The 72,089-nt window shown below is 42.3% G+C and overlaps 4 protein-coding genes across 8 annotated transcripts; all 4 read left to right on the top strand.

Moving 5' to 3' along the window:
- Positions 1-4,502: 4,502 nt before the first annotated feature.
- Positions 4,503-9,936, top strand: LOC129829356 (baculoviral IAP repeat-containing protein 5.1-A-like). The gene is made up of 4 exons (XM_055891025.1): positions 4,503-4,846; positions 7,193-7,302; positions 7,529-7,646; positions 9,761-9,936. Exons 1-4 carry the CDS (start codon positions 4,721-4,723, stop codon positions 9,857-9,859), a joined length of 453 nt encoding a protein of 150 aa, XP_055747000.1. The 5' UTR covers positions 4,503-4,720; the 3' UTR covers positions 9,860-9,936.
- Positions 9,937-27,210: 17,274 nt separating this feature from the next.
- LOC129829659 (neurogenic differentiation factor 4-like) lies at positions 27,211-30,635 on the top strand. Its single transcript, XM_055891501.1, has 2 exons — positions 27,211-27,377; positions 28,561-30,635. Exon 2 carries the CDS (start codon positions 28,567-28,569, stop codon positions 29,647-29,649), a length of 1,083 nt encoding a protein of 360 aa, XP_055747476.1. The 5' UTR covers positions 27,211-27,377; positions 28,561-28,566; the 3' UTR covers positions 29,650-30,635.
- Positions 30,636-30,755: 120 nt separating this feature from the next.
- LOC129829752 (uncharacterized) lies at positions 30,756-31,718 on the top strand. Its single transcript, XM_055891646.1, has 2 exons — positions 30,756-30,763; positions 30,869-31,718. The coding sequence occupies exons 1-2, from the start codon at positions 30,756-30,758 to the stop codon at positions 31,716-31,718; spliced, it is 858 nt and encodes a 285-aa protein (XP_055747621.1).
- A 20,629-nt stretch (positions 31,719-52,347) lies between these two features.
- LOC129829658 (myosin light polypeptide 6-like) lies at positions 52,348-68,413 on the top strand. Of its 5 annotated transcripts, none has more exons than XM_055891499.1 (6): positions 52,348-52,915; positions 56,638-56,665; positions 60,153-60,296; positions 63,725-63,898; positions 65,419-65,496; positions 66,023-67,663. In XM_055891499.1, exons 1-6 carry the CDS (start codon positions 52,733-52,735, stop codon positions 66,049-66,051), a joined length of 636 nt encoding a protein of 211 aa, XP_055747474.1. In that variant the 5' UTR covers positions 52,348-52,732; the 3' UTR covers positions 66,052-67,663. The 5 variants fall into 5 exon arrangements, with proteins under 5 accessions (XP_055747474.1, XP_055747472.1, XP_055747470.1 ...); XM_055891497.1 differs by lacking the exon at positions 56,638-56,665 and adding an exon at positions 56,929-56,956 and having other exon boundaries at positions 52,349-52,915; XM_055891495.1 differs by lacking the exons at positions 56,638-56,665; positions 66,023-67,663 and adding exons at positions 56,929-56,956; positions 67,670-68,413 and having other exon boundaries at positions 52,352-52,915.
- Positions 68,414-72,089: the final 3,676 nt, after the last annotated feature.

Raw genomic sequence — 72,089 nt, 5'->3', positions numbered from 1 at the left:
TAATAAACCGCTCATACCACAAACCGTTAAAGCTGAGTGCCATTTCTCTGACCTTTAACCTTATCCCTATATCGTTATGTTTTATGTGCACCCCCAGTTAAACTGACTAGGAAGATAGGATACATCTTAAGTTACGACGGTGGGCGGGTAACCTGTCTCATGACGTTTCTGAGCTCTTGTTTTAAATGTTGATTCTGACTGAAGTATATACCATAACAACACAACTCTGTGAATCTCTGAAAATTCAGGCTTTCACAATAACTATTGTGATCATGTGAAAGTCAGGGATAGGATTCATCTGTTTCACCAACCCCTCAATGTCATCTGTTTATGTGTGTGGTTATAGGGCAGACTATCATAAATATAGTACAATAAAATCACTCACCTGGGATTGACTTTCTATGATGTAGACTACTATTGGAGAACGCCTGCTTTTATCTCATCAGTCCGTGTTCCTATTTGAATAGTGCACCAGGCTGTGAGGAAAATACATTGTTCCAAAAAGGTGGCTATCATGTGTCCCTTCTTAGCAATGGATGTCCTATGTACATGTGGAAATGTGGTTTCATGTGTTTATGAATGGGGACTTATTCAAGATTGAAGTCAATTGGCTGATACAGTATTGATACAGGCTCACTAGTACTTACCTGTGCTGTCCAAAAGAGGGAGCAGCATCTTTCATTTTCCTATTCAGAGCCATTGCATTGCTTGGAGCCCCATATGACCATTGTTCCAAAAATAAGCATGTTCCTTATTAGATGTATTTACCCAGTCATAGCCTAGGCATACTGCATGGAAAGAGAGGATCATGTATTTTTTGCCAATTTAGCATTAGAATATTGAATAGTCCATATGTGGCGTTATCAGTGATGATCATTATGAAAATATGTATGAAACAACCTTTAGCCTACATACCTCCATTACACCTCAACGTTTAGGCTATGAGGGCACTACAGAGCTAGACTACATTTAAGCCTTGATCATACCGATAGTGTTATTGCGCAAAATTGTCAAACTTGTGCACCACACAGAACGCACTGCAACTACCTCTGCAACGCAATACTGCAAAGCAAACGCAGCATTTCATTGGAAATGAATGTAATTCTGGTGTACCAAAATGCAAAACTCTGTCGGTGTGATCTAAGCATTAGGCTATCCCCTGGCTGACTCGACTCACGTGACTTTGAGTTCGGTGTCAGCAGAGAGGAAGAGGCGAAGCGAGAGCGTTCATTCTCTCAAAATCTGTTCACTCAGGAATACACAGATTCTGCTTGTCGGTCTGCTTAAAGGGGGACTGAACTTCCTTGTTTTTTGGAGAAAAAATATATAACGTTTTTTTTTCTCAAAGTTGCCGGGATGTCACGTCCTACTTATATCAGTACACTTGTAACAACTTAAGCATTACGGAACGTATATTCAACCAAATAACCCTCACGTAGCATATAATCCAAATTTGTTGACCAAATTTGACATTCTCTCTTTGACCTCCATACAAAAACTCCTTGCTTGGTCGGTGAAACACTGAGGAAACACCATCTGCTGGAGGGAGACAGAGTTTCTGCCGAGTTTGGCCTCTCTCTTCCTCTTCCTCTCTGGTGCTAGCCAACTTCATTCAATAATTTGCTTCAGCTGGCTGGTGTGTGACTGTGGTTGGTTTGACATTGGATAGTCTATCTCTGGGGCCAGTTAGGGACCGTCAATAAGGCTCCCGAGTGGCGCAGCAGTCTAAGGCACTGCATCTCTGTGCTAGAGGTGTCACTACAGACCCTGGTTCGATCACGGGCTGTATCACAACCAGCCGTGATCAGGAGTCCTATAGGGTGGCCCAGCGTCGTCCGGGTTAGGGGAGGGTTTGGCCGGGGAAGGCCGTCATTGTAAAATAAGAATTTGTTCTCAACTGACTTGCCTAGATAAATAAAAAAATCATTGCACAATGTAAATGGGACAATACTTTTATGTTGCACATCTTTCAGGTGTCTCAATAAATTATTTTAAAAATGTGTATATGGATTTCTGCAATTTCAGTATAGTTTGAGTTTTTTATTATGTAATTTAAATTTAGAGCTATTGAAAATAAATGATATTGTCCCATGTACATTGTGTAATTTACTGATGTTCTCTAACTAGCCCCATATGGATATCAAACGTAAAAAACAAATTGACCAAGGGCATTATGATTGGGTAGTGTGCAGCTGCGTTCCGAATTGATGATTACTTTGGTGCTGTGGGCAGGTGTGAAATAAAACCAACCCAAGGAAAACTGTTATGGTAACCTTCATTCGGTTACATACCATTTTTTCCTATCATTAAAACCATTAGGGTAACCTTCATTCTGTAACATACCATTTTTTCCTATCATTAAAACCATTAGGGTAACTTTCATTCTGTTACATACCATTTTTTCCTATCATTAAAACCATTAGGGTAACTTTCATTCTGTTACATACCATTTTTTCCTATCATTAAAACGATTAGGGTAACCTTCATTCTGTTACATACCATTTTTTCCTATCATTAAAACCATTAGGGTAACCTTCATTCTGTTACATACCATTTTTTCCTATCATTAAAACGTTAGGGTAACCTTCATTCTGTTACATACCATTTTTTCCTATCATTAAAACCATTAGGGTAACCTTCATTCTGTTACATACCATTTTTTCCTATCATTAAAACGATTAGGGTAACCTTCATTCTGTTACATACCATTTTTTCCTATCATTAAATCTATTAGGGTAACCTTCATTCTGTTACATATCATTTTTTCCTATCATTAAATCTATTAGGGTAACCTTCATTCTGTTACATACCATTTTTTCCTATCATTAAATCTATTAGGGTAACCTTCATTCTGTTACATATCATTTTTTCCTATCATCTCTGTTTTGGACGAGACTGACTTTATGACCAAAATTATCCTATTTAAACTTTGTAGTCAATTTTGACACTAGAATCGATGCCTCATATCGATGCTACACAGGCCGTTTTCAAAACGAGAAGTTGCTTTTTAGGGGCAGTCGCTCTTTAATAAGCAGACCGATAAACAGACTGCCTGCCTTCCCGCATTTGGGAGAAAAACTCCCATTGCTAGGGTGGATACAGAACCATCTCCTCATTATATACGAGTGTTAGCCAGACTCCTCCCTAGCTCTATAGACCTCATTATATCCGAGTGTTAGCCAGACTCCTCCCTAGCTCTATAGACTTCATTATATACGAGTGTTAGCCAGACTCCTCCCTAGCTCTATAGACTTCATTATATACGAGTGTTAGCCAGACTCCTCCCTAGCTCTATAGACCTCATTATATACGAGTGTTAGCCAGACTCCTCCCTAGCTCTATAGACCTCATTATATCCGAGTGTTAGCCAGACTCCTCCCTAGCTCTATAGACCTCATTATATCCGAGTGTTAGCCAGACTCCTCCCTAGCTCTATAGACCTCATTATATCCGAGTGTTAGCCAGACTCCTCCCTAGCTCTATAGACCTAATTATATACGAGTGTTAGCCAGACTCCTCCCTAGCTCTATAGACCTCATTATATCCGAGTGTTAGCCAGACTCCTCCCTAGCTCTATAGACCTCATTTGGCCACAATAAGTTCGTTCGAGCGGATCACTTTTGTCAAGTCCATCGTTGGTCCCCGTCTTTCAAAGTTAAAGAAATGGCCCAACATGTCGACTGCATGAACTTCACAAAAATCATGTGATCAAAGGACATGCAGGTTTTTATGAAGTCGCCTTCACGTCACTGCAGTTGCTTCTCACCAACTGCATCATTCAGTCATCACCTGCATTGTGGGAGGCAATATTTGTAACCATTTATTAGGCTGTTTTTGTTTGACCCACAGGAAGGTGGCTAAAGATGTGACTGATACAGGAACCAACTTTGCCACGATTCTAAAAAATGAAAGAGATATTTGAGACCTATCTCTAACCAATTAAGTGTACACAAGTTATGTTTCCCGTTCGTGAGTTTGTGATATGGGGGTGTAGAACAGGGAATGTGCCACAATTTTGTAGGAAACAGGTGGGGGTGTTTTGACTAGATAACACAGCCACAAAGTTAGATTCCACAGCTACAAAGTCAATAATGGCACAAAAAAATGCTTAATTTAAGGTTAGAGTTAGGCATAAGTTTAGCGGTTTGGTTAAGGTTAGGTTTAAAATATAATTTTAGTAAGATAAATTGTAGAAATGGGTGGGGTTTAGCCATAATTATGACTTTGTGGCTGTGCACTTTGCTTTATGAAAGTACAATATCTTAAAAATTTGACTGCTGACATGCATCAACAGTGGACTAATGAAAAAAATAACAAAAGACAGTATTTTGAGTGGATTTTCTCTTTAACTAGTAAAGACCCAGGTGGTGGTGCACCGCATTCAGTGTCCTACCTGAAATCAATCAGAGTACAGAAACAATTAATTCAAACGGACCAATAAGCTCACAGTTCCAAGTCACATGATTGAAGTAATTCACTACTTCTAGGCTTTCACCTGTGTAGTGTTGGGCTCAATATTTATTGCAGTTTTAGTTTAGGAGTACAAGGAATAGTCTCAGCTAATGAGTGAAAAGTAGTGTCTGTAACTAAAACCTACAAAATACCCTGACTGTCAACATTTGGAATCCCTTGTTGTCCACAATCAGTGTCTTGTGGGCCACACCTGCATATATCCAACATCATTCTCAAGCCGGAAAGGTTGTTTCCCTTCCTCGAGGCCATGGACAGTCTAAACGATTTGAGTGCGCGGTTTTACTCCTACAACAAGATGTACAGTTATGATATGCGACTCCAGAGCTTTGCCGATTGGCCTTTTCGTGAGGAATGTCAATGCACACCTGAAATGGTAAGATGAAGAAACCACCATTCAGTATCGCACAATGTTTCCTGTCAGTGAGGATGCTGGGGTCACCTGTAACTCTCAAACCTTTCTGTATGTGGGGTGTTCAGTAGTTAAATTTGCCCACTGTTGCCTCCATGTGAACTACAATTCCAATGCCATGTTTTAATGTTTAGAAATGTCAATCATTGCTTTCAAACTGTTTTTGAAACATATGCTGATGCCCATTTTCATATCAGAGAGAAGTCTGTCAAATAAAGACTCACTACTTGCAGCAATTTTGCACAGTTCAACAAGCTGTTGCCTCCAGTTGAGAAAGTAAACTTCCTCCACAGTTAAGATTACAAACAGGTGTTCAGAGCATGCTAGATGGCTAATTAGCACAGGTAGCCACCTATGTCTTCTGTAAATAAGCAATGTAACATGGAGATGTGGCCTTGTGGGAACACTAACTCTATAAAGGTGTGTAGTATTAAAAAATATATACATATTTATCACTGTTTCCAAAAGTGTATTGCAAGTGACGAGTTCAGTTTGGGTTAAGCAAAACTCCCTCGCCATTAGCGTCTGACTGGGGTAGGGTCACCTGATACCTTACTTTTCAAATAATGTCATTCTGACCAGACCAAACTGGGAAATGACGGGCAGGGAGAAAATAGGTCATAAAATGTAGGGCAAGCACTTATTTTCTACAGGGGAAAAATAGATATATTTCACATAGACATGAATCAGCCTTCTGACATCTACATGACACTGTGACCCTCTCCAATATGTCCCTGGTTGTGCAGGTTGATTATGATCCAACAACCTACTCATGATGCCCCTAGCTTTGAATCCTAACTAGGACCAGTCTTGGGCAATTCTGTCACACACAGAATTGCCCAAGACAGATCTAGTTACACTTTGGACTTCTCCATTGGATGATATTTGTTGGACTTTTATTAAAGCGGTTACGCGTTAAGGCTATTGCGTAAACTGCTGTGATTGCATTTGAGCCCTTCCTGGCTGTCCAGGGTATGGATGTGTCCAATGTGACATGTGGAGATTTACTGTTAAGCAGGTGCTAGATTTAGTTTTGTCTGGTGCATTTTCTTCAGTCCTCCCTTGACCCTTACCCCGCCCTCTGCTTCTGGTGATGAACTGTGGTGACAGCTCCCTGCCATGTTACTTCACCCTGACACAGCCACACCACATAGTCAGGCCCCTACAATGTTACCATGTCGCTTAACCCTCAAACAGCCAGGGGGGGTAGACATAACATGGTAAACTTAAAATGAGTCTCCCTCACTTAGGATATGTATTAATTTGTTGATGCCGTCATCCATTTCGTATATTACGAATTATAATTCATATGTTATGTATTTTCTACGCATATGTTGCAAATTCCAATTTGTTGCCTAAGTTAGCTAGAGACATCACTACAGACCATGGTTCGATTCCAGGTTGTCACAACTGGCTGTGATTGGGAGTCCCAAAGAGCGGTGCACAACTGGCCCAGCATCTGCTGTGCGTCCAGGAATGTTTTGTGAGCACTGACTATATAAAATCCATAAAGTTGTAATAAGTTATCACAAACCTGATGTATTAAGAGACAGTGTACCATTTATGTATTACTCTCAATAGGAAAATAATGCTTTTACACAATGTAGAAAGATAATATTTCACAAATTACTTTGTAATTTCAATGCCAGGTATTTTGTATCAACACTAACTTTTATAATGGGTGTATTTACAATGTTTACGTAGGAGAATCTAGGGCACAGCATGTGCTTCAGAAGTAGCTAGACTTCTCAGGCTAGCCAGTAAAGGCTATATATTTGAATTGTTTGATTCTCCTAAACTTAAGTTGAGAGCAACAATGAAAAATTTAAATTGAGCACTGCTAGGTGGCTAATGTTAGTTAGCCTAGGGGTAGGTTTGGCTAAGAAGTAGTTGTTTAAATGCTAAAGTTGTCTGTATTGAGATTGGCCTACCATGTGACCTCACCTACACTTAACTCTGATCACATCAGAAATGTCTACTAGTAGAATGGTGCATTGGCTCATTTAATCTGGTACACATTCACTGGCTGCTTAAGGTACTTACAGCCAGACAACTCCATCAGGCAGCCTGATAGGGATCTTATCTCCAGGAATTTTCCCTGACCAGGACAATTCGGGCTCTAATTTTGGCCTCCTACCCGTCATTGATACACACCTGATGGGCATCAGACCATAGGCCTATGTTAGATATATTGTGACTTGCCAGTGTCTATTTACAGATGGACAAATGCAGGGTTTGTCCACAGCTCCGTTGTGATTTAACTGTGTTAAAGGTTGATGCTCCTTCTGAACATGTTACCTGTATATGCAGATGGCGACGGCAGGGTTTGTCCACTGCCCCAGTGTGAATGAGCCTGATGTGGCCTGCTGCTTCTTCTGTCTCAGAGAGCTGGAGGGCTGGGAGCCTGAGGACAACCCCTGGTAAATTTGGTCCTTACACTAGAGTTATTACTGGTCAGATAAAGCTCTGTGCCTGAACTGTTTAAGAAACCATCAAGTCCTCCTCACCATTCACATTGGATTCAATACCATTATCGTTCAGTAGAAACGCTGTACCATTTGACATTTTGTATTATCAGCAAAGCCTTTCAGTTGTCATGTTAAGTCTTAATGACCTACATGTCTCTGTCTTGTCTGTCCTCTGTAGGTCTGAGCATATCAAACGGTCTCCTAATTGTGGCTTCCTGGCCATGAAGAAAGACTTTGGGGAGCTGACTGTGGCTGAGTTCTATCACCTGGAGCAGGAGAGACTGCGTATCTACATTGTATGTCACCAACCCTAAATATGTATATAAACTCAGCAAAAAAAGAAACGTCAACTGTGTTTATTTTCAGCAAACTTGTGACTAACAGAAATTGAATAATGTGTCTGAACAAAAGGGGTGAGGGGGGTCAAAATCAAGTCAGTATCTGGTGTGGCCACCAGCTGCATTAAGTACTGCAGTGGATCTCCTCATGGACTGCATCAGATTTGCCAGTTCTTGCTGTGAGATGTTACTCTTCCACCAAGGCACCCGAAAGTTCCCGGACATTGCTGGGGGGGGAATGGCCCTAGCCCTCACCCTCCGATCCAACATGTCCCTGACATGCACAATGTGATTGAGATCCGGGCTCTTCGCTTGCCATGGTAGAACACCAACATTCCTGTCTTGCAGGAAATCATGCATAGAATGAGAAGTCTGGCTGGTGGCATTGTCATGCTGGAGGGTCATGTCAGGATGTGCCTGCAGGAAGGGTACCACATGAGGGAGGAGGATGTCTTCCCTGTAACGCACAGCGTTGAGATTGCCTGCAATGACAACAAGCTCAGTCCGATGCTATGACACACCGCCCCAGACCATAACGGACCCTCCACCTCCAAATCGATCCCGCTCCAGAGTACAGGCCAAAGTGTAACGCTCATTCCTTCAACAATAAATGTGAATCTGACAATCACCCCTGGTGAGAGAACGCAACTCATCAGTGAAGTGCACTTTTTGCCAGTCCTGTCTGGTCGAGCGACGGTGGGTTTGTGCCCATAGGCAATGTTGTTGCCGGTGATGTCTGGTGAGGACCTACAAGCCCTCAGTCCTGCCTCACCTCAGCCTATTTCGGACAGCCTGAGCACTGATGGCGGGATTGTGCGTTCCTGGTGTAACTCGGGCAGTTGTTGCCATCCTGTCCCGCAGGTGTGACGTGCAGGTGTTACACGTGGTCTGCCACTGCGTGGACGATCAGCTGTAAATCCTGTCTCCCTGTAGCGCTGTCTTAGGTGTCTCGCAGTACGGACCTTGCAATTTATTGCCCTGGCCACATCTGCAGTCCTCATGCCTTCTTGCAGCATGCTTAAGGCACATTCACGCAGGGACCCTGGGCAACTTGTTGTATTTTTCAGAGTCAGTAGAAAGGCCTCTTTAGTTTTCTTAACTGTGACCTTAAATGCTTACCGTCTAAGCTGTTAGTGTCTAAACGACTATTCCACAGGTGCATGTTCATTAATTATTTATGGTTCAATGAACAAACATGAACTGTGTTTAAACCCTTTACAATGAAGCTCTGAAGTTATTTGAATTTGTAAAAATCATCTTTGAAAGACAGGGTACTGAAATGGGTGTTTCTTTTTTTGCTGAGTTTCTGTGATGTTTCCTTAAAAATATATATTGTTCCAATGGGAAAATTTGTCTTGGACACACCATACTGCTGTATTAAGAATAAACATATACAGGTAACTGCCAAAATAATAGAAACTGCAGTTAATGAGGGATACAGTTGTGGTTCCTGACTTAATTAGGTAATTAACATCCCATCATGCTTAGGGTCATATATAATAAAACTGGGTAGGCCATTATTTTGGCTTCCATGGCTAAGCCCCCATAGGATGACAACCCTTCCACGGGGCATGAGTGGTCACTGAATGGTTTGATGCGCACTAAAACGATGTTTAACATATGCCATGGCGGTCTCAGTCACCAGATCTCAACTCTGATTGCTTATGGGAGCTTCTGGAGCTGCGCCTGAGATTACATTTACTACCATCAATAAAACACCAAATTATGTAATTTTTTTTGTGGAAGAATGGTGTCGCGTCCCAATAGAGTTCCAGACACTTGTAGAATATATGCCAAGGTGCGTTGAAGCTGTTCTTGCGCGTGCTGGCCCAAGCCCCAATGTAAGACCCCTTTGTTTCCTTTTTATTCTGGCAGTTACCTGTAGATCTCATTCAAGGCAAATGCTTGATGTAGAGTACATTGCCCTTGGAAGTTTTATGTAGACTCAGGCCTTCACTTAAAGTTATGATATTCTTTAGGTTTATGAGCTATATTTGATATTTGCTGTAGTGTTGCGGTTGTTTTCAGTTTACTAATGTAGGCCTAAGCTATTGTCATTTCTACTGTTGTAGAGGAAGACTATCCATTTGAAGATCGCCAATTTTCGAGATGCGGTGGAGAAAACAGTTCATTACATGAGGATGCTGTTTGATTCGGGATCTGTAATGTAGTTGTGTATTTTAGCCTTTGGTGTTTTATCTGTAAATATTTTAGTGAATAAAGCTCTTCTATTTTCTACCGTGTTACATAATGTTTTAGAATGCAGAATTGCATTTTACCACAAGGTGGTGCCTTCACACTGGTTGTCTGTAGCCCTGTTTTCCAGTGGTGGAAAAAGTACCCGATTTGTCGTACTTGAGTAAAAGTAAAGATACCTTATAATAGAAAATGACTAAAGTATTTCTACTTTACACCATTGCTGTTTTCCAACAGTCACAGACATGTAGGCTACTATAGCTCAGCTTCTCTAGCCCACATTCATAAAAGCATCTCGTTTGGCTGTGTTGCATTTAGACATTTAGCCTTTTTGATTATAATGGGAAGATTGCATTGACGGCTTTGATCTGATTCTAGATCTGCATTCCTACTCGGACACTTTCTGGACCGTCATTTATTTTTTATTATTTTAAAGGCACAGATTAACAAGGTGGATTTTCCTATGATTCTCCCCCAAAGTACTTGCCGTTGAGTTTTCCTGAATGTGAGAACCAGTTTATTTTCAAACCTTGACCCTGGACAGATGGCCCCAAGCCCCTCCCTGAACACCAACTGTTGCTCTAGTAACATCTGTCACTTATAGGGGTGCGTTCAGCAGGGTGAGGGGTGTCCATGTCACTTGCATAGGGGTGTGCTGACACGCAGGACACGAAGTGTGCACAGGGACCTTAGGTGTTCCTGGAGAGCGGTTGTAGCTGAATTGGCAGTTGGTTGTCACGGCAGCAGGAGATGCTGTAGGTGTGACTGTAGTATGAGGAAGGTATTAGATGCTGTCCCACTGCCTTTCTGTAGTGGATTAATGTCTAATGCAACACACAACCACTGAGCTCCGATCAGCTGCTTAATATCACTTTATCCAGTTGCTAGATTATTCTTTTTTTCTTTTCTTTTTTTCCATATGATCTCACAATATAACGGAACTTGTTTCTGTATTAGCCTACACTTTTGAAGTCCTTAATCCTAACGGAACAAGACTTCGTCAGCAATTGCCTAGTATTATCTGCAGCTTCTTGCATTTTGTCTTACAATGTGATAACCTGTAAGACTACTAGCCTAATAAAATGACGCATACCCTAAAGTTAAAACTGCTGCAACCAAATTCCTTAATAATAGAGGTATATTTGTGTTGGCAAAATATAGCCTTTCTAATTCATTCTCTGCTGCATTACTACAGTACTTTTAGCACCACAGAGAACCGCGGACTCATCCAGCGATGTAATAATTGCACCGCACCCTCTCCGAATAATCGATGCCCTCCACCTCTCAATGGATTTTAGGAGCAATCCATCGCGTGCTCAATAGGCCTTAATCACCGTTTGTGCTTCGAGTGCAAGAACAATGGCGACATACGACCCTGCTGCGAGACCAACGGCACTTCTGGCGCTTTTAGCAGATTAAATGTGCAGAATTTAGAAAAACGACTACATAGGGAGGTGCTTAGCTGTGGGCGTGTTATACCGTCAACAAAGTTGTAATTCTGCATTCAAAACGTATTTTACTTAAATTTGGAATCAATGTCTGTGTTCCGTTTTGTGAGAGCCTTGCACAGGGCCAACTGCGGGTCGATGAGATGATAGCGCAGATATAGCCGAGTCTGGCAGACAGTCACTTGTCTCAAACCGTTTTAAAGGGATTAGTTGGCACTGAGGAAGTCCCCCCCCCACAAAACAATAATAAACCACTGAGCAATGTAATGAGTATAACACATATTTATTATAATGTTGTTTTTCCAAACGTAAAACCTGTCGCACAGGACGTTGATGGAACGTTAATTGGGCAGAACGGGCTCGTGGTAATGGTTGTAACGGAATAAATTGCATGCAATCGAACTCCTCAAATACATGATTTCCATGCATTTAATACCATTACACTCCAGGCAATTTTATGAGCTGTCCTCTCCTCAGCACCCTCCTGTGTGTCCAGGGCTATAGGCCCACTGCAATATCCTTATTCGAAGACCCTAAAATTAGTCTTTCAGATCATTCAATTGTAAAAACAAACTTTCTGAGGCCTACATGTGAGAATAAATATTTCTAAATTGATGGACAATTTCAATGGTTCCTTTGGGGGTCTACTATAATGAAATTATACCAATTCTCCCAAACTGTCTTACAAAATCCCTTTATGCCCTCCAGTTCGCACTGAATCTCCCAACCACCTGATTTATTTGTAATGTTATTATACCCTCTGTCGGCTGTATCATGTTAATCATCAGGGGTTGTGTCCCAAATGGCACCCTAATCCCTATATAGTGTTCTAGTTTTTACCAGAGCCCTGTTCAAAAGTAGTGCCCTACATGGAGAGTAGGGTACCGTTTGGGATGCTGCCCCAGACTTCTCCATGCAGCTGCCTCTAGAGCACATTAGCAAAGTTTAATATTGACTGTGTATGCGAAGGTGATGGGGCGAACTGAACAATGAGATGAGTGGCTCTGGATGCACAGGCCCAAACAATAGTTACTAGAGGTGTTTAACCCACTATGCTGAAGTTCCTTATACCGGTAGGGTCAGTCCTCCATTACCCACTGGGCACAGAAGTCGGTTCAATGTCTAGTTTTGATTTGAGTTGTCACTAACATATATTCAATGTGATTTTATGTCATTGGAATTAGGTTAGTTGGGTGAAAAAAAGACAATGCTCCATTGATTAATTTTTGCAAATCCAATTTGGGGTCCATGTTGATTCAATGTCATAAAAAAAAAAGAAGTTTTACTTAGAAACAATGTTGATTCAACAAGTTCTTGCCCAGTGGTTAAGCACCTCATTCCTAGGCCTGTACATCTTTTCCGACTCACAAAGCTTCCCTCTAGACTTTAGTCAGGCTCCCCAACATCAAAACCCAGCCAGGTCGTTCAAGATTGACATCCAAATTGGATGTCTATTCACGTCCTGAAGACTACAGGGAATGCCTTCAACCAGCTCTCAGGGCCAACAGTGAGTGTGATTCCCATCAAGTAGGTATTGTGGAGGGGTATAAATCCGTTGACTGGATCATAGTGCTTGGACACTTTAAAAAATAAAATGTTTTTTGAACCCTATCCCAAACCTTACCTTAAACATTTGGCATAAGTGCCTACACTTAACCTTTAACTTGATGTTTGGGTAACTGGAACGATACAGAGCAGCAAGAGCAACAAAATCACTTCGAAATGTGATGTTTTGAGAAACTTCGAAATGTGATGTTTTGAGAAACTTCGAAATGTGATGTTTTGAGAAACTTCGAAATGTGATGTTTTGGAAAACATGCAGTTGAATTTAGGTTGGACTCATTAAAACAAGTTTTTTCAACCACTCAACAAGAAATTTGTGAACAAACTACAGTTTTGGCACGTCGGTTACGACATCTACTTTGTGCATGACACAAGTAATTTTTCCAACAATTGTTTAGACATATTTCACTTGTAATTCACTGTATCACAATTGTACTGCGTCAGAAGTTTACATGCAGTAAGTTGACTGTGCCTTTAAATAGCTTGGAAAATTTCAGAAAATGTTGTCATGGCTTTAGAAGCTTTTGATAGACTAATTGACATCATTTGAGTCAATTGGAGGTGTACCTGTGGATGTATTTCAAGGCCTACCTTCAAACTCAGTGCCTCTTTGCTTGACATCATGGGAAAATCAAAAGACATCAGCCTGACCTCAGGAAAAAAAATTGTAGACCTCCACAAGTCTGGTTCACCTTGGAAGCAATTTCCAGGTACCACATTCATCTGTACAAACAATAGTACGCAAGTATAAACACCATGGGACCATACAGCCGTCATACCACTCAGGAAGGAGACGCGTTCTGTCTCCTAGAGATGAACGTACTTTGGTGCGATAAGTGCAAATTAATCCCAGAACAGCAAAGAACCTTGTGAAGATTCTGGAGGAAACAGGTACAAAAATATATTTATCCACAGTAAAACGAGTCCTATATCGTCACAACCTGAAAGGCCACTCAGCAAGGAAGAAGCCACTGCTCCAAAACCGCCATAAACTGCACATGGGGAAAAATATTGTACTTTTTGGAAAAATATCCTCTAGTCTGATGAAACAAAAATAGAACTGTTTGGCCATAAAGACCATTGTTATGTTTGGAGGAAAAATTATGTGGGACTGGTGTACTTCACAAAATAGATGGCATCATGAGACAGGAAAATTATGTGGATATATTGAAGCAACATCTCAAGACATCAGTCAGGAAGTTAAAGCTTGGTCGCAAATGTGTCTTGCAAATGGACAATGACCACAAGCATACTTCCAAAGTTGTGGCAAAATGGCTTAAGGACAACAAAGTCAAGGTATTGGAGTGGCCATCACAAAGCCCTGACCTCAATACTATAGAAAATTTGTGGGCAGAACTGAAAAAGCGTGTGCAAGCAAGGAGGCCTACAAACCTGACTCAGTTTCACCAGCTTTGTCAGGAGTAATGGGCCAAAATTCACCCAACTTATTGTAGGAAGCTTGTGGAAGGCTACCCAAAAAGTTTGACCTAAGTTAAACACTTTTAAAGGCAATGCTACCAAATACACTTAATTAGTATGTAAACTTCTGACCCACTGGGAATGTGATGAAAGAAATAAAAGCTGAAATAAATCATTCTCTCTACTGTTATTCTGACATTTCACATTCTTAAAATAAAGTAGGGATCCTAAGTGACCTAAAACAGGGATTTTTACTAGGATTAAATGTCAGGAATTGTGAAAAACTGAGTTTAAATGTATTTGGCTAAGATGTATGTAAACTTCCGACTTCAACTGTAGATGAACGTCTAATTCTTCAGTGAGAGCTTGTTCGGCAACCAGCATGAGCGCTGTATCTTATGAATTGAGCACACAATTACTTCCGATTTTACGTTAGTTTAGACCCTCTACAGCTGTATTTTGTTGCCATCAATAGTGAGCCAGGCTTTGTAGAAAGGGGAAAGTGCTGCAGATTGGTACTCTACATGAGTGAGATTCAGATGAGACAAACCTAATATATTGTAGTCATTTTGTGAAGAGAGTATGCCTAATTCATTATACCGAAGAAAAAAAATGTATAATATTTGTGGAAATCCACAAAGTAAACCCTTTATCTCAATTTCTTTTGCTGTAAATTACCTTACATTAAAACGTGGTTAGTAAGTAAAGTCGTGCCAACATTTTGTTAGTAAATACAAAGTCATGACAGCAGGAAGTTTTGGTACAATTTTGTAAATGCTGACAGGTAATTAATTCATTGGTCGTTTGACATGGTTGGCTCTCGTTGTGTAGGTAAAATTAATTATGCAAGAAATGGCAGCAGAAATGTGGTGATATGGGGTGGTGGATTAGGGAAACCATGCAGTTTTAGGCAGAGGTGGAAAAAGTACCCAATTGTCATACTTGAGTAAAAGTATAAATACCTTAAGACAAAGTTACTCAAGTGAAAGTCAGCCAGTAAAATACTACTTGAGTAAAAGTCTAAAATCATTTGGTTTAAAATCTACTTAAGTATCAAAAATAAAGTATGAATCATTCATGCAGACCTTACCATGAAATGCTTACTCACAAACCCTTAGACAACAATGCAGTACAGAAAAATAGAGTTAAGAAAATATTTACCAAATAAACTAAAGTGTAAAAACACAAAATAACAAAAACGAGGCTAAAGTATACTTGGGGTACAGCTACAGAGTCAGTGCTGGGGTACATGTTAGTTGAGGTAATATGTACAGTGCCTTTGGAAAGTATTCAGACCCTTTGACTTTTTCCACATTTTGTTAGGTTACAGCCTTCTAATAAAATTGCTATGTTTTTCCCCCTCATCAATCTACACACAATACCCAAAATGGTAAAGGAAAAACTTTTTTTTTACTTTTTTAAACTTTTTGCTTATTTAATAAACTGATATCACATTTACATATGTATTCAGACCTTTTACTCAGTACTTTGTTGAAGCACCTTTGGCAGCGATTACAGCCTTGAGTCTTCTGGGGTGTGATGCTACAAGCTTGGCACACCTGTATATGTTTTTTTCCCCCCATTCTCTGCAGATCCTTTAAGATCGTGTGTGTGTGTGTGTGTGTGTGTGTGTGTGTGTGTGTGTGTGTGCTGAGATCATGTGACAGATCATGTGACACACTTAGATTGCACACAGGTGGACTTTATTTAATTAATTATGGGACTTCTGAAGGTAATTGGCAGCACCAGATCTTATTTAGGGGCTCCACAGCAAAGGGGTGAATACATATGCATGCACCACTTTTCAGTTATTTTATTTTTTTTATAATTTTTTGAAGCAAGTTATTTTTTTCACTTCACCAATTTGGACTATTTTGTGTATGTCCATTACATGAAATCCAAATAAAAATCCATTTAAATTACAGGTTGTAATGCAACAAAATAGGAAACATGTCAAGGGGGTGAATACTTTTTCAAGGCACTGTACCTAAGTTAAAATACTTTAAAGTACTACTTAAGTTGTTTTTTGGGAGTATCTGTACTGTACTTGACTACTTATATTTTTTACAACTTTTACTTCACTACATTCCTAAAGAATATGACTTTTTACTCCATACATTTTCCTGGACACCCAAAAGTACTCATTATGTTTAATATGCATAGCAGGACAGGAAAAGGGTCTAATTCACACACTTATCAAGAGAACATCCCTGGTCATCCCTACTGCCTCTGATCTGGCAGACTGTTGGAATGTGGCCCTTGCTATCAATAAATATTCTTATAAACAAGAAAATTGTGCTTTCTGGTTTGCTTAATATAAGGAATTTGAAATGCTTTATACTTCTCCTTTTGATACTTAATAACCTGTTGAGCACAGAGGGCGCTGTTTTCACTTTGGGGGGAAATCGTGCCCAATTTAAACGGCCTCGTACTCAATTCTTGCTCGTACAATATGCATATTATTATTACTATTGGATAGAAAACACTCGTTTCTAAAACCGTTTTGAATTATATCTGTGAGTAAAACAGAACTCATTTTGCAGCAAACTTCCTGACAGGAAGTGGAAAATCTGAAATCGATGCTCTGTTCTAGGCCCTGCCTATAAATGTCCTTGATATTTATTAGTATACATGCACTTCATACGTCTTCCACTAGATGTTGACAGGCAGTGAGAGAAGAAATGGAGTGTTTAACTTGATCTGGGGTGGAATAAAAGCTCTCGGCATGACGTGTCACCAGTTTCCTGTTTTCTGGAGAGCGCGTGAAGGGACCTGGTTTTTCCTTCTGAAAAGCTGTCGTTATAGACGACTAATATCTCCGGCTTTGATTTTATTTGATACATGTGACAATATCATCGTAAAGTATGTTTTTTCAATATAGTTTTATTAGATTATGGAAATTTATTCGGGACGTTAGGCGTGTTGCGTTGTGTGCCTTTGTTCAGGAAGGAGAGCTTTGCGCCACTTTGCTAGCTTTCCGTGCTAATTGACTGGAGAAGAGGACATTCTAAATCCAAACAACGATTGTTCTGGACAGAGGACCCCTTGTACAACATTCTGATGGAAGATCGTCAAAAGTAGGACCCATTTTATGATGCTATTTCATATATCTGTTGAACATGTGAAATAGTCGTTTGCGCCCAGATTTTGGGTACTCTCTCGCTATAACTAAGCTGAATGTCGTAATGAAGTTATTTTTAGAATTCTAACACGGCGATTGCATTAAGAACTAGTGTATCTATCATTTCCTATACAACATGTATTTTCTAGTAACGTTTATGAATAGTTATTTGGTCAGAATAGTTGAGTGTCATAAAAATATCCGCACATTCTGGGAAAAAGATGCTACGTTAGCACAATGTATAACCACTGATTTCAGCTCTAAATATGCACATTTTTGAACAAAACATAAGTGTATGTATATCCTGATGTTATAGGACTGTCATCTGATGAAGGTTTATGAAGGTTAGTGAAAATTAATATATTTTGCTGGTTCATTCGCTATCGCTAACGTGCATATTGCTATCGCTAACGTGCCTTGATGAATGAATGGGGTAGTGTGGTAGGCTATTGTAGTAAGCTAATATAATGCTATATTGTGTTTTCGCTGTAAAACACTTAAAAAATCGGAAATATTGGCTGGATTCACAAGATGTTTGTCTTTAATTTGCTGTACACCATCGATTTTTCAGAAATGTTTTATGATGAGTATTTAGGTATTTGACGTTGGTGTCTGTAATTACTCTGGCTGCTTCAGTGCAATTTCTGACGGTAGCTGTGATGGTAGCTGCAATGTAAAACTGATTTATACCTCATATGCACATTTTTCGAACAAAACATAGATTTACTGTATAACATGTTATAAGACTGTCATCTGATGAAGTTGTTTCTTGGTTAGTTTGGTTGGTTCTTGGTTAGTTAGGTTGGCTTTGTGCATGCTACCTGTGCTGTGAAAAATGTCTGTCCTTTTTTGTATTTGGTGGTGAGCTAACATAAATATATGTGGTGTTTTTGCTGTAAAACATTTTAAAAATCGGACATGTTGACTGGATTCACAAGATGTGTATCTTTCATTTGCTGTATTGGACTTGTTAATGTGTGAAAGTTAAATATTTCCCAAAAAATATTTTGAATTTCGCGCTCTTCCTTTTCAGTGGAATGTGGGAGGAGTTCCGCTAGCGGAACTCCGGTGCCAGACAAGTATATTTTAGCAATTACATTTACTTTTGATACTTAAGTATAATTAAAACCAAATACTTTAAGACTTTTACTCAATATTTTACTGGGTGACTTTTACTTGAGTCATTTTCAATTGAGTCATCTTTACTTTTACTCAAGTATGACAATAGAGCACTTTTTCCACCAAAGACCACTGTTATAGTTTGAGCGACACACAGATTACAGCCCTTGATTAGTGGATGGGTGTAATCTATTCAGGCCCTTCTCTCTCTCCCTCCCTCCCCGTTCCCTTTCTCCCAAAACGTCTTGGGATATGCTCGTCTCCCCCAGGACTGCTAGTATGGCAGATGGAACCTCCTCCCACCGCTCACCCACCTCCCTCTCCCAGGACTCCCAGACACAGTGCTGAGGCTCAGAAAGGAGATGGGATGGAGGTTGTGGTGTCTTTAGAGAACTGAATACTAAAATACTCCTGCCACCTTTGTTTAAAAGCGCTCTACCTCTACTGTTAGATGTAGAAGCCTCGAGGCAGAATCTCCCTTCTGTATACTTTTGGCCACTTTACTGTGATTTAAATCCATGAACTACCTCAGAGGAATTGCTAAAGGTATGTAAATATACTAAACAAAAATATAAACACAACATGCAACAATTTCAAATATTTTACTAAGTTATATGAACTGTAAGTAATTCAGTCAATTGAAATACATTTATTAGGCCCTAATCTACAGATTTCACATGACTGGGAATACAGATATGCATATGTTAGTCACCAGACACCTTTAAAAAAAAGGTAGGGCGTGGATCAGAAAAACGGTCAGTATCTGGTGTGATCACAATTTGCCTCATGCAGCATGACACATCTCCTTCGCATATAGTTGATCAGGCTGTTGATTAGGCCTGTGGTATGTTTTCCAATTCTTCAATGGCTGTGCGAAGTTACTGGAACACGCTGTCGTACCCGTTGGTCTAGAGCATCCCAAACATTCTCAATCTGTGACATTTTCAGCTTTCAGGAATTGTGTACAGATCCTTGCGACATGGCATCATGCTGAAACATGAGGTAATGGTGGTAGATGACAATGGGCCTCAGGATCTCGTCATGGTATCTCTGTGCATTCAAATTGCTATTTGTAGTAACTTGACAAAGAATGCCCACAAACATTTCTATATTACTTTATTTTCAACCTAAGAAATAAAAGGTATACAGCCATCTAGAAACAGTACCAATACAGCAAAACGATACAGCCCAATCAACATGTGATAGTAGCGTTGTACAGATCCGACTCTGGGTGATGACCTCATCAAATGGAAAGGTCATGGTCAATGCCAATAATAACCATGCACACATTAATACCAATCATACTATACCGCAGGTAAGTACAATACATATTCAATGTAATTATTTATATAGTGTCCACACTGTAACACCATTGATAAAATGCAATTGTGTTCATTGTCCATAGCTTAGGCCTGCCCATACCATATGCCCATCGCCACCATGGGGCACTCTGTTCACAACGTTGACATCAGCAAACTGCTCGCCCACATGACGCCATACACGTGGTCTGCGGTTGTGAGGCCGGTTGGGCGTACTGCTAAACTCTCTAAAAAGATGTTGGAGGGTCTGGTGGACATTCCTGCAGTCAGCATGCCAAGCATGCCATGCTCCCTCAAAACTTGAGATATCCGTGGCATTGTGTTATGTGACAACTGCACAGTTTAGTGGCCTTTTATTGTCCCCAGTACAAGGTGCACCTGTGTAATGATCATGCTGTTTAATCAGCTTCTTGATATGCCACACCTGTCAGGTGGATGGATTATCTTGGCAGAGGAAAAATGCTCACAGGGATTTTCAGCTCATGAAACATGGAACACTCACTTTACATTTTGTGTTTATATTTTTGTTCAGTGTATAAATGCTCAGTCTGTGCCCCATTTTCCCAAAATATCTTATCCAGTCGACTTTCTATAAGGAAATGCGTATGGAAAAATATCTTGACTGCACTTTCCCAATAACTCCTTGCAAACCTGTGGTCTAACAGTTTGACTGCTGGCCCGAAATCAATCTAACTCTTTGTTTGAGACATCTCTTTTCACAGTACAGTAGGCCTACATGCATGTTAATGTGATGTCTATCACACAAGTCTCTTCTGCCAAGGTGCTGCAGTATGTATTTGGAGGAGCTGCAGTTGGTATAGCGTGGAAATTTACAATTTTACGCCTCCAAATATGTGGTATATCTCCATATACAGTGCCTTCAAAGTATTCAGGCACCTGGACTTTATCCACATTTTGTTCCAAAGTGGGACTAAAATGGATTTTATTGTCTTTTTTTGGTGAACGATCTACACAAAATAGTAGTTCAAAGACGGGAGGCAGGTAGCCTAGCGGTTAAGGGCGCTGGGCCAGTAACCGAAACGTCACTGGTTGGAATCCCTGAGCCAACTAAGTGAAAAATCTGTTGATGTGTCCTAGATCAAGGCACTTAACCCTAATTGGTCTTGTAAGTCACTCTGTATAAGAGAGTCTGCTAAACTAAAATGTGAATGTAAGGCATTCTAACATTTGTAAAATGTTCATGAGGGCCTGTTGTCCGGACCTCTGGCAGTCTCTTTGGGGGTGGGACAGGGTTCAATCCTCGGACCGACTCTTTTCTCTGTATACATCAGTGATGATAGCACTTGCTGCTGGTGATTCTCTGATCCACCTCTACGCAGACGACACCATTCTGTATACTTCTGGCCCTTTGGACACTGTGTTAACTAACCTCCAGACGAGCTTCAATGCCATACAACTCTCCTTCCATGGCCTCCAACTGCTCTTAAATGCAAGTAAAACTAAATGCATGTTTTTCAACCTGTCTCTGCCCGCACCCGCCCACACGACTAGCCTCACTACTCTGGACGGTTCTGACTTAGAATATGTGCACAACTACAAATACCTAGGTGTCTGGTTAGACTGTAAACTCTCCTTCCAGACTCACATTAAGCATCTCCAATCCAAAATTAAATCTAGAATCGGCTTCCTATTTCTCAACAAAGCATCCTTCACTCATTCTGCTAAACGTACCATCGTAAAACTGACTATCCCACCGATCCTTGACTTCGGCGATGTCATTTACAAAATAGCCTCCAACACTCTACTCAGCAAATTGGATGCAGTCGATCACAGTGCCATCCGTTTTGTCACCAAAGCCCCATATACTACCCACCACTGCGACCTGTATGCTCTCGTTGGCTTGCCCTCGCTTCATATTCGTCACCAAACCCATTTGCTCCAGGTCATCTACAAGTCTTTGCTAGGTAAAGCCCCACTTTATCTCAGCTCACTGGTCACCATAGCAGCACCCACACATAGCACGCGCTCCAGCAGGTATATTTCACTGGTCACCCCCAAAGCCAATTCCTCCTTCGGCCGCCTTTCCTTCCAGTTCTCTGCTGCCAATGACTGGAACGAACAGTACAAAATCACTGAAGCTGGAGACTCATATCTCCCTCACTAACTTTAAGCACTAGCTGTCAGAGCAGCTCACAGATCACTGCACCTGTACATAGCCTATCTGTAAATAGCCCATCCAACTACCTCATCCACGTACTGTTATTTATTTTGCTCCTTTGCACCCCAGTATCTCTACTTGCACACTCATCTTCTGCACATCTATCACTCCAGTGTTTAATTGCTATATTGTAATTATTTTGCCACTATGTCCTATTTATTGCCTTACCTCCCTTATCCTACCTCCTTTGCACACACTCTATATAGACTTTTTCTATTGTATTATTGACTGTATGTTTGTTTATTCCATGTGTAACTCTGATGTTTGTGTCGCACTGCTTTGCTTTATCTTGGCCATGTCGCAGTTGTAAATGAGAACTTGTTCTTAACTAGCCTACCTGGTTAAATAAAGGTGAAATGAATATCTGATTAGATAAGTATTCAACCCCTTGAGTCAATATATGTTAGAAACGCCTTTGGCAGCGATTACAGCTGTGAGTCTTTCTGGGTACGTTTCTATAGCTTTCCTGTAACTCCAGTGTAGATTTTGCCTTGTGTTTTTAGGTTATTGTCCTTCCGAATGGTGAATTCATCTCCCAGTGTCTAGTGGAAAGCAGACTGAACCAGGTTTCCTCTAGGATTTTGCCTTTGCTAAACTCCATTCTGTTTTCTTTTTTTGCCTGAAAAACTCCCCAGTCCTTAACGATGACAAGCATAACCATAACATGATGCAGCCACCACTATGCTTTAAAATATGGAGACTGGTACTCACAATAATGTATTGGATTGGATTTGCCCCAAACATAACTTTTTGTCCTGAATACAAAGTGTTAATTGTATTGCCACATTTTTTTGCATTATTACTTTAGTGCCTTGATGCAAACAGGATGCATGTTTTGGAATATTTTTAGAGTGAAATATTATTTTCACTCTGTCAATTAGTTTAGTATTGTGGAGTAACTACAATGTTGTTGATCCATCCTCAGTTTTTTCCTAACACAGCCTTTAAACTCTGTACCTGTTTTAAAGTCACCATTGGCATCATGGTGAAATCCCTGAGCAGTTTCCTTCCTCTCTGGCAAGTGAGTTAAGAAGGATGCCTGCATCTTTGTAGTGACTGGGTGTTTTAATACACCATCCAAAGTGTAATTAGTAACTTTATCATGCTCTAAGGGATATTCAATGTCTGTTTTTCTTTGTGTTTTTTTACCCATCTAACAAAAGCTACCAATAGATACCGTTCTTTGCGAGGCATTGGAAAACCTCCCTGGTCTTTGTGGTTGAATCTGTGTTTAAAATCCACTGCTCGACTGAGGGACCTTTACAATTATCTGTATGCCTGGGGTACTGAGATGAGGTAGTCATTCAAAATCTTTGTACATGGGCCTTCTGAGTGGCGCAGCGGTCTAAAGCACTGCATCACTACAGACCCAGGTTCGATACCAGGCTGTGTCACAACCGGCTGTGACCAGGAGGTCATAGGGTGGCTCACAATTGCCTCAGTGTCGTCCGGGTTAGGGGAGGTCATGAAGGTTTGATTTACACACGGAGAGCAGGAGGCAGTAGCTCCCTTCTCATTTTTACCTTTTTAGACGCCACCAAGGGCACACTGAGATTGCAATGATAACGAGCGTGCAGAGGTCAGAAGTCCACGGTAGCACAGTGTGTCTTCCCCTGTGTAAGGCAGATTCCGTGGGACTTAGTCTCTCCCCCGGGATAGCCTGTATGCTACTATATTCAGCCTCAGTCAATAGCTAACAGAGAAAGCTGAGCCCTGGTTTTCATAACACCCAGTTCCTCTACAGAGACGGATAGACCGACAACAAAACAGTCTGACAAACTTTTTCAAGGAAAAAGTCATGGTTGTCTTCAAAAAAATGTATTCAAAACATGCAAATAAGGCAAACTTTTCAGTTCAAAATAATCACACAAACTCCCATAACACACATCCACGCTCCCTCTATCCTTTTCTGAATACTACAAGGGGCTCAGCTTTCAGCCTGGCGGAGCGAGCATGTGTGCACGGCTTTCATTCCTATTGTATTCGTGCAGTCTGTGTGCCAGTGTGTGTTTGTGTTTTAGCGAGCGATGGAGAGGGAGGGAGAGAGACGGGAACAAGGACCCATCTGTCAGAGTGGCGTGGAACTCCCCCCCCCCCCCCCCCTCTAAATCCATCCCAAGGGGGAAGAGGAGAGACAACTCACTTGTGGTAGTTTTTTGTTGTTGTGAGGATGGGGGCCCGATGACGACAATCATAACAACAAAAGCAGCATTTAAAAACCTAATATAAACTCAAACCATCAAAGCTCCTTTCCTTGCCCAGCTGAGTATGCCATTTTGTTATTGGCAGATTCACCTAAAAGAAAAATTCTTCTCATATTTGTCCAACTGGATATTTTAATCATAGCATTGGAGTGGGCAGGAGGGACAGAATCCCCAAGTCCCCCCCCCCCCCCCCCCCCCCCCCCCCGGTGAGGACTGTGGGAAGTTAAGCAACACTACTATTCATCATTCCCAGAGCTACTGTTCCCGGAGCAGGCTGCAAGTGTGATGACTGGCATGGAGGCAGGGGTTACCTGGGGGAACGTGGTTACCTGGGAGACGGGTTAACTGGGGGAACGTGGTTACCTGGGAGACGGGTTACCTGGGGGAACGTGGTTACCTGGGAGACGGGTTACCTGGGGGAACGTGGTTACCTGGGAGACGGGTTACCTGGGGGAACGTGGTTACCTGGGAGACAGGGGTTACCTGGACAGGGGTTACATGTGTGCTGTGATATTTAGTGGGGGCAGAGAGGTGCACATGGCAGACACTGAGTCTGGTTACACATCGGTTGACACACACACATGTAACTTCTGCTTTCCACATGAGGAGCGCTTGGGACTATAGGGTTCTGTCTGCATTTCTGTCAACATGTAGTTATTTACATAGCCTTGTTCTGTTCAATGGTCTCTACCTATATGGCACTCTAAATAACCCAATTCATGTTAAGTTCAAAATATTACAAGATGAAAAATTGCTGACATCATTCAAACCAATGAGGGTTTTGAACTTTAAAGGCAATTATCTCAGAATCATCTTCTTGCAGATAGAACCTTATAGTCCCACACTCTCGATAGGACGATGCGGTGCACCCAAGCACGTGCGAACACTCAGAAACCAAACCGTTCCATCCCCACTCTATCCATTCGCCCCCATGCGCAATGCGCTGATGAGGAATGAAAAGGCCATGTGGGTATGGACGTTATTCCATTATCTCAGTGCTGTTTCCGCACGAGATATCAAGTGAGGAAGGCGTAGCCCCCACCCCCCCTTCCTATATCTGGACCATCTGTCCATCCAATGATCTAGAGAGTCCTATAGCCTAGCCCGGCAACTTAGTGTCATGGGATTTTAAAATTCTCATTTTACTCTATCATGTTGCAATATGTAATCTTTACAACATCTAAAAGATCAAGCAATGTTTTAAATCTGTAGGCCTACAGTATGGACTGTCTGCATGAGGACATGGTAAGCATATCTTGTCTGTCTATGAGAAGTGACAAATGCATAGCTTACTTTTACCTATGGCATGGAGAACATAAGTTAAAGATGAAACGGAGATGTAACTGAGATGTAAAGTTTGTTTTTTGATGAGAGAGAGAGAGCGCAAGAAAGCACGACAGTCGACTCACAAGCACAGATGTGATCCTCGTGCAGCACAATCGGATCAATGCGGGGCACGTGCGACCCGCAAGCCTGGTCTGTCAATGGCATCCGACCACAATAGAGCCCCTACTGCGTCGCGGCTCGCCACGCACGGGTACATCACATGATGCTGCGTTTGTTATGCCTCGGATGTTGTGAAATTGCAAAAAGAAACGGATCTCAGACTAACTGATGCTAGGGGTAGGCAGGAATTATGTGTGCAAACAGGTTTAAGTGTTTAAAGGACTTTTTAAACGTTTCATTAAACGTTTAAAATACCCTTTAAACTACCAGTTAAAGTAATGAACTTTGAAAAAGCGTTTTACCCATCTCAAAGCATCCCCAGTTTAAACATACATTTTTAGCTTGCCCTTATCTCTGTGCCCAGGAACACTTGGATGAGTCAAGCAACAAATAAGTTATCTGATTTCAACCGTTTGGTGCGTCGAAAAACTTTTTTTGTTATATATATATATATATATGATATACATACAACTATTATTTACATACATATATGTATATATCTATATGTATATAAATATGTATGTAAATAAAAGTTGTAAAACGAAAACAAAGTAGATTTGATATACAACTCAACTTTTTTTTTTTCTCAAACTGATAGGCCCTATTATTTTCCGTCAGATATGAGTAAGTCTTGAGTTGTATATCAAATCTACTTTGTTTTCGTTTTACAATTTTTATTTAAATATATATATATATAATAACAAAAAAAACATGATATTTCCAGAGCGTTCTGGTGCACCAACAGTTTGAAATCAGATAACTTATTTGCTGCTTGACTTATCCAAGTGTTCCTGGGCAAAGAGACGGGGGAGTAGGGTATATGGGGCTAATAAGTGGAAGAAGCAAATGAATGGACGTGTGAACAACGCATACACCTGCTCTTACCACATCAAGCTGTCAAAATCACTTACACATACCGCGATGGATGAGCGTCCCTTCCTCAGACTGTGCGTAATTAAAATATCCAAAACGCTTTGTAACATGATTCCAACACATGATTCGGTCATCCAAGCGTTCTAATTTAATGAATATTTAAAGTATTGTGCAGAATGAGCTCCACCAATTGTTTAGGAAAGGTAATTACAAATTGGGTTACAGCACAACCGTAGCTATAGACTTCTCACATTTCCAATATACATCTTAATTGAGCCCCAAATCCTCCTTTTACAATGCATTGAATCCCATGGTTGCCTATTTCAATCTATGAGATATGCAATAATATTTTGAAATGGGGAAAAATAATAATGTGACAATTTTGGACAAATAGTATTGTGTGAAATAATTATGGAATTGTGGACATTTTCTCAATCTCTCTCTCTCTCTCTCTCACACACACACACACACACACACACACATTATTGGTGACGCTTGTAAGGTTGTTTGGACGGGACACTTTGGGCTCGAGCCCGCCACGCGCGTTTGGCATTATGGGCGAGGTGCACGTGGGAGGGGCCAGTCCATCTCCTAAAGGCTAAACTCCGACATATTCGTGCCAGTCGGAGATGAAAGTCTCAGGCGCACTGATGGATAATTGAGTGAAAGAAAGAGAACTTGGAAGGACTGTGACACTGTGCGCAACAGAAAGAAACGGTTGAGTTAAATCATTTTGGTTGGTAGTGGGACTTTGGAAGTTAGCCAGACGTCTGACAATTTTGGAAGTGCGAGTTGTAAACAGGTGAGTTTTTTTATGTTATAAAATAAATTACTTTCATGTGGTCCTGTTCCAGATAATTTAGCATTGATCACAGAGGATTTATGCAATGGGTGCCAACAGATACAAATAACTGTAAACTACATTTATATTCGAGTTTTTACAGTTTTCTTTAACAGGAAAAGCAATTAATGAAGATGGCATTCTTCATAATCGTCCTATACCAATGCCACCAAAAAACGAAACTATAATGCATTATCGGATCACATCAACAAGAAAGTGAGACCACTAACTGTATTGTCGGAATATAGACAGCATGTTATGGTTTCTATTTTATCATATGCAATAGGCTACTATTGTCAGTGTCAAATACAGTTAGCCTACAATTGTAGGAAACTGTCCCACTTTTACGCACGGCTACTCAATCAGTAACTAGGACAACGTAGTTTTAGAACAATAATGTCTGCTCTTAGGCAGAGATTTAGGCTATTTAGATTCTGGTTGTTTGAGAAAGTTCAAACGAGTCCACAATTAACGTTTTATATCCTTTGGACTCAGAAATCAATCTCGTGTAGTGGCATTTTTTATAACAATTGCTAGCAAAATTGGATTTAAAACGGTATTGATTCCGCTCAGCAAATCAAATATAGCTGTTAATGCAGCATATATTTGTTCCCGTGTTTGTTCACTCGTCTATATACCCTCAATTTAATCTGAGGGTTTTATGTGCTGGACAAATCCCTTCGTGTCCCAGATTGACAGTGTCTCCAAAATCACGACATCAACAGCAGGGAACCACCGAGTTTAGCCCCAAAGTGTCTCACATTAGGTCGACTACCAACGAGAGAATTATACTGCTTACTGGAAATTGAACACATTTTCCTCAATTATTTTTCTGTCAGAGTTGAGAGATGTTCTGTATCTACTCAAATATTCATCCATTCCGTGGGATGGAAAATGACCTTCCTGGGCTAATATGCGCTGTCCACACAGCAGTTCTGAAAGGATTATCTCATATCTAGGCAACCAATATAATGGGAACAGTAAATAGGTCGACTAATTTCAATAATACTTAGCCGACTACATTAGGGTGCCATCCCTAATTATCCATCTGAAAATGCATGTCTGATCATTTGAGCTCTGTTCTGATTTCTATGGCAAACAGGAAACAATGTGCTTGATCAAATATGTGTTTTTATTTCTTCAGATCACAATGTCTAAACGTGGAGAGGTGTCTGAGCTGGTCAGTTCCCTGGGGTGGCTAGAGGAGGATATGAGCTCCCAGGATGGAGAGGGAGGTCTAGAGATGGGGGGCCGCTATAGCCTGGGCCCTGAGGGCCTCGGAAGCATTGGGCAGGGCAGCGAAGACATTGAGGATCAGGAGGAAGAAGACATTTATAATGATGGTGATGAGGCTGGAATGGACGCAGAGAACGAGGCTCCAAAACGGAGGGGCCCCAAGAAGAAGAAGATGACCAGAGCCAGACAGGAGAGGTTCAAGGCGAGACGCAGCAAAGCCAATGCCCGCGAACGCTCCCGCATGCACGGGCTAAACGATGCACTAGAAGTGTTACGTAAGGTCATGCCCTGCTACTCCAAGACTCAGAAACTGTCCAAGATCGAGACCCTGCGGCTGGCCCACAACTACATCTGGGCCCTGTCTGAGGTGCTGGAGAGTGGTCAGTCCCCAGAGAGCCACGGCTTCATAGAGATGCTGTGTAAAGGCCTGTCCCAGCCCACTAGCAACCTGGTGGCTGGGTGTCTCCAGCTGGGGCCTTCAGCCCCCTTGATGATCAACAAGCTGGATGAGAAGCCCTGTGGCGCTCTGGGAGTCGGGGGTGGTGTAGGGGGCCAGCCTTGTGGTCATCAACCACTGAGTGGTCACTACCCCTCTACGGGCCTGCCTAGCCCTCCCTACGGTTCACTGGAGGCCTCCCACCTACTCCACATGAAAAGCTTCAAGGGAGTGCCCTACGAGCAGCACCCCTCCCCTAAAGATTGTAGTAGCAACGGCACCCCCCCTTACGACGGGCCCCTCACTCCTCCCCTCAGCATCAGCAGCAACTTCATCCTGAAGCAAGAGCCCTCCCCCCACGAGGCTGAGAGGAACTACCCCTCTCACTACCTCTCGTCCCTTCCCCATTACCCCCCCTCCTCCCTGGGCGGGCTGCCAGGGCCTCAAGGCTACCTCTTCCAGGCCTCACGCTACGAACTGCCCCTAGACATCCAGGCTTTCGACTCCTTCCCTCCACCACACATGATCGCCTCACAGATGGGCACCATCTACAGTGAGTGAAGGGGAAAGTGAAGCTGCGTGGCCAGAGGAGAGATCCATACAGAGCCCTGCCTCTGGTCCTGCAATCCTGCTGCCCATACGTATAGGCCCGTGACTCTATGAATTACTGTGTAGAGAGACAATGATATGACATTTACACTGTCTGCTATCTTACTCTGGGAGACTGTAGAATGCTCAGAGAGAGACTCAACTCAACCTACCTGATCATAAAGAACTACTGGAGAGATGAAGATACACCCTTAATAGTATTATTAATTTATTCTCATTGTTTATTGTTTGTATGGTCATTTCTTTCTGTCTGTCCTCCCCCAGTTCCTATTATAGGCTATGTAGCTATATTACTTGTTATTGTTTACCAAATCAGATATCCAGGTATACGCACTGACTGCACACTGTCTCAGATATCCATGACCAGGGATCTCCACTAAATGGTTCTACACAGTCTACGCAAACAGAGCCTACTGAGGTCCGTTTGCGTTGCATTCCAAAAATTCTGCTAAATAAATGTATGTAGAACTAGGTAGAGAGCAAGACTGTGTAGACCCCTTAAAACCTAGGAGTACTTGGGTAGAAAGTCCTCAGTGTGCCTGAAGATGGGGAGGAAGTGACACAATGTTGTTCTACCCTCATTTACTATAACTTCTGCACTTAGGTCAATACTGTAGCCAGTATCCTGTTAGCCGTATGAACAGAAATGAATTTAATTTATATCTGTATTTAATATTTATTTTTGTATAACCATTGTCTGTTCCTTTTTGCGTTTTCTCAGCACTGTTTTTTTGTCTTACTGTCTCCTTCGTGCAGTGCATTGTCAGTCACTGGCAGCTTTACGGATGAAGTATTACAATTATTTATTTGAAGTATCTTTCAGGTATTTCTCAGTTTTGGTGTCGATCACAACTTTGTCATACAATTTTTGTAAATATTTTGCTGTTTCGCACTTAATTGAATAAATATTCGTATTATATACTATTTCTGTTGCAACACATTGTGCCATGGTTTGAAGTCTTTTCACACAAAGGAAATGAGGACCGGTCAGATATAGGCTACCAGATACAGTATATCAGTTTCAGCCGTACATCATTTACTCCATAGTGCCATTAGATATGGACAGGTATATCACCAGTGGACTTCAAAACAGTCCAGGTCCCATATTAGAACAGAATATGTCTTTGTTCCTCTGTTGGTTTAACAATCCCATAATATAATATACAAATAGGGGCATCTGTTATGGATCCCAGGGCTACCTGAAAACAGACTGTTATGGATCCCAGGGCAACCTTAAAACTGACTGTTATGGATCCCAGGGCTACCTGAAAACTGAATGTTATGGATCCCAGGGCTACCTGACAACTGACTGTTATGGATCCCAGGGCAACCTGAAAACTGACTGTTATGGATCCCAGGGCTACCTGAAAAGGGACTGTTATGGATCCCAGGGCTACCTGAAAACTGACTGTTATGGATCCCAGGGCTACCTGAAAAGGGACTGTTATGGATCCCAGGGCTACCTGAAAACTGACTGTTATGGATCCCAGGGCTATCTGAAAACTGACTGTTATGGATCCCAGGGCTACCTGACAACTGACTGTTATGGATCCCAGGGCAACCTGAAAACTGACTGTTATGGATCCCAGGGCTACCTGAAAACGGACTGTTATGGATCCCAGGGCTACCTGAAAACTGACTGTTATGGATCCCAGGGCTACCTGAAAATGGACTGTTATGGATCCCAGGGCTACCTGAAAAGGGACTGTTATGGATCCCAGGGCTACCTGAAAAGGGACTGTTATGGATCCCAGGGCTACCTGAAAACTGACTGTTATGGATCCCAGGGCTACCTGACAACTGACTGTTATGGATCCCAGGGCAACCTGAAAACTGACTGTTATGGATCCCAGGGCTACCTGAAAAGGGACTGTTATGGATCCCAGGGCTACCTGAAAACTGACTGTTATGGATCCCAGGGCTACCTGAAAATGGACTGTTATGGATCCCAGGGCTACCTGAAAACTGACTGTTATGGATCCCAGGGCTACCTGAAAACAGACTGTTTTGGCTTACGGTAAAATGACAGATAATTGACATTACTTCCATTTACATTCAGCTGATAACCTAAAAGACAAACACTTGTTTTAATAACGGGGTCCTGTGGTTAATGTTGATGTGTGTGATGTCATTCCTGGGCTGTGCTACAGGGTTTCCCTGCTTCTTCCAGGTCAGGAAGGGGCGCAGCGTGCCACAGGGCCATGGGAAAACAGGCCTGGGGAACAAGTGACGGTGTCATGGAAGCCTTTCTTTCTCTCTTTCTCCCCATGACACATTGTCCTATACATCTCATGACAAAACAATTGGACCAACACCAAGTTTAGTAAACATCTTAATCAGAACATATTACAAATAAACAACTTATTAACCACTCCTAGAACTACTGGGTAATATTGTGGTAAAACTTAAATACAACATAAAAAAAGTTAACTGAAGCTCAACTTAAAAGACGTAGTGCTGAGAGAGAGTGTGAGTGTGTTTACCATTGTGGTCCTTTAGGAAAATAAGGTGCCTTTGTGACAGTTCTCCAATAGCACTAGCCCTCCTCCTTCCTCTCCTTAGCGCCTCCTTCCTGTCCTTAGCGTCTCCTCTTCCCTCTTCCCTCTCCTTAGCGCCTGCTCATCCACCTCTCCTTAGCGTCTCCTTCCAGTCCTTAGCGCCTCCTTTTCCCTCTCCTTAGCATCTGCTCATCCACGTCTCCTTAGCGCCTCCTCCTTCCTCTCCTTAGCACCTCCTCATCCACGTCTCCTTTGCACCTCCTCATCCAGCTTTCCTTGGCACCTCCTCATCCACGTCTCATTAGCGCCTCGATATCTAGCTCTCCTTAGCACCTCCTCATCCACGTCTCCTTTGCGCCTCCTCATCCAGCTTTCCTTGGCACCTCCTCATCCACGTCTCATTAGCGCCTCGATATCTAGCTCTCCTTAGCACCTCCTCATCCACGTCTCCTTTGCGCCTCCTCGTCCAGCTTTCCTTGGCACCTCCTCATCCACCTCTCCTTGGCGCCTCCTTCTCCCTCTCCTTAGTGCCTCCTCATCCACCTCTCCTTAGCATCTCCTCATCCACGTCTCCTGGCGCCTCCTCATCCATCTCTCCTTTGTGACTCCTCACCCACCTCTCCTTAGCATCTCCTCATCCACCTCTCATTGGCGCCTCCTTCTCCCTCTCCTTTGTGCCTCCTCATCCACCTCTCCTTAGCGCCTCCTCATCCACCTCTCCTTAGCGCCTCCTCATCCACCTCTCCTTAGCGCATCCTCCTCCCTCTCCTTAGCACCTCCTCATCCACCTCTCCTTTGTGCCTCCTCACCCACCTCTCCTTAGCACCTGCTCATCCACCTCTCCTTGGTGCCTACTCCTCCCTCTATTTAGTGCCTACTCATCCACCTCTCCTTGGTGCCTCCTCCTCCCTCTCCTTAGGGCCTCCTCCTCCCTCTCCTTTGTGCCTCCTCATCCACCTCTCCTTAGCATCTCCTCATCCACGTCTCCTTGGCGCCTCCTCATACACCTCTCCTTAGTGCCTCCTCCTCCCTCTACTTAGTGCCTCCTCATCCACCTCTCCTTTGTGCCTCCTCACCCACCTCTCCTTAGCACCTGCTCATCCACCTCTCCTTGGTGCCTCCTCCTCCCTCTCCTTAGGGCCTCCTCCTCCCTCTACTTAGTGCCTCCTCATCCACCTCTCCTTAGCGCCTCCTCATCCACCTCTCCTTAGCGCCTCCTCACCCACCTCTCCTTAGCGCCTCCTCCTCCCTCTCCTTAGTGCCTCCTCCCTCTACTTAGTGCCTCCTCACCCACCTCTCCATAGCGCCTGCTCATCCACCTCTCCTTAGCGCATCCTCCTCCCTCTCCTTAGTGCCTCCTCATCCACGTCTCCTTGGCACCTCCTCATCCACCTCTCCTTAGCCGCCTCCTCCTCCCTCTCCTTAGCGCCTCCTCATCCACCTCTCCTTAGCGCCTCCTCACCCACCTCTCCATAGCCGCCTCCTCCTCCCTCTCCTTAGTGCCTCCTCATCCACCTCTCCTTAGCGCCTCCTCACCCATCTCTCCTTAGCGCATCCTCCTCCCTCTCCTTAGCCGCCTCCTCACCCATCTCTCCTTCGCGCCTCCTCATCCACCTCTCCTTAGCCGCCTCCTCATCCACCTCTCCTTTGTGCCTTCTCATCCACCTCTCCTTAGCGCCTACTCATCCACCTCTCCTTAGGGCCTCCTCCTCCCTCTACTTAGGGCCTCCTCCTCCCTCTCCTTAGTGCCTCCTCATCCACCTCTCCTTAGCGCCTGCTCATTCAACTCTCCTTAGCGCCTCCTCCTCCCACTCCTTTGCGCTTCCTCCCTCTCCTTAGCGCCTCCTCATCCACCTCTCCTTAGGTGTGTGTCTTTTCCAGTAATCCAGTCCCAGCGGTATGAAAAAAAGGGAAGGGGGGAAATGAAGTGATTGTTTTAGTGGGCACTACTAGTCCATTGTAAGTACAGCCTGTTCTTTCTCTTGACCCCTGACCTTTATTCTTGTTCGCGCCTCTCGTTCCGAGAGGAAAGACAGCTGGGAGAACTACGGGGGGTTGACGGACAGCTGGGGCCATATTGGAGAGAAGGAAGGAGAGGGAGAAAGAGAGAGAGTGGAAAATAGAGAGAGGAAAAGAAGTGTGACAGAGTAGAGGTGAATGAGGTCCTTGCTCTATCTAATCACAAGTGTTTCCCTTCCTCCTCTCTTCTCTGCTTTCAGCCTGGGCATAGGAACGTCACATAGCTCCGCACAGACGGACGGACGGACGGAAGTTTGGCCAGGAACAATGTGCTGGAAGAGTTGCTGTCTGGTTCACTGCTACTGTTGCTTTGTGTCATTTCTATATGGCTATTTTGTGTTTGTAAAGTGGTGGCAGAAGGGCTTGTGGATTATCCTTGAACAAATTTGAATCGGTAGGGATGAGATGGACTTAAGCATTATGAAATATCAAACAGCAACATCCAAAACATTATAAAATGTTATAAAATATAAAAAGTGTTACAGGTCAGAGGGGAGTAGGGAGACCAATAAAGAAAGGGAGAGCAAAAAATAAATTTACATTATATAAAAAAATTATGAAGTTGTGAGAGAAACATATACTCACCAATTCCAACTTGGCCAGTGTGCAGGCAGCAGATTTCGACTTGTGGCTAGCCAGTCAGTCCCATGGGACAGCTCATATGCCGTTGTCATCTGGGACATAACTCAATCTACAGACATGGACTGATATGCACAGGGCCATTGCCAACTACATCTTATAACATGCAATAGGCACTGCGAGATATCTTCCCAATGCATGTCCATGCCCAGGTTGTCATTGTAAATAATAATTTGTTCTCAATTGACGTGCCTGGTCAAATAAATGTTAAATAATAATAATAAAACATGCATAATTGAAAATATACATCTAATGTCAAGCCACATTATCAACAACATAAACTTTGAACTTTTAATCCATCTTTACTCCACAGAGCAGATAGGATCCCATTTCAGTTGCGAAAATAAATGAAAAGTTAGGGATAGGAAAAGAGTGACTGGATGATGAAGGGAACAGCAAAGAGTGACTGGATGATGAAGGGAGCAGCAAAGAGTGTCTGGATGATGAAGGGAACAGCAAAGAGTGACTGGATGATGAAGGGAACAGCAAAGAGTGACTGGATGATGAAGGGAACAGCAAAGAGTGACTGGATGATGAAGGGAACAGCAAAGAGTGACTGGATGATGAAGGGAACAGCAAAGAGTGACTGGATGATGCTGGGAACAGCAAAGAGTGACTGGATGATGAAGGGAACAGCAAAGAGTGTCTGGATGATGAAGGGAACAGCAAAGAGTGACTGGATGATGCTGGGAACAGCAAAGAGTGACTGGATGATGAAGGGAACAGCAAAGAGTGACTGGATGATGAAGGGAACAACAAAGAGTGACTGGATGATTAAGGGAACAGCAAAGAGTGACTGGATGATGAAGGGAACAGCAAAGAGTGACTGGATGATGAAGGGAGCAGCAAAGAGTGTCTGGATGATGAAGGGAACAGCAACAAGTGACTGGATGATGAAGGGAACAGCAAAGAGTGACTGGATGATGCTGGGAACAGCAAAGAGTGACTGGGTGATGAAGGGAACAGCAAAGAGTGACTGGATGATGAAGGGAACAGCAAAGAGTGACTGGATGATGAAGGGAACAGCAAAGAGTGACTGGATGATTAAGGGAACAGCAAAGAGTGACTGGATGATGAAGGGAACAGCAAAGAGTGACTGGATGATTAAGGGAACAGCAAAGAGTGACTGGATAATGAAGGGAACAGCAAAGAGTGACTGGATGATGAAGGGAACAGCAAAGAGTGACTGGGTGATGAAGGGAACAGCAAAGAGTGACTGGATGATGAAGGGAACAGCAAAGAGTGACTGGATGATTAAGGGAACAGCAAAGAGTGTCTGGATGATGAAGGGAACAGCAAAGAGTGACTGGATGATGAAGGGAACAGCAAAGAGTGACTGGATGATTAAGGGAACAGCAAAGAGTGACTGGATGATGAAGGGAACAGCAAAGAGTGACTGGATGATTAAGGGAACAGCAAAGAGTGACTGGATGATGAAGGGAACAGCAAAGAGTGACTGGATGATGCTGGGAACAGCAAAGAGTGACTGGATGATGAAGGGAACAGCAAAGAGTGTCTGGATGATGAAGGGAACAGCAAAGAGTGACTGGATGATGAAGGGAACAGCAAAGTGTGACTGGATGATGAAGGGAACAGCAAAGTGCAGTGTCACCCTCTCTCTCTTCTTTTGTCTCTCAGCACAGCATCACTAATCCACTGGTCAAACAACAGCTACTCCCACTAAAATGAAAGGTTCTGATCCATAGGGGCCAGCTAGATGGAGGGATGGATGGAGGGAGGAATGGATGGAGGGATGGATGGAGGAATAAAGCATTGTGATTAAGATGTTACTAATGGGTCCATAAGAGCTGATGGATGGCTTTAATCAGTGTCTGCACTGGGGTTAATCCCATAGCCTGCCTTTAAGCTGGGGATAACACTGTGATCCTCCCTCCTCCACTCCCTCCATCCTCCTCGTTCTCTCCTCTTTCTCTCCTTGCCTCTTGCGTTACAGCGTCACATACAAGACACGGAGAAGAAAGGTAAAGACGGAGGGGAGGAGAGAGAAAGATGAGGAGGGGAAAGAGGGGAAAAGAGGAGGAGGGGAGATGAGGAAAGAGGAGGGGAGGAGAGGCGAGAGAAAGGAATGCAGCGGTGGAAGAGGTGGAGCGGGTCCTGAAACTGAGATGGCTGGGACCAAAAGGAGCATCTGGGGAGAGAAAAAAGAGGTATAGATGTAGGTAGGAAGAAAGAGGGGAAAGAAAGAGGCAAACAATAAAGGAACAGCGGAGGCAGGATGAGGTTGGCATGGGGAGGAGGTGTGAGGGAGGAGGAGGTGTGGGGGAGGCGAGGTGGAGGTCTTAGGGGGGAGTTTTTTAAAGATTTAAATGTATTAGGATCCTCAATAGCAGATGCCAATGGTGACAGCTAGTCTTACTGGGGTCCAACACATAATGAAAAAGATGATACAGACAAAATACTTTTCAATTTACATACATTTAAAAACATGAACACGTAGTGTGTGTGCATCTATGAGGGGCGTTGTGCCATGAGGTGTTGCTTTATTTGTTTTTTTAAACCAGGTTTGCTGTTCATTTGCGTTATATAAGAGAGCACTCATGGTTCTGTATAATGCTGTTCATTTGCTTTATATAAGAGAGCACTCATGGTTCTGTATAATGCTGTTCATTTGCGTTATATAAGAGAGCACTCATGGTTCTGTATAATGCTGTTCATTTGCTTTATATAAGAGAGCACTCATGGTTCTGTATAATGCTGTTCATTTCCTATATTTTTTTATGAACCTGGGGACTGTGAAAAGACCCCTGGTGGCATGTCTGCTGGGGTAAGTGTGTGTGTCAGTGCTGTGTGTAAGTTGACAATGCAAACAATTTGGAATTTCCAACAAATTATTTTTTCTTATAAAAAGAAGAAGTGATGCAGTCATTCTTAATTCAACTCTTAGCCAAGAGAGACTGGCATGCATAGTATTTATATTAGCCCTCTGATTACAATGAAGAGCAAGACGTGCCGCTCTGTTCTGGGCCAGCTGCAGCTTAACTAGGTCTTTCTTTGCAGCACTTGACCATATCACTGGACAATAATAAAGATAAATAAAACTAGAGCCTGCAGGACTTCCTCTGTGGAGTTTGGTGTCAAAAAAGCAGAGCATCTCTTTATGGACAGACCTCTCCCCATCTTTACAACTATTGAATCTATACGTTTTGACCATGACAGTTTACAGTCTAAGGTAACACCAAGTAATTTAGTCTCCTCAATTTGTTCATCAGCCAGACCATTCATTACTAGATTACACTGAGGTATAATATTTAGGGAATGATTCGTGCCAAATACAACGTTTTTCATTTTAGAGCTGTTCAGGACCAGTTGATTACTGGCCCCCATTCCAAAACTGACTGCAACTCTTTGTTAAGGGTTTCCTTGACTTCATTAGCTGTGGTTGCTAATGCGTATATGGTTGAATGCTTTGTTTAATGCCAGTGGCAGGTCATTGGTTAACCTGTTTGGGCTGCAGGGGCAGTATTGAGTAGCCAGATAAAAGGTGCCCATTTCAAACGGCCTCGTACTCAATTCTTGCTCGTACAATATGCATATTATTATTACTATTGGATAGAAAACACTCTCTAGTTTCTAAAACCGTTTGAATTATATCTGTGAGTCAAACAGAACTCATTTGGCACAAACTTCCTGACCAGGAAGTGGAAAGTCTGAAATCGAAGCTCTGTTCTACTTCCTGCCTATAAATGGGCATGATACGTATTAGTATACATGCACTTCATAGACCTTCCCCTGGATGTCAAGAGGCGGTGAGAGAAGAAATTTAGTGTTTATCTTGGTCTGAAGTGGAATACAAGCTCTTTGTATGACGTGTCACCAGTTTCCGGTTTTCTGGAGAGCGCGAGGTGGTAGCTGGATTTGCCTTCTGTTTAGCTGCCGTTATAGGCGACTACTATCTCCGGCTTTGATTTTATTTGATACATGTGACCATATCATCGTAAAGTATGTTTTTTCAATATAGTTTAATCAGATTATTGAAATTTTTTCGGGAGTTTTGCCGTGTTCCGTTCTCTGACTTTGTTGACGATGGAGAGATTCGTGCCACTTGGCTAGTGTGCTTGCTAAATCGCGAGGGAAAGTGGCCGTTCTAAATCCAAACAACGACTGTTCTGGACAAAGGACCCCTTGTCCAACATTCTGATGAAAGATCAGCAAAAGTAAGAAACATTTTATGATGCTATTTCAATAATCTGTCGTACATGTGAATTAGTTGTCGGCGCCCAACGTTTGGGTACTCTAGCTATACCGAAGCTGGATGTCGTAATGAAGTTATTTTTTAGAATTCTAACACTGCGATTTCATTAAGAACTAATGGATCTATCATTTCCTATACAACATGTATTTTTTAGTTATGTTTATGAATAGCTATTTGGTCAGAATATGTGTGTCAGAAAAAGTGTCAGAAAAATATCCGGACGTTGTGGGAAAGAGTAGCTACGTTAGCACAATGTGTAACCACTGATTTCAGCTCTAAATATGCACATTTTCGAACAAAACATAAGTGTATGTATAACCTGATGTTATAGGACTGTCATCTGATGAAGAATATCAAGGTTAGTCAAAAATTATATATCTTTTACTGGTTTGTCACGATCGCTAACTTTTACTGCTGGGGAAGGGCTTGTGTTTCTGGCTATTGTGGTAAGCTAATATAACGCTATATTGTGTTTTCGCTGTAAAACACTTAATAAATCGGAAATATTGGCTGGAATCACAAGATGCCTGTCTTTCATTTGCTGTACACTATGTATTTTTCAGAAATGTTTTATGATGAGTAATTAGTTATTTGACGTTGGTGTCTGTAATTACTCTGGCTGCTTTCGGTGCAATTTCTGATTGTAGCTGCAATGTAAACTATGATTTATACCTGAAATATGCACACTTCTCGAACAAAACATAGATTTATTGAATAACATGTTATAAGACTGTCATCTGATGAAGTTGGTTCTTGGTTAGTTAGGTTGGCTTTGTGCATGCTACCTGTGCTGTGAAAAATGTCTGTCCTTTTTTGTATTTGGTGGTGAGCTAACATAAATATACGTGGTGTTTTCGCTGTAACACATTTTAAAAATCGGACATGTTGGCTGGATTCACAAGATGTGTACCTTTCATATGCTGTATTGGACTTGTTAATGTGTGAAAGTGAAATATTTAAAAAAAATATATTTCGAATTTCGCGCCCTGCACTTGAGATGGCTGTTGTCATAAGTGTACCGACGCCGGGCTGCAGCCATAAGAAGTTAAAATAGAAAATAGTAGAGGGCCTAGAGCGTTGCCCTGCTGTACACCACACATTTGACATTAGAGAAAATTGCATTAACGAAAACTGCCTGAGTTCTATTACATTTATAGCTCTAAATACACGATATGGAAGAGATTGAAAAGTCATAACACAAATGTTTTCTCAACAACAGGTTATGGTCAGTAATATCAAAGGCTGCACTGAAATATAACAGTACAGCTCCCACAGTCTTCTTACGATCCATTTCTTTCAACCAATAATCTGTCTGTAAAGGTTGTCAATGTAGTTCTCCTCCTCAGACGAGGAGGAGCATGGATCGGACCAAGATGCGGAGTAGGAGGTATTCATGATTTAATGGCAAACCAACAAAACACTACAAATTAACAAAACAACAAACGTGACTAACCTGCAACAGTCCTGTGTGGCCCAAACGCTGACACAAGAACAAACACCCACAAAACACCAGTGAAACCCTGGCTGCCTTAGTATGACTCCCAATCAGAGACAAACGATACACACCTGTCTCTGATTGAGAATCATACCAGGCCGAACACAAAAACCCAACATAGAAATAGAAACCTAGACCAACCCACCCAACTCACGCCCTGACCAACTAAAACAAATACATAACAAAGGAAAACAGGTCAGGAACGTGACACTGTCATTTGTGTCAGTACAGTACATGTTGAGTGCCCTTCTCTATAAGCATGCTGAAAGTCTGTGGTTAATTTGTTTACAGAGAAATAGCATTGTATTTGGTCAAACACAGTATTTTCCAACAGTTTGCTATGACCTGGCAGCAACTGATAGGTCTGCTATAAGAACCAGTAAAGGCTGCTTTACCAATTTTGGGTAGCGGGATGACTTTGGCTTCCCTCCAGGCCTGAGGACAAATTGGCAACATCGAATGGTTTTGTGATGAATAAACCATTTGATTCGATGAAAGATGGAGTTGAATTTGTCTTTCTGCCCATAATTGAACTTAAAGCACACAAAAGTTTTTTCCCATCATTATATCATTGACCATAATACAGTTTTTTCTTCTTTTTGTTGAGTTTAGTCACATCATTTCTCAACTTGCAGTAAATCAGCCAGTCAGATGTACAGCCAGACTTATTAGCCACTCTTTTTTCCCCGTCTCTTTCAACCATACAGTTCTTCAGTTCCTCATCGATCCATGGACCCTTAACAGTTCTAACAGTCAGTTTCTTACCAGGTGCATGTTTATCAATAATTGGAAGAAGCAATTAAATAAATTCATCAAGTGCAGCGTCTGGATGTCCCTCATTAATCACATCAGACCAACAAATATTTTTAACATCATCCACATGAGATTCACAGCAAAATCTTTTGTATGATCTCTTATTAACTATTTTAGGCCCAGCTTTTGGAACTTTGGCTTTCCTGGATATAGCCACTATAATGTGATCACTGCATCCAATGGTTACGGATACAGCTATAGAACAAAGTTCTACAGTGTTAGTAAACATGTGATCAATACATGTTGTTCCTGTAGTGTTTGTGAACACCCTGGTGGATGAATTAATAAACTAAGAAGCTTCCTCTTGATAGACAGCTTGATGAAAACGAGGTCAATATTCAGGTCCCCAAGAAAGTAGACCTCTCTCTTTACATCACATACACTATGAAGCATTTCACACATATTAGTTAGGAGGTTGGCGGAGGTTGGGAGGAGGTTGGCGTGTGGAGGAGAGGAGGAGGTTGGCATGGGGAGAAGAGGAGTAGGTGTGAGGGGGAGAGGAGGTGTGAGAGGAGGAGAGGAGGTGGAAGAAGAAGAGAAGGGGGAGGAGAGGAGGAGGTGTGACGGATAGGAGAGGAGGAGGTGTAAGGGGGGAGGAGGAGATGTGAGGGAGAGGAGAGGAGGAGGTTGGCATGTGGAGAAGAGAAGGAGGTGTGAGGGGGAGGCGAGGAGGTTGGCTTTGGGAGGAGAGGAGGAGGTTGGCATTGGGAGGAGAGGAGGAGGTGTGAGGGGGAAGAAAGGAGGAGGTGTGAGGGAGAGGAGAGGGGAAGGTTGGCATGGGGAGGAGAGGTAAGGTGTGAGGGGGAGGAAAATTTAAATTAAATAGATGGAGAGTGAGATCTGCCAAAGTAATAGCCTAAACTCCATAGAGTCAGAATTAATTAGTATGTCATGAACTGGGCTTGATACCAAAAAAAACTCTACTTACTCACTATACACAAGCTATTACATCACCAAACAACTCTAACAACACTTTTGGTTCCTGAACAAGAGTCAACCACTAGACAATTCTTCCTGTATATAAACAACCATGTTCACCACTTCAAATACAATACAATGACACGGGAGTATTTCAGTACGGCTAGTGAGCGGGGGTGGGAAATTAAAAATGAGCTAGAGCTAGATTCCAAAAGAAACGTCAAGAAAGAGAGCTGGTATGGGGGGGTAGAAAGAGAGCAGATTGGTGGACTTAATACGTATGTGAGTGGATATAAAAGGTGATATTGTGATCTGGGATAAGGGGGTGTGGTCCTACCCCTCCCAGAGCTCTGTGAGAGTTACTAGGGTGTCAGAGTTAAAGAGATTCTAATGGGTTCTGGGTGCTGTTCTGTTTACCCTGGCCTGGCCCCCCTCCTCACGCCTACTGCTTTGGGGAAGTTGCCCAGCTTTGACGCTCCCACAATGGGGCGAGTGGAGCGACAGATGGGGGTCTCTTTGGAGCCAGGGCACAAAAAGAAGGCAAGGCAGGAGGGCCCGGAGAGGGGGGGACTCAAAGGGAGTTCTCTCTTTTCAGATATTATGCAAGGAGTCACGTAGCGTAGGCTAAGCCAAGTCTTCTCTTGGTCTGCTTGTGTCGGCTTTGCGAAGGGAGTGCCCTCTTGTCTAGTCCTGTCCGGAGCAGAGAGGTCATTGGGGTCATTGAACTGTCCTCCAGGGTCAAGGCCACTGTGTCCTTTGAGCTTTCTTGTTACATACGCTGTTGATTCTCTGGCTAATCAATGTTGGTCGCTGATAAGAATTACAAAAGGCTGGGTGAGCTTTCTTGAAGTCCTTTATCTGCTCCACTTTACTCAGACTTAAAACGAATAGGTCAAGTTAGTTTGAGAGAACATTCAATTGGTGAGTTTAGTTGTACTCTGAACATAAGTGATTCATTTGTAGTGTTTTGTAAGCGTAACCAGAGCTGTATGGGAGCAGTGCATCAGGGAACCCATGGTGATTGATGAAGAAGAGGGGAAGGAGGAGGAAAGGAGAGGAGGAGAAGTGCTGGAAGAGGGTAGAGTAGGACTTTGTGAGGGACGAAGAGTTATCTATCCATTATGGAGATGTATGGGTAAACCACTTCTCCAATGTTTTGGGCCCTATAACAAAGAATAAACAACAAAAACATATACATGATCAAATACAAAATCTTACAATCAATTATTAAAGACAACCAGAACCCACTGGATTCTCCAATTACATTGAATGAACTACAGGACAAAATACAAACCCTCCAACCCAAAAAGGTCTGTGGTGTTGATGGCATCCTTAATGACATGATAAAATATACAGACCACAAATTCAAATCGGTTATACTTAAACTCTTTAACATCATCCTTAGCTCTGGTATCTTCCCCAATGTTTGGAACCAAGGACTGATCACCCCAATCCACAAAAGTGGAGACAAATTTGACCCCAGTAACTACAATGGGATATGCGTCAACAGCAACCTTGGGAAAATCCTCTACGTTGTCATTAACAGCAGACTCATACATTTTCTCAGTGAATACAATGTACTGAGAAAATGTAGAATTGGCATTTTACCAAATTACCCTACAACAAACGACGTATTCACCCTGCAGACCCTAGTTGACAAACAAAACAAAACAAAGGCAAAGTCTTCTCATGCTTTGTTTACTTCAAAAAAAGCTTTGGACTCAATTTGGCATGAGGGTCTGCTATATAAATTGATGGAAAGTGGTGTTGGGGGAAAAACATGCAACATTATTAAATCCATGTACACAAACAACAAGTGTCCGGTTAAAATTGGCATAAAACACTAATATTTCTTCCCACAGGGCCGTGGGGTGAGACAGGGATGCAGCTTAAGCCTCATCCTCTTCAACATGTATATCAACGAATTGGCGAGGGCACTAGAACAGTCTGCAGCACCCGGCCTCACCCTTCTAAAATCTGAAGTTAAATGTCTACTGTTTGCTGATGATCTGTTTCTTCTGTCCCCAAGCAAGGAGGACCTACAGCAGCACCTAGATGTTCTACACAGATTCTGTCAGACCTGGGCCCTGACGGTAAATCTCAGCAAGACCAAAATAATGGTGTTCTAAAAAAGGTCCGGTTGCCAGGACCACAAATACAAATTCCATCTAGACATCATTACCCTAGAGCAGTGGTTCCCAAACTGTTATAGTACCCCTTCAAACAATCACCATCTAGCACCAGGATCAGCGTACTCTCAAATGTTGTTTTTTGCCATCATTGTAAGCCTGCCACACACACACTACACAATACATTTACTAAACATAAGAATGCGTTTTTGTCACAACCCGGCTCGTGGGAAGTGACAAAGTGCTCTTATAGGCCCAGGGCACAAATAATAATTTAATAATAATCAATAATTTTGCTCTTTATTTAGCCATCTTACATATAAACCTTATTTGTTTATCAAAAATGGTGAATAACTCTCCACAGATAAATGAGAAGGGTGTGCTTGAAAGGATGCACATAACTCTGCAATGTTGAGTTGTATTGGAGAGAGTCTCAGTCTTAAATAATTTTCCACACACAGTCTGAGCCTGTATTTAGTATTCATGCTAGTGAGGGCTGAGAATCCACTCTCACATAGGTACGTAGTTGCACGGGCATCAGTGTCTTAACAGCGCAATTTGCCAAGGCAGGATACTCTGAACACAGCCCTATCCAGAAATCTGTCAGTGGCTTCTGATTAAATTCAATTTTCACAGAACAGCTTGTTGCAATTTTGATAAGGCTCTTGTTCAGATATTGGTAAGTGGAATGGAGGCAGGGCATGAAAGGGATAACAAATCCAGTTGTTTGTGTCGTCCGTTTCTGGAAAGTACCTGCGTAATTGCGCACCCAGCTCACTCAGGTGGTTCGCTATATCATATTTGACATTGGCCGCCAGCTTGAGTTCATTTGCACACAAAAAAATCATACAATGATGGAAAGACCTGTGTTTTGTCCTTGACAGATAAGAGCTCCAACTCCTTAATCATTGCCTCAATTTTGTCCTGAACACTGAATATAGTCCCGGAGAGTCCCTGTAATCCTGGATTCAGATCATTCAGGCGAGAAAAAACATCACCCAGATAGGCCAGCTGTATGAGAAACTCGTCATGCAAGCGGTCAGACAAGTGACTATTATGGTCATCAAAGTAAACTTTAAGCTCGTCTCTCAATGTAAAACAACGTGTCAATACTTTGTCCCTTGATAACCAGCGCACTTCTGTATGTTGTAAAAGCGTTACATGGTTACTGCCCATATTATTGCATAATGCAGAAATACACAAATTAATTGTGGTGTCCTAAACAACTTTCAAGCTATCAGGCATTTCCTTGGCAGCAAGAGCCTCTCGGTGGATGCTGCAGTGTACCCAAGTGGTGTCGGCAGCAACTACTTGCACGCCTGTCATGGCTTTTGCGCCATCAGTACAGATACCAACCAAAGTCCATTTGATGTCACAAAGCTGTCCAGTACTTTAAAAATATCCTCCCCTGGTTTGCTGGTTTCCAGTGGTTTGCAGAAGTGGATGTCTTCCTTAATTGACCCCCCCATAAACGTAACGGACATATACCAGGAGCTGTGCCAGGCCCTGTCACGTCTATTGACTCATCCAGCTGTAACGCATAAAATTCACTGGCTTGTATGCAAAACAGTCATTGTTTCAAAACATATACTGCCATGTCACTGATGCGTCGTGAAACAGTGTTGTTTGATGAAGACGTTGTCTGTATAGTTTTTTGGGCCTTTTCCCCGAGCATTGTCCCAGCCATATCCGCGGGAGCAGGAAGAATTAAGTCCTCCAAAATAGTATGGGGCTTGCCTGTCCCAGCCACTTGGTAACTCAACATATAAGATTATTCTAGCCACTTCTTAATAATGTTCTCTGTTGCTTGCTCTGTCTTACTACTCAAAAGTTGTCTTAATTCTCACTCAAAAAATTTGGGCAGTGAAACGAGGCTACTCAGGCTAGAAAAAAACATCACCCAAATGTATAGCTCTGTCGGAAAATCGAAATGGACTGTTTGAAAATGTGATTCACATTTTTATTTGGCGTACCCCCGGCAGCATTGCACATACCCCTGGGGGTACGCGTACACCCGTTTGGGAATAGCCGCTCTAACTGATCATGCCATAGTGTAATTACAAATTAAATTACAGAGGGAAACAGTCAGAAGAAGTAATTGGCGTTTTAACATGTTATTATAACAGGATGATGAATTTGAGAGATCACATGGAGAGGACTTTCAAAAAAAATTCTAAAGAGAATATGGTCTCTACTGAAATATTGGGTATGGTATGGGAAACCTCAAAAGCCTTTGTAAGGGGGCAGATGATCACCATTCCCTCTAAAGCAAAGAGGGAAAGTATGGGTAAAGCTGATACAATAGCTAGAGCACACAAAAAACAATACATACCTCTGCCTAAACATCAGCCCGACAGGTAACTTCTGCAAAGCTGTTAACGATCTGAGAGACAAGGCAAGAAGTGCCTTCTATGCCATTAAAACGGAACATAAAATTTCACATACCAATTAGGATCTGGCTAGAAATACCTTGAGTCAGTTTTATGAAACCCATTGCCATTTATGGTTGTGAGGTCCAGGGTTCGCTCACCAACCAAGAATTTACAAAATGGGGCAAACACCAAATTGAGACTGCATGCAGAATTCTGCAAAAATACCCTCTGTGTACAGTCGTGGCCAAAAGTTTTGAGAATGACACAAATATTAATTTCCACAAAGTTTGCTGCTTCAGTGTCTTTAGATATTTTTGTCAGATGTTACTATGGAATACTGAAGTATAATTACAAGCATTTCATAAGTGTCAAAGGCTTTTATTGACAATTACATGAAGTTGATGCAAAGAGTCAATATTTGCAGTGTTGACTCTTCTTTTTCAAGACCTCTGCAATCCGCCCTGGCATGCTGTCAATTCACCTCTGGGCCACATCCTGACTGATGGCAGCCCATTCTTGCATAATCAATGCTAGGAATTTGTCAGAATTTGTGGGGTTTTGTTTGTCCACTCGCCTCTTGAGGATTGATCACAAGTTCTCAATGGGATTAACGTCTGGGGAGTTTCCTGGCCATGGACCCAAAATATTGATGTTTTGTTCCCCGAGCCACTTTTGCCTTATGGCAAGGTGCTCCAACGTGCTGGAAAAGGCATTGTTCGTCACCAAACTGTTCCTGGATGGTTGGGAGAAGTTACTCTTGGAGGATGTGTTGGTACCATTCTTTATTCATGGCTGTATTCTTAGGCAAAATTGTGAGTGAGTCCACTCCCTTGGCTGAGAAGCAACCCCACACATGAATGGTCTCAGGATGCTTTACTGTTGGCATGACATAGGACTGATGGTAGCGCTCACCTTGTCTTCTCCGGACAAGATTTTTTTCGGATGCCCCAAACAAACGAAAAGGGGATTCATCAGAGAAAATGACTTTACCCCAGTCCTCAGCAGTCCAATCCCTGTACCTTTTGCAGAATATCAGTCTGTCCCTGATGTTTTTCCTGGAGAGAAGTGGCTTCTTTGCTGCCCTTCTTGACACCAGGCCATCCTCCAAAAGTCTTCGCCTCACTGTGCGTGCAGATGCACTCACACCTGCCTGCTGCCATTCCTGAGCAAGCTCTGTACTGGTGGTGCCCCGATCCCGCAGTTGAATCAACTTTTGGAGACGGTCCTAGCGCTTGCTGGTCATTCTTGGGCGCCCTGAACCGCTCTCCTTGAAGTTCTTGATGATCCAATAAGTTGTTGATTTAGGTGCAATCTTACTGGCAGCAATATCCTTGCCTGTGAAGCCCTTTTTGTGCAAAGCAGTGATGACGGCACGTGTTTCCTTGAAGGTAACCATGGTTGGCAGAGGAAGAACAATGATTCCAAGCACCACCCTCCTTTTGAAGCTTCCAGTCTGTTATTCGAACTCAATCAGCATGACAGAGTGATCTCCAGCCTTGTCCTCGTCAACACTCACACTCGTGTTAACGAGAGAATCACTGACATGATGTCAGCTGGTACATTTGTGGCAGGGCTGAAATGCAGTAGAAATGTTTTGGGGGGATTTAGTTAATTTGCATGGTAAAGAGGGACTTTTCAATTAATTGCAATTCATCTGATCACTCTTCATAACATTCTGGAGTATATGCAAATTGCCATCATACAAACTGAGGCAGCAGACCTTGTGAAAATGAATATTTGTGTCATTCTCAAAACTTTTGGCCACGACTGTACAACGTAAAACACCAATTAATGCATGCAGAGCAGAAATGGGTCGATACCCGCTAATGATCAAAATCCAGAAAAGAGCTGTCAAATTCAACAAGCACCTAAAAGGAAGCGATTCCTAAACCTTCCATAACAAAGCCATCACCTTCAGAGAGATGAACCTAGAGTCCTCTAAGCAAGCTGGTCCTGGGGCTCTGTTCACAAACACAAACAGACCCCACAAAGCCCCAGTACAGCAACACAATTAGACCCAACCAAATCATGAAAAAAAATAAAATAAATACTTGACACATTGGAAAGCATTTACCAAGCAAACTAGAATGCTATTTGGTCCTAAACATAGAGTACACAGTGGCAGAATACCTGACCACTGTTACTGACCCAAACTTAAGGAAAGCTTTGACTATGTACAGACTCAGTGAGCATATCCTTGCAATAAATAAAGGCCGCTGTAGGCAGACCTGGCTCTCAAGAGAAGACAGGTTATGTGCACACTGCCCACAAAATGAGGTGGCAATTGAGCTGCACTTCCCAACTTCCTGCCAAATGTATGACCATATTAGAGACACATATTTCCCTCAGATTACAAAGATCCACAAAGAATTTGAAAACAAACCCAATTTCGCTAAACTATTTGGTGAAATACCACATTGTGCCATCACAACAGCAAGATTTGAAGACCTGTTGCCACAAAAAAGGGCAACCAGTGAAGAACAAACACCATTTTAAATACAACCCATATTTATGTTTATTTATTTTCCCTTTTGTACTTTAACTATTTGCAAATAATATGACATTTGAAATGTTTTTATTCCTTTGGAACTTTTGTGAGTGTAATGTTTCCTGTTAATTTTTATTGTTTATTTCACTTTTTATTATCTACTTCACCCGCTTTGACAATGTTGATATATGTTTACCATGCCAATAAAGCCCTTAAACTGAAATTGAAATTGGTGGGAGTGATTGAGAGAGTGACGGAGGAGGAGAATAGGAAAGGGAGGGGAGGGCAGAGGGAGGGATGGGGCACAGGAGCAACAGATGGGGTCTATTTTGGGAGTTCAGCTCAGGTTGTAAACTTTCTGTTGATAACATCTGTCCGTCTGTCCATCTGCCGCTTTCACAACACTGTTTACATACAGGAGAAGACTAGTTAGTTTAGCAGAGCCTCGTCAATTAGAGCGGAAACCCCAATAGTGGTAAATTTAGAACTACAGAAGAAGCCAATAGTGGACATTTTTAACACTGTTATATAGACTAGAGATCATATAATAACTTATTCAACTGTTGTGGAAGGTGCTTTGCTGTTCATATTATTTGAAAATGTCATTCACTGCAATGTCACATTTTGTGAGGATTTATGCTTCTACATTTTATTTCTGAATATAGCTAAATGATAAATAGTTTCCTTGATCCTCTACCCTGTTACATTGACTCTGTACCGGTACCCCCTGTATGGAGCCTCGCTTGTTATTTTTCTGTACCGGTACCCCTGTATGGAGCCTCGCTTGTTATTTTACTGTACCGGTACCCCTGTATGGAGCCTCGCTTGTTATTTTTCTGTACCGGTACCCCTGTATGGAGCCTCGCTTGTTATTTTACTGTACCAGTACCCCTGTATGGAGCCTCGCTTGTTATTTTTCTGTACCGGTACCCCTGTATGGAGCCTCGCTTGTTATTTTTCTGTACCGGTACCCCCTGTATGGAGCCTCGCTTGTTATTTTTCTGTACCAGTACCCCCTGTATGGAGCCTCGCTTGTTATTTTTCTGTACCAGTACCCCCTGTATGGAGCCTCGCTTGTTATTTTTCTGTACCGGTACCCCTGTATGGAGCCTCGCTTGTTATTTTTCTGTACCGGTACCCCTGTATGGAGCCTCGCTTGTTATTTTTCTGTACCAGTACCCCCTGTATGGAGCCTCGCTTGTTATTTTTCTGTACCAGTACCCCTGTATGGAGCCTCGCTTGTTATTTTTCTGTACCGGTACCCCTGTATGGAGCCTCGCTTGTTATTTTACTGTAGCTGTTTAATTATTTGTTACTTTTATTTTCTATTTTCTATTTTTTACTTATCTGTTTTACTTAACACTTATTTGTGTTTTTTCTTAAAACTTCTTAAAGCATTGTTGGTTAAGGTCTTGTAAGAAAGCATTTCACTGTAAAGTGTTGTATTCGGTTGCATTCGGCGCATGTGACAAATATAATTTGATTTGATTTGATTTACAGTGAAATTGAAGTGAGCTCTCAGAGATAAGCTCACATCTGTGCAACAGATCACAATGGTCATCATCACACTTTAATTAATTACTGGATTGATTTAATAACTGGAAGGTTTAAGCCCCGATTAAGGTTACATTAGCCATAACTGTAAACTAATGATATATGATCTCTATGATCTATGCATTCATCTAAATACCTAACTCTTCTCTAATATTTAACAGGGTCCATGAGTGCTGCTTGAGCAATACTGACATCTAGTAGTATGTGCAGGTAACTGCATTGTGTGCAATGGGTCAAATGAAGAAGCAGATAAAGAGCCATTATATATCCTCACAATCGGCAGGATTGCAGTCAACTTTATCTGTCATAGAAGCTACATGTCATAGAAGCCACATGTCATATAAAATACATTTTTTGTAAATGAACTTATATCAGAATCCTATAAATATTTTTTGTCAAATTACTTTAAATAAGAGTCACATCAAAAGTTAAATGTTCACTTTAGATTACATTATTTGGTGGCCTGAACACCTTGCTGAACCCAAAATGATTGATTAGTACCATATTCATGTTTGATAAATGATCTGCTTATCCTATGGAATAATACACAGCCAGTTTCAGGATGAATCATCGACACAGAGGTGAACTTGCACTTCCACTGAGCACAGTGTTTTTGAGAGTATCTGAATCGCGCACAAATCTATGGTCGATTTCACACAATGCCCACACAATGTATATAGAGAGAGAGAGAGAGAGAGAAATAATAACGAACCTACCATGTCAATAAAGTCAATTGAATTGAATTGAATTGAGAGAGAGAGAGAGAGAGAGAGAGAGAGAGAGAGAGAGAGAGAGAGAGACACACACAGAAACAGAGAAAGAGAAACACACACAGAAACAGAGAAAAAGAAACACACACAGAAACAGAGAAAGAGAAACACACACAGAAACAGAGAAAGAGAAACACACACAGAAACAGAGAAAGAGAAACACACACAGAAACAGAGAAAGAGAAACACACACAGAAACAGAGAAAGAGAAACACACAGAAACAGAGAAAGAGAAACACACACAGAAACAGAGAAAGAGAAACACACACAGAAACAGAGAAAGAGAAACACACAGGGAGACAGAGAGAGAAAGACCTCAGTTTATTCGCATGGCATCGGTGTCAAATTTTAGAATCACTACAGGAACGACAGGAAGGAAGCACAAGGGGGGAAAAACCTGGCTACTAAATAGAACATATATTGTTCAAGATTACAAAATAGAACATTCTGTTATTAGCTTTCTGGGTGTATCGAGTCTTATTTTATACACAAATAGACACACACAACACACACAAATCCCTTAAAAATATAATTAGTGGCAGGTGTATTGGTGATAAAACACCTGCCACTTATGTGTATAATAATGTGTATAATAATACTTGAATATTGAGCTCACTTATACAAACAAGCATACTCACTGACTCACCCACACATGCGCCTGGCTTTCTAACCCATATTAAAGCATGTGCTTGGAGTCATACAGCTTGGCTTTCTCTCTCTAGCTGCTCCCCCTCCTCATTCTACTCTCCCTCTCATCTCCACTCCTACGCCTCAGCTTCAGCCTCACTCACATGTTCTTCTCTTCTATACAACCAGGATCTCTCCATATTTCTCTCTTTCCATCGCTCTCTCTTACACTCTTGCTCTCTCTCTCTCTATAGCTCTCTTTCTCTCTCTGTCTCCATCTCTCTCGACTGTCTCCCTAACTCTATTGATCACCCTCCCTCTCTCTCCCTCTCTCTCTCCCTCCCTCTCTCTCTCTCCCTCTCTCTCTCTCTCTCTTTCTCTCTCTTGCTTTCTCTCTCTCTCTCTCTGTGCATCCACTCTTCTCAGCATCCATATTAGTAACCACCAGAGTAAAAAAGTAGAGAGAGGAAGATAGATGAGCACTGTTCCGGACTCCAGCAATGGCCCCTAAAAGAGAACCGTCCATTAAGAAGTCTCCATCGCCTGTGGCCCAGCAGCCCAGACTGGGGCCTCCTTTCCCCTGCCTGCCCTCAGCTAACCCTGCCCAGCCAAGGTCTGCTCCAGAACAAAGACCCAGGATGCTGCGACCCTCTGACTCTCCATTTGACCCCAGCACCATGGAGGTGAGTGCCACAGCACCCAGCTCTCTCTCTCTGTGTGTGTGTGTGTGTGTGTGTGTGTGTGTGTGTGTGTGTGTGTGTGTGTGTGTGTGTGTGTGTGTGTGTGTGTGTGTGTGTGTGTGTGTGTGTGTGTGTGTGTGTGTGTGTGTGTGTGTGTGTGTGTGTGTGTGTGGGCGCACAGCAATGTCAGGGCTAATGTGGGACGCAGGCTTAAAAATACAATGATGACTAATATGGCTATAATAATAGCCCAATGTTCCATCTTATAATAGACTGAAATGTAGGCAGACTGATAGTCTATATCTTGAGATGCAAACAATCAATCCATTTTGAAAAACTTGAATTTATTACTATTGTTTTGTCAGAGGAAATGTTAAAGCTACAAAGCATCGCAAATTATGTTTCTCAATATCATGATGTGCTTAAAAAACAGATGACACAAATCCTCATTCAAATCCTCTTCCAATTGTTTAATCGGAGACTAATAGGAACCAAACTACCAGTATCATTGTGGGATAAAGATGAGTTGAAAACTAGAGCAGTGCTATAGAAGCTGTCTGTGACTGACTGACCTCCTCTGGGAGGGAATGCGCTCATTTCTCTCCAGGAGAGATATAACCTTGAACCTTCTGCATTTTCATATGTACAGTACCAGTCAAGAGTTTGGACACACCTACTCATTCAAGGGTTTTTCTTTATTTGTTACTATTTTTCTATATTGTAGAATATTTGCGAAGACATGAAAACTATGATATAACACATATGGAATCATGTAGTATGCAAAAAAGTGTTCAACAAATCAAAATGTATTTTAGATTTGAGGTTCTTCTAAGTAGCCACCCTTTGCCTTGATGACAGCTTTGCACACTCTTGGCATTCTGTAAATCAGCTTCATGAGGAATGCTATTCCAACAGTCTTGAAGGAGTTACCACATATGCTGAGCACTTGTTGGCTGCTTTTCCTTCATTCTGCAGTCCAACTCATCCAAAACCATCTCAATTGGGTTGAGGTCAGGTGGTTGTGGAGGCCAGGTCATCTGATGCAGCACTCCATCCCTCTCCTTTTTGGTCAAATAGCCCTTACACAGCCTGGAGGTGTTTTTTGGGTCATTGTCCTGATGAAAAACAAATGATAGTCCCACTGAGCGCAAACCAGATGGGATGGCGTATTCATGCAGAATGCTGTCGTAGCAATGCTGGTTAAGTGTGCCTTGAATTCTAAATAAATCACAGTCAGTGTCACCAGAAAAGCACCCCCACACCATCACACCTCCTCCTCCATGCTTCACGGTGGGAACCATACATGCGGAGATCATCTGTTCACCTACTCTGCGTATCACAAAGACACGGCGGTTGGAATCAAACATATCAAATTTGGACTCATCAGACCAAAGGACAGATTTCTACCAGTCTAATGTCCATTGCTTGTGTTTCTTGGCCCAAGCAAGTCTCTTCTTATTATTGGTGTCCTTTAGTAGTGGTTTCTTTGCAGCAAAATTTGACCATGAAGGCCTGATTCATGAAGTCTCCTCTGAACAGTTGATGTTGAGATGTGTCTGTTACTTGAACTCTGTGAAGCATTTATTTGGACTGCAATCTGAGGTGCAGTTAACTCTAATGAACTTATCCTCTGCAGCAGAGGTAACTCTGGGTCTTCCTTTCCTATGGCAGTCCTCATGAGAGTCAGTCTCATCATAGTGCTTGATGGTTGTTGCAACTGCACTTGAAGAAACTTTCAAAGTTCTTTAATTGTTCTGGATTTACTGACCTTCATGTCTAAAAGTAATGATTGACTGTTGTTTCTCTTTGCTTATTTGAGCTGTTCTTGCCATAATTTGGACTTGGTCTTTTACCAAATAGTGCTGTCTTCTGTATACTATCCCTACCTGTCACAACACAACTGATTAGCTCAAATGCATGAAGAAGGATAGAAATTCCACAAATGAACTTTTAACAAGGCACATCTGTTAATTGAAATGCATTCCTCATGAAGCTGGTTGAGAGAATGCCAAGAGTGTGCAAAGCTGTCATCAAGGCAAAGGGTGTCTACTTTGAAGAATCTCAAATATAAAACACATTTTGATTTGTTTAACCCTTTTTTTGTTACTACATGATTCCATATGTGTTATTTCATAGTTTGATGTCTTCACTATTATTCCACACTGTATAATTTTTTTTAAATAAAGAAAAACTCTGGAATTAGTAGTTGTGTCCAAACTTTTGACTGGTACTGTACATCCTGAGAGGAAGATTATAAAAAGGGTTGGTTAGAAATGTAAAATCACAGAGACAATCACAGTTGGTAGGGCTATATTCAGTCACCCACATTAGCACTGTCACTGTTATGAAACGTGCATAGCTTCGCTCTCATCAATGCTACTTACTTTGCTATAGAATTAGTCCGTGCTTGACTTGGACTGAAACAGGTGCCAGTACTCATTTTGGGTGCCGGTGCTGTTTATATTAAGGTGCAGGAGCTCCACTACTTTTGAGCCAATATTCAATTATAGGAACAGGAGTTCAAGCAGCAGAACATGTGAGGTTTTGGTACTTCAGCTCCGGTGAGATTCTGCCCAAGTCAATCACTGGAATTAGTGCTCTGCAGCATGTGTCTGTATTGATAGAGTTTATAAAAGGGTCAACAAACCCCTAGACTGTATACACCCCAATTCACTTCGTCCTCATTGATCTGAGAATTAGGCAGGTTGTGGCCCACATACCTGGCTGACTAGGTATGCAGCTCAATGAGCTAATCGATGGACCTAAGGAATCCAACACCATTTTTGTCACAGTCCAAAATTTAACATAACTGTAATATAGCTAGGCCTATAACAGTTTCTAACTGTGTTACCATGGACAGGCCACTCCAACGCTGCGCTGTCCATGGTTATGCGCACAGCACAGATGCAGCACAGAGCTATGACGCAAAAATTAACACTGCTGGGGCTGTGCTAGTGCTATGGTGCATTCAAGACTGGGAACTCGGATAAATAAGAGGTCAACTCAATACATCAGTGCCTTTCAGAACGGAAAGCGTGATTAATAGAAAGAGGAATTCCGAGTTGAATTACCGTTCCAAACTATTTTCCAAGTCGAAGATCGTTTGTTTCCGAGTTCCCAGTTGTCTTGAATACACTGATGTCGGAAGTCAGAGATCTTCGAGTTCCTGAGTTCCCAATGGTTTTGAACGCGGCATTAGTTGATCTTTCCCTCCCCTCCGACCTGTCACATTCCTCCACCTCCCGACATCTTCGACACACTCGAACATCTACAGATATGGTGGGTTCTTCAATAACCTTGATTAAATAGTTAGCTATCTAGCTAGCTAATCCAAATTGTATTCTTATTTCGGAATTGTGTGTCGAACTAGATAACAAGTTGCTAACTTTACTTGCTATTTAGCCAGGTCGATTGAGCAGAACCAGCAAGTTAGCGTTATCGTAGCTAGCCAAGGTTAGCTACTTGCCATTACTGAATAGTAGTAACTCTAGCTCGTTGGTATACATTGTCATACCAGTAACTGTAATTGCCCCTGTCTCCAAATGTCCCACAGATGTTAGTATTTCTCTTACTGACTAGTAGCTAGTTCCTAACTAGGTACGGGTGTGATAGATAGTTGTCTGTCAAGTTAGCTAACTTTAGTTAGCTGGGCTAACTAGACAACCACTGGTCCTTGCCCACAGGGTTGAGCAACATCATAGCTAACTTAATCTTTCTTTGAACAGTCTGACTTCTCAGAAGATCAAATCATGGGTGAGTTACAAACTAGTTCACAAGATTAGCTAGCTAACTACTGTAGCTAGTTAATTTCCCAAAACTTTAACTATACCAACTCTTGCATGCTGCCATCCTCTACTCAGACAGATGCCACTTTAATTTTCTTCCTTGCTCGTCTGACTTTTTCATATGCTTTATGCCTTGTCTGTCATTCCTCTATTGTAGAAAAGTTACCACTATTTCCTTTCTGTCCTTGGTGTTTTCTCAAACTCCATATGCAACTGATTTGTTCTTTCCAGATTGAGTTTAACCTGGATCAAATACACGGTGAGTCATTGGTGAAGGACCCTAACATTTGGCCCTTAAGTCTGGGACCTTAATCTAACAGTGTTGAAAGGCATGTTGTTGTTGGTCTGATACAGTTGCTGAAGGTTACGGTAGGCACACCATGGATGTTAGCCTACAAGTACAGTGTCATGGATGTTAGCCTACAAGTACAGTGTCATGGATGTTAGCCTACAAGTACAGTGTCATGGATGTTAGCCTACAAGTACAGTGTCATGGATGTTAGCCTACAAGTACAGTGTCATGGATGTTAGCCTACAAGTACAGTGTCATGGATGTTAGCCTACAAGTACAGTGTCATGGATGTTAGCCTACAAGTACAGTGTCATGGATGTTAGCCTACAAGTACAGTGTCATGGATGTTAGCCTACAAGTACAGTGTCATGGATGTTAGCCTACAAGTACAGTGTCATGGATGTTAGCCTACAAGTACAGTGTCATGGATGTTAGCCTACAAGTACAGTGTCATGGATGTTAGCCTACAAGTACAGTGTCATGGATGTTAGCCTACAAGTACAGTGTCATGGATGTTAGCCTACAAGTACAGTGTCATGGATGTTAGCCTACAAGTACAGTGTCATGGATGTTAGCCTACAAGTACAGTGTCATGGATGTTAGCCTACAAGTACAGTGCCATGGATGTTAGCCTACAAGTACAGTGCCATGGATGTTAGCCTACAAGTACAGTGCCATGGATGTTAGCCTACAAGTACAGTGCCATGGATGTTAGCCTACAAGTACAGTGCCATGGATGTTAGCCTACAAGTACAGTGCCATGGATGTTAGCCTACAAGTACAGTGCCATGGATGTTAGCCTACAAGTACAGTGCCATGGATGTTAGCCTACAAGTACAGTGCCATGGATGTTAGCCTACAAGTACAGTGCCATGGATGTTAGCCTACAAGTACAGTGCCATGGATGTTAGCCTACAAGTACAGTGCCATGGATGTTAGCCTACAAGTACAGTGCCATGGATGTTAGCCTACAAGTACAGTGCCATGGATGTTAGCCTACAAGTACAGTGCCATGGATGTTAGCCTACAAGTACAGTGCCATGGATGTTAGCCTACAAGTACAGTGCCATGGATGTTAGCCTACAAGTACAGTGCCATGGATGTTAGCCTACAAGTACAGTGCCATGGATGTTAGCCTACAAGTACAGTGCCATGGATGTTAGCCTACAAGTACAGTGCCATGGATGTTAGCCTACAAGTACAGTGCCATGGATGTTAGCCTACAAGTACAGTGCCATGGATGTTAGCCTACAAGTACAGTGTCATGGATGTTAGCCTACAAGTACAGTGTCATGGATGTTAGCCTACAAGTACAGTGTCATGGATGTTAGCCTACAAGTACAGTGTCATGGATGTTAGCCTACAAGTACAGTGTCATGGATGTTAGCCTACAAGTACAGTGTCATGGATGTTAGCCTACAAGTACAGTGTCATGGATGTTAGCCTACAAGTACAGTGTCATGGATGTTAGCCTACAAGTACAGTGTCATGGATGTTAGCCTACAAGTACAGTGTCATGGATGTTAGCCTACAAGTACAGTGTCATGGATGTTAGCCTACAAGTACAGTGTCATGGATGTTAGCCTACAAGTACAGTGTCATGGATGTTAGCCTACAAGTACAGTGTCATGGATGTTAGCCTACAAGTACAGTGTCATGGATGTTAGCCTACAAGTACAGTGCCATGGATGTTAGCCTACAAGTACAGTGCCATGGATGTTAGCCTACAAGTACAGTGCCATGGATGTTAGCCTACAAGTACAGTGCCATGGATGTTAGCCTACAAGTACAGTGCCATGGATGTTAGCCTACAAGTACAGTGCCATGGATGTTAGCCTACAAGTACAGTGCCATGGATGTTAGCCTACAAGTACAGTGCCATGGATGTTAGCCTACAAGTACAGTGCCATGGATGTTAGCCTACAAGTACAGTGCCATGGATGTTAGCCTACAAGTACAGTGTCATGGATGTTAGCCTACAAGTACAGTGTCACTGCTATATTTCAAGACACTCAGTGAGCTCAGCCTGTTGTGTCATGTCTATTTCCTGCCCCCCCCCCCCCCCCCCCCCTGTCAATAGTTGGTAATAAAATAGCTATAAACAGACTTTCTATCTATGTTAGTAAGCTCAGGTTTAGTATGTGAGGTAGTAATCGGCTCCTTGTGTGTGTGTAGGTGCATATCTATAGACAGAGAATCCACCTTTTGCATACCATGTACTAGTTAGTAGTGTGTTTGCATCAAACTGCATGCATTCCCAATTGTACCATTCCCATGTACCACAAACATTTCCATACCATCTAAACTTGCTTGTCATCTCCCCTGGAGTGTTACCTTTCCTTTTGTGGAGTTAGAAACAGACTGGTAGATTGGTCTTTTCCCTCCTTCCTGGCTTGTTTAATCATTGTTGGCATAATACAGCTCTCCCTCCCACTCTCCTCCACTACCTTTATATGGTGTTGGGAAATGGGACTCAGCAGGCCAGGAGTGAAGAGGCTGGCACATTCCTGAGAACAGGAAAAAGTTCCACAACATACCAGTGTTGTCTGCCTCCTAGGGTTCTGAAGGGATATTCCATAGACCTACCATGAAAGGATATTCCATAGACCTACCTTGAAGGGATATTCCATAGACCTACCTTATAGAATGCCATTTGAGAAGTTGCCATTTGAGAAGTTGCCCCCCCCCCCCCCCACCCATCTATGTCCCTGAACTCATTTAAGCTTAACAATAGACCCAATTATCCTGGGTAGACACATTTACATGAATGTAAAGTGACATGCCTGGTGAACAAAGGTGTGTGCTAGCTAACCAGTTATTTTTGTTATTTTAGCTAAAACTATGTGAAGTGATACACATGATCAGTTGTTGGGCAATAGGACAGATTTTCTTTTGAACCATTCAATTGATCTCATACTTTAGCAGTTTCCAATGTGCTTGCTGTTTTTCCCCTTTTTTTCCCCTCTTAGCCATTTTAACATCTTTTATACACTCACTTATTTCTTTTCCCCTCCAATCCTCACCTCTCTCTCATTAGAGAAGATGATCCAATGACCCTCCATTGGCCTTCCTCCAACGAGCTTTGAGAGGGAGGCGAGGCATTGAGGAAAAGGGATGGTCATACAGACAGACACTCACCTGTCCCTTTCTCTCCCTCGTCCAGAGTTTAAGGAGGCCTTCCTCCTCTTCGACAGAACCGGTGATGGAAAGATCAGCTACAGTCAGTGTGGCGATGTCATGAGGGCATTGGGACAGAATCCTGTCAACTCTGAGGTCCTCAAGGTCCTGGGCAACCCCAAGGCTGAAGGTGAGATACAATTAGGCTTGGGAGGTATACTGTGTACTGTTGAAACAATTTATTTTAAGTTTTTCAAAACATTTAACAATTTGTAGCTACTTTTTAAGTAAATACCTGCAGTTAGGAGATAAAGCAGATTGCGTTCTCCATTTCCCCCATCACATTATTTTACATTATGAAGCTTACCGTAGTCCCCCAGAACAGTTGAGCCAGTCACGTGTTCGTTAGTAAATAGCACAACGGGAGAAAGCGGGTAGCAGGTGAGTCCAGTTGTGTATTGACATGGGTCGCTTTTATATTGAAAGTCAAGTGTTTTTTTTTCTTTTCTTCAATAGTGATCAGGGATGTGTAACTATAGTTTTCCTTCACAGAAGATACATTACTGCAACACATTTGGCAGAAAATAGCTTCATTGTCATCAGATGACAACAAAGTGTAGCGCTATTCGGCTAGCAGCCACACACGTAAATGAGCTTACAATGAAAAAGCAAGGTATTTTTTTTTGCAAAAACTATGCACTGTCATCATATTTCTAATGTTTATCTTAAACTACAACAACATTTCTTACTGTTTTTGCTTAAAGTTCATCTTGCATTTTACTGGAGAAAAGTAGACTGGCTACACAGAGAAAAGTAGACTGGCTACACAGAGAAAAGTAGAATGCTCTTTGGTAAATTCTCAGCGAGTGAAGTGCAACTGAAGCACAACATTTGTTTGATGCCGAACAGAAATTGCAATAAGCATTTTTATATCTGCGTTTGCAAAACACAGCAAGATATTTCTAATGCGTCTTATCTTTTTTCTGCTTGAAAAACGAAGAATTCTGCGTTAAACCTAGGGGTCGTGTTAACGTGCTTGTTATCTAAGTAAGTGGCTGAATTAATAAGGTGACGGGGCATCATATTGTGTTAGCTTTCTGTCGTGTTTGAGAAGTCAAAGCCCTTTGGATTAGTTATTTTTTCTCCTCTGTTCTGGCCTGTGCTCCTCCCCTGTCTTCTCAGAGCAGACAAGCCCGTTGCCTTAGCGACTCCAGACTTCACCCAGACACAGCATGTACACATGCTGCTCCAGAGCCAGTACTGTTCTTCCTTCAGACAAGCATGTGTCAAAACTTTGTTCATTTGCACAATGTCTCTCGTTCACATTAGCTTGTAAATGTCCAGAATCACCAAACATGACATTCGGTTGCTACTACCTATATATCTATAACTTTATGAGCTAGATTGCCTGTTTTTGCAATTTGTTCATTTTCATTTGCACTCGTTGGCATATTTAGCTAGCAGCCTCCATGGAAATTCGCTATTACTTGTGCTAATTGTTAGCATTGGTGTTTCTGTCTTGTCTGTAGATGTTATAACCATATATTGCTGCCACTGTATCATCAAAGGTATTATCTAAGTGAGTTTCAGAGAGAGTCAGAATATGAATGTCTGTTACTAGCAAGTTATTCATTTCATGAACCTTGTTTTTTAAGTGTTCCATGTGTTAACGTGGGCTATATTTCTGGAATGCTTGATTGTTTTCATTGCTTTACTGGGAAGCTTAGCAGAAGTAGAAATGCTCATGTTATATATTTTAGTGCAGGGTGCCCTGCAAACAGTGGACTTCCAACTAGGGCACACCGCCCCAGTGCTAACAGTATAACTCTGGTTCATAGTCACATGATTACTGCATACAATAGCTATGGGATCAGCAGAGGCATTCAGGGCAGTTAGAGGGACAAATTAGGTTGCTTACATTGTCTACCAACACCCCTGGTGTAATGTACATTTGCTGAAGGAGTATGACAACTCAGTGACACAATGGTAGGGATTAATTGAGCTGGGCTTGGGTCATTTTGGGGCAGCAGGTAGCCTAGTGGTTGGGCCAGTAACCGAAAGGTTGCTGGATCGAATCCCTAAGCTGACAAGGTAAAAATATGTTCCCCGGTAGGCCGTCACTGTAAATAAGAATTTGTTCTTGACTGACCTGCCTAGTTAAATAAAGGTTGAATAAATAAAACATTTATAAAAAAAAAAGTAGAAAAAAAATGAGGCCTGTGAATTGTTGCCCCACTCCTCATCAATAGCTGTGCGAAGGTGCTGGATATTGTCGGGAACTGGAGCACGCTGCCTTACACGTCGATCCAGACCATCCCAAGTATGCTCAATGGGTGACATGTCTGGTGAATATGCAGGCCATGGAAGAATTGGGACATTTTCAGCTTCCAGGAATTGTGTACAGATCTTTGTGACATGGGGCCGTGCATTATCATGCTGAAACATGAGGTGATGGCAGTGGCACGACAATGGGCTTCAGGATCTCATCCCGGTATCTCTGTGCATACAAATTGCCAACGATAAAATGCAATTGTGTTCGTTGTCTGTAATGTAGGCCTGCCCATACCATATGCCCATCGTCACCATGAGGCACTCTGTTCACAATGTTGACATCACCAAACTGCTTGCCCACACAAGGCCATACACGTGGTGTGCAGTTGACAGGCCGGTTGAGCGTACTGCCAAATTCTCTAAAACGACGTTGGAGGCGGCTTATGGTAGAGAAATTAACATTACATTCTCTGGCAACAGATCTAGTGGACATTCTTGTGTTTTGCTTCCGTCCCTCTCCTCGCCCCTACCTGGGCTCGAACCAGGGACCCTCTGCACACATCGTTACGCCACAAAAGCTGCGGCCCTTGCAGAGCAAGGGGAACAACTACTTCAAGGTCTCAGAGTGAGTGACGTCACCAATTGAAACGCTATTAGCGCGCTCCCCGCAAACTAGCTAGCCATTTCACATCGGTTACACTTGCAGTCCACATGCCAATTGCACGCTCCCTCAAAATTTGAGACATCTGTAGTCTTTTATTGTCCCCAGCACAAGGTGCACCTGTGTAATGACCATGCTGTTTAATCTGCTTCTTAATCCATTCACCTGACAAGTGTGGCGTATCATCTTGGCAAAGGAGAAATGCTCACTAAAAGGGATGTAAACCAATTTGAGCACAATAAGCTTTTTGTGCATATGGAACATTTCTGGCATTTTTATTTCAGCTCATGAAACATGGGACCACCACTTTTTACATGTTGCGTTTTTATATTTTTGTTTAGTATATTTTATTTTGTGTCCTACTGATTCCACCGATGCATCCCTGAGAATCTCAAATCATATAATTTGCTTTTACAAGAATGAGTAACAGGAAGTATTTTTAGGTTGTGCTTTCTAAGATGTCTACATGAGTTAGTTTGTACAGCCATCCTTTACCGGCCCCTATATGTCTCTACCAGAACTTGTTTGGATTTGGGTTCTTCCAATTTTCACAAGCAAGGGCCTTCTCAGATGCACTGACCACCTTTGTCCAGCAACAACTCATGGGTTAAAAGGGTTGTGAGGTGTATACCCGTGTTCATTCATATCATCAATTCAACTATTTCCTCCAATTTAAACTTTTTCAGAGATGAACCACAAGATGCTTGACTTTGAGCAGTTCCTGCCCATGCTGCAGGCCATCGCTAAGAATAAGGACCAGGGCTCCTTTGAGGATTTTGTTGAGGGACTACGTGTCTTCGATAAGGAGGGCAACGGAACTGTAATGGGGGCAGAGTTACGGCACGTCCTCACCACACTAGGTTAGTTACATTCTTTTACTCTTTCAGATCTGAGGGAAAGATCTTTTTAGAATGTGTGTTTTTGTCCACAAGATTTAAATCACTGATCAAAAGAATCTAATTTGGAAGTTGACTGTAAAAATGATTGTCAAAAAATACTGCAAGGTTGACTCCTCAGTGATGAGTTGATTCAGTTTAGCACAACACAAATATGTAACATGAAACAGACATTTTCTGGTAAAATGTTATTTTCAAACTGAAAACCACTAAACATTGTCTTCTGTAGCTCAGTTGTCAGAGCATGGCTCTTACAATGCCAGGATAATGCGTTTGATTCCCTGCACCACCCATACGTAAAGAATGTAAGCGCTGATGACTGCAAGTCCCTTTGGATAAAATCGGCTGCTAAATGTCATATACACTATATATACAAAAGTATGTGGACACCCCTTCAAATTAGTAGATTTGGCTATTTCAGCCATACCTGTTGCTGACAGGTGTATAAAATCGAGCACACAGCCATGCAATCGCCATTAACAAACATTGGCAGTAGAAGGGCCTTACTGTAGAGCTCAGTTGACATTCAACGTGGCACCGTCATAGGATGCCACCTTTCCAACAACTCAAATGTCTCCCCTGCTAGAGCTGCCACGGTCAACTGTAACTGCTGTTATTTTGAAGCGAAAACGTCTAGTAGCAACAATGGCTCAGCCGAGAAGTGGTAGGCCACACAAGCTCACAGAACGGGACCGCTGATTGCTGAAGCACATGGCGCGTAAAAATCCTCTGTCCTTGGTTGCAACACTCACTACCCAGTTCCAAACGACCTCTGAAAGCAACGTCAGCACAATAACTGTTCGTCGGGAGCTTCATGAAATGGGTTTCCATGGCCAAGCTATGCGCTATGCCAAGTGTCGACTGGAGTGGTGTAAAGCTCGCCGCCATTGGACTCAGGATCAGTGGAAACGGGTTCTCTGGAGTGATGAATCACTCTTCACCATCAGGCAGTCCGACGGACAAATTCTTGTTTTGCGGATGCCAGGAAAACGCTACCTGCCCCAATGCATGTTGCCAACTGTGAAGTTTGGTGGTGGAGGAATATAATGGTCTGGGACTGTTTTTCATGTTTCGGTCTAGGCCCCTTAGTTCCAGTGAAGGGGAATCTTAACGCTACACCATACAATGACATTCTAGACAATTCTGTGCTTCCAACGTTGTGGGAACAGTTTAGTTGACTGGCCAGCACGGAGCCCAGACCTCAACCCCATCGAACACCTTTGGGATGAATTGGAACGCTGACTACGAGCCAGGCCTAATTGCCCAACATCAGCGCCCGACCTTACTAATGTTCTTGTGGCTGAATGGAAGCAAGTCCTCTCAGCAATGTTCCAACATCTAGTGGAAAGCCTTCCCAGAAGAGTGGAGGCAGCAAAAGGGGCGACCAACTCCATATTAATGCACGTCATTTTGGAATGAGATGTTTGTCGAGCAGGTGTCCACATACTTTTGGTCATGTAGTGTATATTTTCTCTGTCTTTCAGGGGAGAAGATGACGGAGGAGGAGGTAGAGACACTTCTTACTGGACATGAGGACGCTAATGGCTGTATCAACTATGAAGGTGAGAGGGAAAGAGTAAAAACAGAATGATGGATGGAGATAGGAGACAACAGGACGAGCTATAACTGGACTAGGTTCATGTCATGTAATGATCCCACCACCCTAAACCCTTACACCACCACCACCACTACTACACCTCTAGAGTAAGTAACACCTAAGTGCAACCCAGGGAGCTAGCACATCTGGTTATGCAACGCTGCCCTTGCATGACAGTGCATGTTTCCTTGCTGTGTGTGGATAGGTAGAGTACTATAGAAGCTGTCAGGGGGAGCTTGCTGGGCTACAGTGTGTACCAGAATGAAGATGCAAACAGCTGTTTTAGAGCCTGCTTAAAGGCACAACTATTGAAATGTCTGCATTAACGGTTGACTAGTCAAATACTGGTATTGTGTACTGATGAAACAGTCGGCTGAAGACCTGGACTGAGGTGGTGATAGTACTATAATACAACACAATGTCTTGTTAGGTGATCGGACCAGAATGTGAATACAAAGAGTTTGTAACATGCTGTGTAACTTTCTCCACAGCCTTTGTTCGTCACATCATGTCAGGCTGAGAGCCGGAACGGGTCAAGCTGCAGAGGGTTTTAACAGTGCTCTACCTAGGCTGTCCTGCTTAGTCTTCTAAACTACCCGCTAGAACATAGAACACACTGCTAAACTACCCGCTAGAACATAGAACACACTGCTAAACTACCCGCTAGAACGTAGAACACACTGCTAAACTACCCGCTAGAACATAGAACACACTGCTAAACTACCCGTTAGAACATAGAACACACTGCTAAACTACCCGCTAGAACATAGAACACACTGCTAAACTACCCGCTAGAACGTAGAACACACTGCTAAACTACCCGCTAGAACATAGAACACACTGCTAAACTACCCGCTAGAACATAGAGCACACTGCTAAACTACCCGCTAGAACGTAGAACACACTGCTAAACTACCCGCTAGAACATAGAACACACTGCTAAACTACCCGTTAGAACATAGAACACACTGCTAAACTACCCGTTAGAACATAGAACACACTGCTAAACTACCCGTTAGAACATAGAACACACTGCTAAACTACCCGTTAGAACATAGAACACACTGCTAAACTACCCGCTAGAACGTAGAACACACTGCTAAACTACCCGCTAGAACATAGAACACACTGCTAAACTACCCGCTAGAACATAGAACACACTGCTAAACTACCCGCTAGAACATAGAACACACTGCTAAACTACCCGCTAGAACATAGAACACACTGCTAAACTACCCGCTAGAACATAGAACGTGCTAGCTCTTAGAAGTAACCCAACATCAACTCTGGGTGTAAATTGTTAGTGTCACAGATCGTCCTTGATTTACTGTACCACACATTGTCTATTAATCAAAGTAAGAATTTCTCTCCTGATCCAGGGTCTCTTTTGGTAGTATCAAGCTGTTCAAGTTTTTTTCCCAAATATAAAAGCTCTTGCAGTGGGAAAGCCTGGTGAGAGCGATGTTGTGTGGTCTCAACTGGAGGTTTTGACTCATGGTGGACTGAGACTGCACACGCTTTTTCAGTTCTGCCCACAAATTTTCTATGGGATTGAGGTCAGGACTTTGTGATGGCCACTCCAATACCTTGACTTTGTTATTTTGTTAGTTTGTTAACAAGATTTGTGGAGTGGTTGAAAAACGAGTTTTAATGACTCCAACCTAAGTGTATGTAAACTTCCGACTTCAACTGTACATGCTGAGCAGGAGTGTTTGTTTTACTCGGTGTTCAGAGCTTGCTAGATAATGGTAATGTGATGTGACCACCTTTGCGGGACCAAAATAGGCCTTGGTTTACCGTGGAGTTTTTATGTGAAAGCCCCATTTCATACTTTACACATTATGTAGTTACATAATTTTATAATTTTGCTCATTTGGACCATGTTTCCCATAGTAGACCAGTCACTCATGTTAACCACAGAATTACAGTGAAGCTGTAGCTAAGATCTCCCTGTACTTTAGCTCCCCCAATCTGTCTACCCCTGATCTGTGTCTTGCCTGACGACTCATTTAGAATTTAATTCTGCTGCTCTATCGATCGCTCCACACATTGTCTGAAACTGTCATCCTAGAAGTTGTCTGTGCTGATGTCAAAATGAGGGCTGTCATATCTCTCCCCCTCATCTCTCTCCGTCACAGAACTCGTCCGGATGGTCATGAGCGGTTGAAGATCAAGAAGAAACATTCTTTCCTTTGTTAGTTTATTTCACCCTGTTTATTTCTGTTACATATTCAACTAGCTTCCATCCCTCTCCTCCTGCCTGCTCCCTTTGTTATTGTATTATGTATTCACATGTCCTTTACAGGCCCACGTTCAGACCTTGATGACCCAAGCTATGTTAATGAGTGGCTCTTTCAATTAAGAATAAGACCAACTTGCATGTAACTAGACGCTTGTGTGCTGCTGGCGTGACCTGCAATAACATTCCCAGATACAAAGAATTCAATCTGGTTCCAGATCTGTTTGATGTCTTGGGACCAGGCTACTTAATATCTATCCTTGGACAATGATTATTGTGATGCAATACATGGCTTGGTTGAGTCAGTGGGAAGGGACTTTGTTGTGGTGGTGGGTGACCAATTACCTATTATTGTTAGCCTGGGTCCCAGACCTGTATGTGCTGTCTTGCCAACTCTGTCATTGGCATGACATTGACAGCAATGTAGTTGGCAAGACAGCACAAAGTGATCTGAGACCAGGCTAGCGAAGACTTGCTTTGGCTGGGAAGGTCTCCCTTCCTATTCCTGTGCAGTTTGTTATTCAATATGTATATGAAGCCATACAATCATGCTGATGTATAAATGCATTGTTCAGTGGACTTTTGTTTTATTCTCCCTTTATATGTTGCAGCATTCAAATAAAATATTTTTTGAAAACTGAAAGGTGTTTTTTTCTAACAAACTTTAAACTTCTAAGAGAACATGATTTGACTGGGTGAACTTAATCAGCTATAGATATTTGTGGTCAAATCATTTTACTTCCACAAATATCTGTTTTAAAAGAAATTTGTCACTAAACTAGTGTTTTGTGTTCAGAAATGTGTTGCATTTTATTAGGTGGACACAAGAGGGCAGTGATGTCTATTTTGTCAAAGACACTTCATACTTGGCACCCCCTGGCAACTTGTACTGTGTGTAATTAATGATGGGCAGTAACCATACCAAAACAACTCATTTTATTGACCAATTCTAAGTCTGCTGTTGATTGAATAGTGGCTTAATGACTGTTCATTGTAGATGAAGGCATGCTCTAACTCAGTGGGACTAGTGTTCACTTCATGGAACACTTTTTTCTATAGTTACACAGTTGTCTTATGACCAGTGTTAGAATAATTGTATAACACTCTTCAAGAGATTTCGTCATGTATTTTAGAACCACTTCAATCTTCAACCTCTCTTGGCACTGATTTTTATATTGAACTTGTACAGTCCTTAATTGGCAGTCTGTGTGTGTGATCCTGTATGACAGTGTTCTAGACTGGAACATGGAACTGTATGACAGTGTTCTAGATCAGAACATGGAACTGTATGATAGTGTTCTAGACTGGAACATGGAACTGTATGATAGTGTTCTAGATTAGAACATGGAACTGCCAAGTAGATTCCTGTATGTTATGTTGCTCAGTGTGCCGAGACAGATTCCACTCCACGCTTCCTGACCTTTTCCTAATTCCCCTCGCAACCAGTCACTTCTTACTCTCATTAGGTACCACCAGAGCTATCGGAGTGTGTGTGTGTTGGTGTGTGTGTGTGTGAAATGTAAGGTAAGGTATCATACCCAAGTGGTGAATAGGTTGTCCTCTAATTACTGAGTGTGTGTTTACGTGTGTGTGTGTGTGTTGGATGGAAGTGAAGTGTATTGATTATTTGAATCCTGCTATTTGTGAGTGTGTGTGTGATCCTCTGCATTCGACAGGGGAATCTCTAATGGCCTCAGTGCAACCTGCCTCATACCCTCCTCCACCAATTAAATTTACACTGGAATCTATCTGCCAGGACTACTGAAGAGACCAAGCAAGGGGGCTGGGCACACACACACACGTGATCTTGGATACGCACACATTCAGGTTTTTTTTGACATTGTGAAGCTACAAATTCAAGATTTCAATTAAATTACAACATTTATACACTAACAATTAAAGTTTATAAATTCTCCATACATATAATTAATGTAAATGGTAATTCCCCTTCATTATGAGGCTTAGGTATTGATTTAAAGTGACAAAATGATGCATGGGGCTGACTATTGATACAATTCCAGTTCAATAAACTGCTTATAATGGTGTACTCTAACTAATCACGTTTTTGACATTCACTTGTTATTCAAACCGAAATAAAGATCACTTGATCACTTCTGAGATAATGTATTGGCATGTTTTGATGAACCATGTTTCCAAAGGATGCAACAATGTCAACAAGTGACTAGTAACCACCATTAGGGTACACTTTATGGCTATTTAGTACAGTCAGGAAAGATATTGCTACATTTTGAAATATACATACCTTTTTTCTTTTTTTTTTGAGCTAGGTGTATGATCTATGACTCAGATCAATATATTCTTACCTGGTAAGGCAGTGTCTTAAATAGACATATTGGAAATCCATGGAGGAACTGTCGGTCTGAAGCAGTGGCCAACCGGTATGGGTTATGTTTGAACCCTCAGCCTCTAGGTCCACACTCACAGGCCATGTCTGAATCCCAAATGACACCCTATTCCTTATATAGTGCACTACTTTTGAGCCGAGACAAAACTAGTGCACTATATAGGGCCATTTTGGGCACAAATCATATTCTCAATTTGACACAAATAGCCAAGACTAAGAGCCAAATGGCTAGTCACTCCAAATGAATTGAACAAGGACGGTTCTCTCGGTGGTGTGTGTGCACACATACGGTATATACACTGAGTTTACAAAACATTAGGAACACCTGCTCTCTTAGTTTTTTATTAGGAAGGTGTTTCTAATGTTTTGTACACTCAATGTGTGTTATTTATCCTGTTAAAACAGTAGAAGGCAGAGCATTCGATCCTTTAGCTAGAGAATGTCACCCCAATGATGTACAAAAAAGTAAAGTGAAAAAAACTTGTCTTAGCTCCAAAAGCTAATTCCACAGGCTTTAGCTCAGTGGGCTAACATGATATTGCATCACACAATAACACGTTTGTCACCCTCAGAATGTTGTATGGGTAGGAATGAGTACTGTGGTTGTACTGTAGGTACAGTTCACAATGTAAGTAGAAGAGACTTGTGATATGTTTCAGTGTACCAGAGTTAAAGTGTAACTGCACCTATAATGTACATGTTCTGATATCCTTTCTTGCACACACTCTGATATGTCAACACACACGAGGGGTTAAGAAAGGCACTTGGTCATGATTGGCTCAATAACACTCAACTCTCCACACACACATCTATAGAAACACACACACTCAGTTCATGTCCTTTCACTTTGTTGCCCTTTCAGCGTGTGTACTGTATGTGCGTGGTCTGTGTGTGTGTTATATTCCCCTCTGCCCCTTCCGTCTACCCTCAGCCTCATGGTGTGATGGTGTCCTTCCTCAGCCTCATGGTGTGATGGTGTCCTTCCTCAGCCTCATGGTGTGATGGTGTCCTCCCTCATCCTCATGGTGTGATGGTGTCCTCCCTCAGCCTCATGGTGTGATGGTGTCCTTCCTCAGCCTCATGGTGTGATGGTGTCCTCCCTCAGCCTCATGGTGTGATGGTGTCCTTCCTCAGCCTCATGGTGTGATGGTGTCCTCCCTCAGCCTCATGGTGTGATGGTGTCCTTCCTCAGCCTCATGGTGTGATGGTGTCCTTCCTCAGCCTCATGGTGTGATGGTGTCCTTCCTCAGCCTCATGGTGTGATGGTGTCCTTCCTCAGCCTCATGGTATGATGGTGTCCTTCCTCAGCCTCATGGTGTGATGGTGTCCTCCCTCAGCCTCATGGTGTGATGGTGTCCTCCCTCAGCCTCATGGTGTGATGTTGTCCTCCCTCAGCCTCATGGTGTGATGGTATCCTCCCTCAGCCTCATGGTGTGATGGTGTCCTTCCTCAGCCTCATGGTGTGATGGTGTCCTCCCTCAGCCTCATGGTGTGATGGTGTCCTCCCTCAGCCTCATGGTGTGATGGTATCCTCCCTCAGCCTCATGGTTTGATGGTTAAAGAAGGTCAACCATCTGTGACCAGATGTGATTTACTTTGAATACTGTGTTCATTTTATTTTGTTATCTGTGTTTTCAGTTTTATTTATGTCCTTCCTTGTTTTTTTATGGCTGAAAATCAAGCAACAATTGATCATAAAAAACAAAACTGTCTCCATGTAGTAGAGTAAGACTGTTCTGGCCTAGATTATGAACAACGGGGATTATAAAGGGTTATTTTATTTTGAAAAAGCAGGGGACTTTTATTTTGAAACAGCAGGGGCTTTTATTTTGAAACAGTTGGATGATATTATTGGGACATATCACAGTGACTTAACAGTGTGAACTACTGAACTGTTGACTGGGTCAGAGGAGGGCGAAGTGTAGCGGAAATCAAACTCTGGAAATTTGTGTTG

The sequence above is a fragment of the Salvelinus fontinalis genome, chromosome 31 (genome assembly GCF_029448725.1).
Source record: "Salvelinus fontinalis isolate EN_2023a chromosome 31, ASM2944872v1, whole genome shotgun sequence".
In the NCBI taxonomy this organism is placed as follows: Eukaryota; Metazoa; Chordata; class Actinopteri; order Salmoniformes; family Salmonidae; genus Salvelinus; species Salvelinus fontinalis.
Note: the sequence above shows the minus strand (reverse complement) of the source record. Positions and strands in the feature narration are given on the sequence as shown.

Excerpts from the sequence above, each read along its gene's own strand:
- LOC129829658 (XM_055891495.1), top strand. The coding sequence starts at position 52,733 with ATGGCCCCTAAAAGAGAACCGTCCATTAAGAAGTCTCCATCGCCTGTG. Across the intron at positions 56,957-60,152 it reads TAACCTGGATCAAATACACG|AGTTTAAGGAGGCCTTCCTC; the intron begins GTGAGTCATTGG and ends TCCCTCGTCCAG. Across the intron at positions 60,297-63,724 it reads GGGCAACCCCAAGGCTGAAG|AGATGAACCACAAGATGCTT; the intron begins GTGAGATACAAT and ends AAACTTTTTCAG.
- LOC129829356 (XM_055891025.1), top strand. The coding sequence starts at position 4,721 with ATGGACAGTCTAAACGATTTGAGTGCGCGGTTTTACTCCTACAACAAG. Across the intron at positions 4,847-7,192 it reads GTCAATGCACACCTGAAATG|ATGGCGACGGCAGGGTTTGT; the intron begins GTAAGATGAAGA and ends CTGTATATGCAG. Across the intron at positions 7,303-7,528 it reads GAGCCTGAGGACAACCCCTG|GTCTGAGCATATCAAACGGT; the intron begins GTAAATTTGGTC and ends TGTCCTCTGTAG.
- LOC129829659 (XM_055891501.1), top strand. The coding sequence starts at position 28,567 with ATGTCTAAACGTGGAGAGGTGTCTGAGCTGGTCAGTTCCCTGGGGTGG.